This window comes from Dipteris shenzhenensis, chromosome 18 (genome assembly GCF_047967505.1).
Source record: "Dipteris shenzhenensis isolate YYH24624 ecotype China chromosome 18, Dip_SZ_1.0, whole genome shotgun sequence".
NCBI classification, from domain to species: domain Eukaryota; kingdom Viridiplantae; phylum Streptophyta; class Polypodiopsida; order Gleicheniales; family Dipteridaceae; genus Dipteris; species Dipteris shenzhenensis.
In genome coordinates this window covers 43174607-43246695 of record NC_141613.1, presented here as the reverse complement: position 1 = coordinate 43246695, position 72089 = coordinate 43174607, and the positions used below count along the sequence as shown (strand labels likewise).

At 40.9% G+C, this 72089-nt stretch overlaps 1 protein-coding gene across 4 annotated transcripts; it reads left to right on the top strand.

The window, feature by feature from the left end:
- Nucleotides 1–38412: 38412 nt before the first annotated feature.
- LOC147891264 (uncharacterized) lies at nt 38413–61039 on the top strand. Of its 4 annotated transcripts, XM_087389644.1 has the most exons (9): nt 38413–38611; nt 53828–53984; nt 54128–54581; nt 54732–54851; nt 54998–55051; nt 55251–55414; nt 55575–55751; nt 60324–60379; nt 60699–61039. In XM_087389644.1, the coding sequence occupies exons 2-9, from the start codon at nt 53920–53922 to the stop codon at nt 60791–60793; spliced, it is 1185 nt and encodes a 394-aa protein (XP_087245770.1). In that variant the 5' UTR covers nt 38413–38611; nt 53828–53919; the 3' UTR covers nt 60794–61039. The 4 variants fall into 4 exon arrangements, with proteins under 4 accessions (XP_087245770.1, XP_087245768.1, XP_087245769.1 ...); XM_087389642.1 differs by having other exon boundaries at nt 53837–53984; nt 60324–61039; XM_087389643.1 differs by having other exon boundaries at nt 54146–54581; nt 60324–61039.
- The last annotated feature ends 11050 nt before the right edge of the window (nt 61040–72089 follow it).

Sequence of the window (72089 nt, the reverse complement as noted above, 5' to 3'; positions counted from 1 at the left end):
CCAATGATAACCTTATACAATCTTTCCTTCATGGGATCTGCTAGATGGCAGAATGTCTTCATTTCTTCATTGTCATAAGGTATAGTTGCTTTCAATAGCCTACGTGTCTTTTCTTCTTTTTCTCTCTCTAAGTGTACCAAGAAATTTGGAGGGCAATCATTGTCCTCCACAACTTGAGATTTATTTGCTTTCCTAGAGCGAGGTTTCTAATCACAATTAAGGAGACAACAACTAACTCATGAGTTGTATATTTGACACATCACAAAGTATAAAACCCATGTATACCCAAAAACATGTACAGAAAAGGTTTTCAATAGTACCCAATTTTTGAAAGAAAGAAAGAATTCTTTCAACGCATCTAGTGAGCTCGAATTTGGATAATCATGAAGCACTTCTTCCCAAGAATTACAATTCAATTTCTTGATCATTACTTCTTGGATGTGGATAAAGACCTTATGACTATAAGGAACCATAACACTAATATTGTAGCACAAAAAGCATTTTGTAGTGCTAAAGGATTAGTACTATGATCAAATATACATATAATTAAATTTTAGTAACCATCATAACACTAAGGGAAAATGAACTTACTTGTTGAATTCCATTGCCATCTTGTCTAATGAAAGATATTTTGAGATCACTCTTGATGGAATTGATACCAAGAGTTTATCTTTAATTCCTTGCAAAGAACTTACTTGTTGAATTCCATTCTAGCTATCTCACCTAATGAAAGATCTTTTGAGATCACGCTTGATAGAATTGATACCAAGAATTTATCATCTTTAATTCCTTGCAAAGAGCACCAATAATGTAGCTTCATATCCTCCAAAAGTTTTTCAATAGTGACATCTACCTAGCACCCTTTGCTCTTTGAAATGACATTGGCATCATCTTGTCCTTTAGAAAATTTTTTCCCTTTAAGGTCTTTATTCTCCCACATTGAGAAAATATTATCTTGTAATTCCCAAATTTCTCCCCTTCTAAAGGCAAGTTGAAAGAAGGGGTCATATTTGTGAAGGTCGTCTGATCTTTCAAATTCATCAACTACAATTCCCAACTCCCATAGCTGTTGTGCTAATGCCTTGGGATGGCTAGTAAAATATCAAGTGTCAATGGATGAAATCAGGCATATTGAGCTCCCTTCAAGAAAACAGGATTAGAAAAGCTTATAAGAGTCTGTAGATCCTTCCTGTGGGGGGAGAGTGACACAAGAAGGAGAATATCAAAGGCCAAATGGTCCTTTGTACTAGACCTAGAAAGGAAGGAGGGTTGGGAGTTATTAATATATAGTTGGCAGCATAGAAACTGGCAGCCACATGGATAATAAAAGCCATCAGTTCTCCTTACAGTGAATGGGCTAGCCTCCTACTTAGAAACTTTAAATTTGTCAAATCCTATAGGGCCCCTAGGTGGAAGGACTTTCCTCTTCTCTCAGCTATAGGTAACCCAGAACCCTGCATGACTAAGGGGAGTCAGCTTTGGAAAACCTTAAGGCCCGACCCTTTGAACAAACACTACAAAGCATAGGTCCTTTTTCGATAAAAATATCGACGTTTTTTACACTGTTATTTTTAAAAAAATGGGCGCAAAAGTTGTTATTTACGTCGTTATAAGCATCGAAAAGGAACGGTCACTATATAAGCATCGCTATATAGCGACGCTGGTAAATGTCGCTATATAGCGACAATTAACAGAACTTTAAAAAAAGCATTGATGGGGCTAAACAGGGCCACAGCAAGCCCTGTTTAGTCCCACTTATGTTTTTTTTTAGTAATTTAAAAAAAAAGTTTTTTATTATAAAATTTCCCTTGCGAAAATCAAATGAACCGATCGAGCAACAGAAGCATATACATGTCGAATATATACAACATTGTTTGTTACAAAATTACCCTTTCGAAAAGGGTGATACAAAATCGCTCAAACGAGCTGATATACAAAAGGATATACACGGTGAAGTATATGCAAACTACTACTACTACTCATTTCAATTGTCGTCATCCTCCTCGTCCTCATCTTGCTGGCCTAAATCCTTGGCCCTCATGAGCTGCACCTAATCCCTGGCCCTCGTGAGCTATGCCTGATCCCTGGCCCTCATCATCGCTCGCCTCCGATGATGGGATGCTCGAGCTTTGACTCTAAGAGTGAAACCATATTAATTGGAAATTAGATTGGAACTTAAAGAATAAAACAATTTAAAAAGCGAGATTACAAGTAGGAGTAGACTTATACCATGTGAGCAGACACCTCAGCCCAATCGATCGTCACTCCCATTGCCTCCTTCTCAATAAGCCACGGCTTTGTTCCTATGCAAAACACACATCGTGTCTCTGCATCTATAGGAAGACCGACCCATCGCAGCTTGCTGTGGACCCAATTTACGAGAGTTAGATAAAGTGCATGTAATATGTAGTAAAACAAATAGAAAAATGCATTAAATGAGAAGAAGTAGCCTTACCACGGTTGCCTCAAATGCCAACCGTCTGCCTGCACCAAAGTGCGAAGTACCTACAGCCTCCAGCCGTCTCCTTGCAGCCCTCCTCTGACCTTTGAACATTTCAGGATGGTCCCTGTTCTACTTCTTGAAAAATTTCCAATCAGCTTTGTCTGCCTAGCTGGGTTTAGCCCTTCCCTTTGCGATGGAAGTACGCAAGGTTGATCTACGATGCTTCAAGACCAAACCCATGCGCTCTCGCATGTAATTCTCATTGAACTCCCAATTTGAGGGGTTAGGGTATTTTTCTTTTAATTCATCGATGACTGCCTACTTCTTTTGGTCATCTTGATACCGCCAATCAATAGCAATGCCACTCTTGAAGTGATGGCTCATCAACCGTCTCATGGTGGCCATCACTACTTTGTCCTTTTTATCTTCTATTATATGTGTGAGTGCTTCTAGAGTGAGGAGTAGCAGTGGGAGTAGGAGAGGGCAAGGGACCTGACTGGTACTACTTCTCGAGACCAAGTGGAGACCTATAGGGATGTGAGTGTGCTGACTCATCTACATCTCCTGAGTCAACACAACATAAGCGACCCCTCCTACTCTTCCTTCCCTTATGATGGGCATGCCCAAGTGATGATCCCTCAGTTGAAGGGGCACGAGGGGAAGGTTGGGCAATAGGTCCAGCCGTCGGTGTAGGAGAGGGAATTTCTGAGGTCCTTTGGAATAGCAGAGAGAAGAATATCACTACCTCTTCATCGGTCATCTGTGCCACAAACTCGTTAGGACTCCCGACAAAGCCATGGGCTGCTAGCAAAGAAGTTCCTCGAGGGGTAGTCACAGTGCTATGACCGAGAGGAGTTGGGCCGAGGCTAGTCACAGGGATAGGCCCCTGAGGTGTCACCTGAGGGGAATCAAAGTCCTTTGGAGAATAGAGATCGTGATGTCTCCTCCTACGAGGGTTTTCGTACTCGTCAGACGTGCAACGTGATCCCATGTCTAACATAGACACAAACATGAAAACAAAAAACAAAAAACAAGAGAATACATTGAGAAAGCATATGAGAATACATTGAAAAAGCATAAGAGAATACATTGAGAAAGCATATGCTTATGCTTATGCATAAGCATATGAGCATATGCTCATGCATAAGCATAAGCATAGGCATAGGCATATGCTTATGAAAAGAAGAGAAAAAGAGAGGAAAAAAGAAGAGAAAGAAAGGAGAAGGAGAAGGAGAAGGAGAAGGAGAAGGACATGCATAGGTATAGGCATAGGCACAGGCATATGCTTATGAAAAGGAGAAAAAAGAGAGGAAAAAAGAAGAGAAAGAAAGGAGAAGGATATGCATAGGCATAGGCATAGGCATATGCTTATGAAAAGAAGAGAAAAAGAGAGAAAAAAAGAAGAGAAAGAAAGGAGAAGGATATGCATAGGCATAAGCATAGGCATATGCTTATGAAAAGAAGAGAAAAACTGAGGAAAAAAGAAGAGAAGGAAAGGAGAAGGAGAAGGAGAAGGAGAAGGAGAAGAAGAGAGGAAAAGAGGAGAAGGGGACGAGCATTTTCTGAGCAAAATCTTCCGAGCGTCCGAGCGAAGGAAAAAAAAAGCTTCCAACTATGCAAAAATATGACACAAAAGGATCAGAAGAAAACATAGTTTCACTTAGAAATATGAAAAGTATTATAGGAATGCCTATTTTATACACGAATATTTATGTGAATCTTTGGGAATGGTGAGAACATAATGGGATGGCTTTTGAAGAAACCCACATGTAGAGTAGACTTCTCTATGAAAATTCCCTTATGATCCTTCTTACAACTTTTTACTTAATAGGGGGTGACATTGAAAAACCTCTCTCACCCTATTTTCATGAAACAGTTTCTCCAAAGAAAACTCATTGAAGCAAGCCATCAAGGTAGTTTCGCCAGCGAAACCCCTTTGAACAAGGTCTTTCAAGGTAGTTTCGCTGGCGAAACTACCTTGGACAGCACTTTTAAAAGTGACATAACTTTCACATCCAATGTCCAAATATAGTCATTCAGCCACTCAAATTGATCGGAAAACCCCATTTGAGCACATCTATGGGGTTATATTTTGGAAAAACTTGCATATATAGTATTAAATATTACATGTATTTTATGAGAGTGATATATAAGCCCAATATAATACTTATTTACAGTAATTTAAACTTCTATAGAAACATGTCCATAAATATATTGTTATTAATACTATAAAAACACTTGAAAGATATTGCCATATGATATAAATGTGTTTAATAAGTAATTATTTATGTATAATATTATTATGTTGAGAGTGATTATGAGGGACGTTTCTTAAATGAATTATTTTTCAATACTTTTTTAAGGTAATAACAAGGGTACAAAGGGATGTCTATGAATAAGAAGATTTATGTTATGTAAAAATGAATGGGTGACTAGTTTGTATATTTTTATGATAAAGGGATCTAGTTCTAATGAAAATAAAAGTGTAAAAACCATGTTTCCTAAAGAAATACTATTTTTAAAATCTCTTGAAAAACACGCTCGTATAAACCTGCTCATAGGTTTTTGCTCATAAAATTGACGCATCCGAGAAGGAGACATATGCTCATGCATAAGCATAAGCATAAGAGAAGGAAGAGAAAAAAAGAGCATAAGCATAAGAGAAAAGGAAGAAAAGGATATGCTTATTCTTATGCATGAGCATATGAGCATAAAAGAAAAAGAGAGAAAGCTTAAGCATAGGCAAATACATATGTTTATGAAAAGAGATCGAAAGAGGGGAAAGAGGGGGAGAAAAAGAGAGGAAAAGAGGAGAAGGAGACATATGCTCATGCATAAGCATAAGCATAAGAGAAGGAAGAGGGAAAAAGAGCATAAGCATAAGAGAAAAGGAAGGAAAGGATATGCTTATTCTTATGCATGAGCATATGAGCATAAAAGAAAAAGAGAGAAAACTTAAGTATAGGCAAATACATATGCTTATGAAAAGACATCAAAAGAGAGGAAAGAGGGAAAGAAAGAGAGAGGAAAAGAGGAGAAGGAGACATATGCTCATGCATAAGCATAAGCATAAGAGAAGGAAGAGGGAAAAAGACCATAAGCATAATAGAAAAGGAAGGAAAGGATATGCTTATTTGTTATGCATGAGCATCTGAGCATAAAAGAAAAGGAGAGAAAGCTTAAGCATAGGCAAATACATATGCTTATGAAAAGACATCGAAAGAGGGGAAAGAGGGGGAGAAAAAGAGGAGAAGGAGACATATGCTCATGCATAAGCATAAGCATAAGAGAAGGAAGAGGGGAAAAGAGCATAATCATAAGAGAAAAGGAAGGAAAGGATATGCTTATTCTTATGCATGAGCATATGTCTCCTTCTCCTCTTTTCCTCTCTCTTTCTCCCCCTCTTTCCAGCATAAGAGAAGGAAGAGGGGAAAAGAGCATAATCATAAGAGAAAAGGAAGGAAAGGATATGCTTATTCTTATGCATGAGCGTATGAGCATAAAAGAAAAAGAGGGAAAGCTTAAGCATAGGCAAATACATATGCTCATGAAAAAAGATCGAAAGAAAGAGGGAGAAAGAGAGAGAAAAAGAGGAGGAGACATATGCTCATGCATAAGCATAAGCATAAGAGAAGGAAGAGGAAAAAAGAGCATAAGCATAAGAGAAAAGGAAGGAAAGGATATGCTTATTCTTATGCATGAGCATATGAGCATAAAGAAAAAGAGAGAATGCTTAAGCATAGGCAAATACATATGCTTATGAAAAGAGATTGAAAGAGGGGAAAGAGGGGGAGAAAGAGAGAGGAAAGGAGGAAAAGAGTAGAAGGAGAAAGAGAAGGAGACATTCATGCATAAGAGAAAAGGAAAGAAAGGATATGCTTATTCTTATGCATGAGCATATGAGCATAAAAGAAAAACAGAGAAAGCTTAAGCATAGGCAAATACATATGCTTATGAAAAGAGAAAGCATAAGCATAATCATAAGAGAAGGAAGAGGAAAAAAGAGCATAAGCATAAGAGAAAAGAAAGGAAAGGATATGCTTATTCTTATGCATGAGCATATGAGCATAAAAGAAAAAGAGAGAAAGCTTAAGCATAGGCAAATACATATGCTTATGAAAAGACATTAAGAGAGGGGAAAGAGAGAGAAAAAGAGATTGAAAGAGGGGATGAAAGAGGGAAAAAAGAAGAGGCAATATAAGAGAAGGAAGAGGGGAAAAGAGATTGAAAGAGGGGAAAAAGAAGAGAAGGAAAGGAGAAAGAGGGAAAAAAGAGATTGAAAGAGGGGATAAAGAAGAGAAGGAAAGGAGGAAGAGGGAAAAGGAAGAGAAGGAAGAGAGGAAGAGAGGGAAAGAAGAGGGAATAGGGGAAGAGAGGGGTTTCTACGCCCAACACTAAAGCTAGCGCTTAAAGCGCTAGCTACAGGCCAATGCAAATAACAAAAATAGCAAAAGGAAAAAAGAGGAAGGACTTTCTTACCTAGAATAGTCCCACTCGATGTTTTGTGGACTGGCCCTACAAAAGAGAGGAAACATACCATTTTTCAAATAACTAGTTAGAGGAAGGAGGAGTTTAGAGAAGCAACTTCTCAAAGGTATTGGATTGAGGAGACAAGCATAAGCCTACAAACAAGGAGAAAGGATAAGCCTACAAACAAGGAGAAAGAGGAGGAAGAGAAATACCAAAAAGACTAGAAGAGGTGAGGCTTCTTTCTTTCACAAAATCTCGTTTTTTGTCTTTAACCCTTGAAAATCAAGCATAAAAACTAGCACATAGCCTTAGCAATACAAGGAAAAGCATGCTTCAACACTCACAAAATGAAATTTCACAAAAAATGAACCTACATTGCTTAAAGTGACTCACCTTCTTGAAGAACTTCTTTTTACACAAGCAAAGAGGGAGACGGGTGGAGAGGGGAGCACAAGTGTTAGGAGTGGGTATGAGTAGTGGTGAGGAGTGAGGATAATATGGAGTTGATATGACATGATTTATTTTCAATTTGTGCACCAAAGATTCAATCAAGTCATTCCTAAAAGACCTCCCTCCATCTGTAAGGATTTCCAAAGGGCAACCAAAATGGGCACATATAAACTCCTTGAGAAATGATGCCACCGTTGTTGCTTTGTTGTTGACAATAGCTTTTGCTTCCACCCATCTAGTTGCATAATTAGTTGCAACTAATAGATAATACTTCCCTAGTGAAGAATGAGAAAGGGGGCCAACAAAATCCAAACCCCACCTCTCAAATGGCCCATATGTTGGAATGGGATTCAAGGGCCCAAGAACCAATTGCTTGCATCCATATGCTTGGCATACCTCACAACTTCGGCACCACTCATGGACATCTTGTTGAGTCGGGGCCAATAATGCCCTATGTTAAGGATCTTTCGAGTAGTACTAGCTAAAGCAAAGTGACCTGAACCTTCATGACATAGCTCCATAATCCTTTTAGATTCTTCCAAGCTCACTACCCTCCTAAGAACCTTATCTTTACCTTGCTTGTATAAAACATCCTCAAGGATTGTATAAGAATGAGCCTTCTTTGTGAGCCTCTACTTTTTTTGAGAGGTCAATCCATGAGGAAAATGTCCTTCATCCAAGTAATATTGAACATCTTGGAGCTCTGGCCAGCCTGTATCTATCAATGCAAGAGTAACTTCAGTGAAAGAAGCCATAGCTTTAGTAGCCATCTCATTAGCTTGATGAATATCTTTTCTTTGAATATGCACAAACTTGCAAAACTCAAAAGCTTCCTTTAACTCTATCGCTCTTTATAAAAATCTTGTACATTAGGACTCTGTGCCTTATAAACACCTTTCATTTGCCTAATGACCAATTGAGAGTCTCCTTTAACCTCTACCTCTTTCACTCCTTCCTTTAGGCAATCTTCTAATCCACATATCAATGCAATGTACTCAGCCACATTATTTTATATTGCTTCAAGAAATTGCCTACCCTTGGCCCATACCTCTTTTCCTTCTGGATTAAATAGAATTATCCCCCCATCCCCACATTTCCTGGAAGGGCTAAAGGTTCCATCAAAACGCAACTTGAAAGCTATTGGCGAGGTCTCCAACTCTTCATCTAAGTCTTCATGCCTTTGTTACTTCTTCTTCCTCCTTACCTATAAGGAAATCTACCAAAGAAGCTCTAGTGGTGCTTTCTATAATAAAAGTGAAAGAGAACTCTTGAAGCTCACAAATCCACTTAGCAAACTTTCCAGCAAGATTGGATTTGTGAACCAAAAATTGTAAAGCAGGTTGAGACGTAAGGAAGAAAAAAGGGCGAGGCAGCAAGTATGACCTAAACTTCTTCACTACAAAGACCAAAGATAAACCTTTTTTCTCCATTTCATCATACCTCTCCTCAGTCTCCGTGAGTTGCTGACTTGCATAATACATTGGTTACATGCATCCTTGCTCACCCTTCTAAAGTAGTAGAGCTCCCACTGAATGAGTTGACACACTTGGATTCACATAGGAATCATCCTCCCACCTTGGAGGCTGCATAATTGGCCTTGGGCTCATGCATTCCTTAAGCAAACAAAATGCCTCGTCTTGCTCTGGTCACCATTGGAAAGATGCATTTTTCTTTGTCGATAATTTTATAGGATACATCTTTTCTAAAAACATATCAACAAAACACTGGTAATACTTTGTTTTACCCAAAATGCCCCTCACCTCTCTGACATTACTAGGTGGTGGAAGGGCCATGATTTCTTGTACCTTCTCAGGATCCATTTCTATACCTTCCTCTGAGATAACATGTCCTAACAGAGCCACCTTCTTCCTAGCCAAATGGCATTTTGCAGGATTAAGGCAACCTTTTGCGCCATCAATACTTTTCAATGCGATCCTCAACTTTTCCAAGTGATCCACATGGCTTGAATAAATGCAAAAATCATCCAAAAACACTCTTATGAACTTTCGCAAGTAGGGTGCAAATACTTGGCTCATGAAACATTGGAAAATTGATGGTGCATTAGTTAAACCAAATGGCATCACCCTATATGCATACACCCCCCATGGCGTAACAAATTAAGTCTTCCTTTGATCTTCCTCACAAAATTTGGAAGTATCTGGAGTACCCATCACGTACTGAATATATTTCATGGCCTGCAACTTAATCCAATATCTCATCCTGAAATGGTAGAGGAAAATAATCCCTCTTTGTGCATGCATTTAGAGGGCGAAAGTCCACACAAACATGCCATTTCTTTCCTTTCTTGGGAGTAACCACCACTAGAGAAACCCACTCTGAATTCTCAATTGGAAAAATAAACCCAACTTGGAGCAATTTAGTTACCTCCTTCCTGAGAACTTCTGCTTGTACCACTCCCAACCATTTAAGCCGTTGCACCACTGGTTTTCTTTGAGGTTTCAAGTCAATTTTGTGCTCCACTAAGGTAACTTAGCGCACCTGTGAGTAACTATTTGCAAACAGATTAGGAAACCCATCAAGCATCTCTAGGTATTCATCTCTTTCAGTACCTGTTATAGTCTCATCAAGAAGAATCTCATTTTTTTGGTGAAGACTAGTGCGATCCACCACTTCCTCATAGATGGTTGAAGATGATTCTCCTTCTAAAGCTCCATTTCCTTGATTGTCCTCCCAATCAACACCAAGGCAAAGACCAAACACCACTCCTTCCACCTCTCCTTCTGAGATGGACTCCTTGGAGGTGCCACTTATCTCGTGATTGGATAACTCAGACTCTGAGCTCTCGAAAGTTGAAGTTTCCTCCTTTACCACCTTCTTGTGGTGACTCTTGACGTTGTAGCGAACCTTCCTATTCCCTCCTTGGAGAATAAGATCACCTGTCTCCCACTTCTGTACTACCTTCACTTGATGGAGCCAAGGCCTTCCCAAGATCAATGGGTAAGCCCTAGCATTTGGTTTTGTAGGAATAACCTGAAATGTTGTAGGTACAAAAATTCCACACATCCACTACCAAATTCTTCACAACTCCTAGAGTTTTCACTCTAGTATTATCAGCCAACTTAATACAATAAGGAGAGTTAAGAGAAGATAACTTCAAATTAGCACCTTTCATTGTCTTTTCACTCTTGACATTTATCAATGCACCCCCATTAATGTATGCATTAGAAATAGTGTGGACATTTATGATGACATCAACAACAGGTACATCATCTCCCACATCTATGTCTACCTTTTATGCCATAGGTGTCCCATTACCCTTTTTCTTCCTTTTCTTAGAGTCCCTAGTGCTAGCCAATTTACTCCATTCCTTCCTAAGTTTTGGAGAGAGTGCCAAAAGCTGCCCAAATGCGATTTTTGCAGTCTTCTATGTAAGGTCTGTCAATAGATCATAACTAAGAGTCCCTTGCCCAAGAGGAAAATCAAATTGTCCAATCTTTCTTCGGGATGACTTTTTCTTCTTATGTTTCCGTTCTTTCTCCTCCTCTTCTTCCTCGTCACTCCTAGTTTTACGACTTCGTGTCATTAATGGCATCAAAGTTTCTTCCTCCTCTGAACATGTTCTTTCTAAGAGTACTACACTCTTGTCTTCTCTTTTTTTCAATTTTGAACATTTGGAACGATAGTGTCCCTTCTCTTGACGTTCATAACAGGTAACATTGCTTTTATCCCGAGGCTTATCTTCAGTTCATGGAGCCCTAGGTGGCTTGGCATTCACTAAGTGCAACTTCAGATCAATAAATTCAGCCATCAATTATGCAATATTATGATCCAGTGAGGGAGGAGATACTTGGGATGTTGAGGCTACCTCTACTCGATGTGCTAGAGGCATAACACTTGTCGATGGCTGAAATGCGGACTCAATTTGATGGGCCACCTCGTTCTTCAAAGCAATGCAAAGAGCCTCTTTGAAATTATTGGGATTTTTTCTTGAAACCTTTCCATGCAAGGTAGAATCCAAACCATAAACAAATTTTCTCATCTTGAGATGTTCCATTGCCAATGAACCTTTAGAATCTCCCGTAGAAGATGAAGAAGACTCAACCACATGCAAAGCAACTTGTTGGTACTTGATGAATAAATCCTCATACCTCATAGCGAAGGTCGAAATTGACTCTCCTTCCTTTTGGAAAATCTTCTCTAGCTACAATAACAAGGAATTTGGTGACTCCAATGTCCCAAATCTCTCCTTCATTGCCTCGACCAAGCTTTCCCAATCATCCTTGGTATCTTTTGGCAAGGCCTCATATCAAGTTAAGGCCATACCCTCCAAGAAATCTCAAAGCATCTCAGCACATTCCTTCATAGACCAACCAGTCAAGCGGTATGCTCGATTGAATTCCCGAATGTAACTCCTCAGGTCTTCTCCTTCTGATCCATGGAACACTAGAATGTTGTACATCTTGCACAAAAAATGAGCACAAAGAAGAAAGTCCTTGCTTGTAAACAAGCTGCGATCGTGAGGTTATGATAGGAAAATCCTAGGCAAAATCTACCTGGCATCTCCACCAAAAGATGTGACACAGAATTTGGGGGCTAATCATAGTCAGTTCTTAGAGTCAAAAGAATAAGAGGGAAAGTAAAATAGACGAATCAAAGCAAGATAAAGATATAAACATCAAAGGTGAGATCATAGTTCAACATGGGAAAGAGGAAAGGTTAAGAGGAAGCATTGATTTCTGCCAAGCGTTCGGTGCCAAATGTAAGAGCAAGCCTCTGTTGGAAGAAAATTTTTATACTAAGAACTACATGGATGGAAGTGAAGGGTCTGAATTGGTAGGGCACATTCTGACATATGGGGTTGTTGGGTCGCATCATCTTGATAAAGCTCGACACAAGAGAACCCACAATTATTGGAAATAAAAATACAGCTATGATAGCATGGAAATAGCTCTTCCTTTGACCCTCAAAACCCAAAACAAAGAACACATGCTTGTAGGGTTTGAAAAGACAAGAATTTTGACGTATAGTTCACGAAAGATAGAACAAGAGATGAAAAGTTAGGACCATTTTAGTAACAAGCTCCAAAACTATCCCAAATCCAAGTCTACTCTATTCTGCATACTGTAACATTTTCTCAACAAATCAAAGCACAAAAATAAAGACATAAATGAATAGATCTCAAAGAGGCGAAGATTTTGATATAGGTTTCGACCAAAACGGAGTAGGGACCAAGAAGTTATGGCCGTTTTACGACCAAGTACCAAAACAGTCCATGAGCGAATTGAGTAATAGGAAAAGGCATGATTTCTCTTACTGAAGGGGTTGCTTCCATAGTACATATTGGAATGAGGTCTCCCTAAAGGGTAGATAATCCCCTTAGAACAGATTTTAAAACAAGCCGTACATGAGCACAAACGGAGCTCTCGAGCGAAGAGGGAAAAAATATGAGAATATGGGAAAAGAAGGGAAGATCTTGGTTCTGGAAACCAGGAAAGATTCCCAATGGGAGAGAACTACAAAAAAGAGAGGGGCTAAGGCTCAAGGGAAAGGAGAGGCATAGAAGGAGCTAGATACAAGGCAACGACAAGGCTACAAGGAGAAAATGAGATGCTTGAGAGAGAGGGGAGGGCTTCTTTTATAGTGCAATTCTCACCTTCCTTCACCCTGTTACATTTGCTAGTAGTAGATTCTTTCACCTCTTCGTGACATAATGGCATGGGTCACCATCAATTGTCCTTTTAGGAGGATTTTGACAAGTGTCCCATCACAAGATGCTTCTTTATCCTTTTGAGTAGAAAAGTCAATAGTCCTCTCACATGGAGCCAAAGAGAACCCTCCTCTTTTCCACATGTCAACATCCTCCACATTCCACATAAGAATTCTAGAAGGATTTCTTTTGACTCCACACTCCTCCACACTTTTCCACATGCCCTCCATATGCTCTCCATGTGCACTTCCTATTATTTAAGTACATTATTGAGTCCATGTAGCCTTTTGGCCCACTCTAAATAAATGACTCATTTCTATTTCCCAATTACAAAGCAAATAATATATCTCCCAAACCATTCTATCCCTATACCAAGGTATTTATAATTCATACCCATGGTATTTACAATGATGCACTCCACTCATGATCACATTTGCAATCATTTTCACTAATTATTCTAATTGGTGTCAAACCCACATTAATGATTACATGAAATAAAGTAGTCGACATCAAAAGATTGACAAGCCGCAACGAGAGTAGTCGCAAAGAGTCGTCTCTCACCACCAACTTCTCCGTCACGCTTCTTGGTTCTTTGTCTCCATGGCTAGCTTTTGTCACCTTGCGAGCCCCACAAATCCTCCCACAGGTTTCAAAACAAAATATCATTTTTTCTTGTCACAGTATAAACATCAATTACCAATACACTATCTATATAAAAGAATATGTGGGGAATAATGGGGCTTATATAGCACCATTTTGCCCCACTATATGTGATCATAATAATTAGATAGAGTCATCAAGAAAATTGGAAACTCATTTTGGGGTCTTTTGGCCAAAATGAAAAATCCCTCTCCACGAATCACAAGAGGGCCAATCTGACGTTGAGAAAATAGAGAAAGTACAAAATAGTTTCACAGGATAAGAGAAAGAGGAAAAACATTATGAACGTGCAACTATATAAACCTGAAAATAAGTCATTTTTAAAAAAGATCACGGACTCAAATATGATTTTCCTCTTGTACAAAACAAAGATTCAAATGCACTTTCTTGAGTCTAGGATTGGGCCTATTTTTCCCCCCAGTTCTCCTACTTGCACTTTTCATCCTTGGAAATAGGCACCCCAAGGCATCTTTCTTGCCTAAACCGGCTATGTTGCTTACATTCCTACTTTTTCTCCTAGTTCTCTCGCTTGCATTTCACCCATTTGCAAGTTTGGTTCTCTTTCACGAATCATCCATGGCAATAGGCAACCCAAGGCATCCCAAAGGGACTCAGAATGAAAAAGACCAAGACATAGATGTGAGATTTGTGTGTGGAAGGCATGTGGAGGAGTGTGGGGTCAAGAGGAATCCTTCTAGAATTCCCATGTGGAATAAGAAGGATGTGGACATATGGAAAAGAGAGGGTCCCTATGGGCTCCATGTAGGGAGACTCTTGACTTTCTCAATATTTTAAGAGTCTTGAGCATCTTTTGATGGGACACATGGCAAGAGTAGCCAAAAAGGACATGGATGGTGACACACAGGCTTATATGATTGATGGGGAAAAGAATCTACAAGCAACAATTATAAATGGGTGAAGGAGCATGATAAAATCTCTATAAAAGGAGCCCTCCTCTCCCTTGTTCATCATCTCTTCCACCATTAGGCCTCATGTTGTTGTAGCTCTAGTCTCCTTAATCCTCTTCCATGAACCTTCTCTCCCTCTTGTAGAAATTCTCTTATGTAGACTCTTGAGTCCATCTCTCTCTAGTTCATTGTCTCTCTATGAGTAGCGTTGGAGCTTCCGCTCCCTCTTGTACATATGAAACCTCTTCTTCTCCCTTGTGTTCATATTATTTTAAGTGTATTTGAGTGGATTCTTACTCTCATGGCAATGAAAGTCACTTTTTATCATTTTCCTTGAGTCTCCATTCCTATGTTCTTTTCTCTCTCTATTCAAGTCTCTAAAGTAGTACTTGTTCGACTGCTCACTGTGCACACATGGTCCATCCATTTCTAGAGCCACCATGCAAGCTTCTTCCTCTCTTTTAGCCAAATTCTAGGGGTATTAGATCATTGATAATTGTGGAGCCTTGAGGGAGTAGTTTGCTTAGGCAAAATTTGTATGGGCAGATGGTAGTTAATATAGCAATTAGACCCCCTGTCAGTATTTGGCCTATAACTTTCTCTTCGGTGGTCTAATCTCAATGAAATTATACCAACACAAAGATCTCTTTAAGGGTCTCCCTCCCATGTAATTAGTTTCTTACATTGGGTCTAAGACAAGAAGTTATGAGTCTCTATGTATGACTGTTTATTTCTATGGTAGTTTTTACCCCCTTTCAGTAAACTGTCCATATCTCTTCAACTAGTTACGAAACTTATATCAGTACGAAGCTCAATTAAAGGCACATCCTTTTATGTACTTTAATTTTTTATATCAGTTTTCTGGTGAAAGTTACAGACCTATGTGTTTTCTAGTAGTTTGTAGATTGATTTTGAGTCATTTCTAGAAGCTTTTGTGAAGGAGGTGCCATGTTTCCCCAGAATTTACCCATCCAGCCAAATCAGCCCCTTCAAGCCCCTAGATATATATCATTTCATGTCATGTTGAGCCGAAAGATCTTCTTCCAACAATGCATCTCTCTTCTCTTTGGCGTTGATCAGCTTTGGTGAGATAATGGCCTCTACGGATCCTTTTCTTCTCCTAATGCTGGACTACAATGTCACTTGGGATGTTACCATATTCAATCTCCTGTAAGGGAAGCAAGGAGAAAGATATGTTGTGGTTTTCTTTGCATGAAAATATTTTCTTCATCTCTCTTTGCAAGTGATAAGGGTCTCTATTATTAAGATTGGGAAGAGCAAGAAGCTAAGAGGTGCGTGAAGTTTATTACCCCCAACTTCATGTCACATCTTTTTGATGGAGACGCTGGGAATGTTTGGTATTGGATTCATCCCACCTTACTAAATGGTCTCGGGTGTACTTGATTACATGTTATGCCTAGTATAGGCATGTGTTTTTTGATGTGATAAAGAAGATGCCTCGAAGAACTCCATTAGAAGAGATTGCACCCCGTTTAAGAGAACTTGAAGATTGTGAAGGTGATGCTCAAGCTATTCGCACAATCATTATGATCATATCCTTTATGTTTGCACTCTTGAATATGTTGGTGAATCGACAACACCGTCAACAGACACAATGATAGATTGGGGATTGTTTCATGCACTGGCAGCTTGGTGTGAAGAAGAGTTGAGTCTTTGGGTAGTTTTTGACTATAATAGTGGAGTGGTGATTCTCAATGCTTTCAACTTCTTTTACTATGCAAATGATGAAGACTACAATATCTTGAAGCTATTATGTGTACTTCCAATTGTGAGAAGGGTGATTTTTGAATGCATGTATACACAATGTTTTCATGGTGTTGGTTGGTCACTTATTTTGTTGAGGATCACATTGTGGAGGGTTTTCAACAAGTGGTTATGCATAATAAGTTGGTCTTGGTATACTAAGGCTCTGTGGGATCTTGTTTGGGATATTAGTTGGATCTTGGTGTTTCCTTTTTGTGTTTCATCATGGTGAAGATTCCAGTGTTTCAAGGGACCTAAGGGGAAGACCCGGAGTCTTATCTTCAGGATTTTATTCGAGGATGCAATCTTTTTGGATGGTCCATGAAGGATCAAGCAGAGATTTTGCCTAATTTTCTTAGAGGTGTAGCCTTGAGTTGGCACTCAGTTGGCATGAGGCCTTGCTAGACTCTAACAAGGAGTACTAGGACCAAGTGGTGGCAGTAATGAATCAGAGATTTGGGGCAGTGGAGTCGCGAAATGCTTTCATGTTGCAGTTGGACCGGTTCTATCAAGGAGAGGGTGAGATGGTCTTTGTGTTGACAATCCGATATGAAACTTTATGGACAAAGTATGAAAGGGCAGCTTTGCAAGCTATGGCATCTGCATCATTGGCCCCTCAAAGTCTCTCAAGGATGGAGCACTTAAAGATGAGCAAATTTGTTATGGCTTTGGAGCCTCGTCTTCGCTCAAAAGTAATAAGTAAAGATCCAACAACATACATGGAGGCACTTCGCATGGCGACCAAGAAAGCAGCTTCTCTAAAGATCGAATCCTCTTTTGTGTCTTCAACAGCTTCAACTTCTAAGGTGGAGGTAATGGGCACTCCTCAGGTACCAAAGTCCTCTGAGTTAGATCATAATATCTCCCAATCGATGGCAGAGTTTTCTGATTTGAAATTGCATTTGGTTAATGCATGACAACCTAGAGCACCAAAGAGTGAAGATAGGCCTCGAGATAAGACTGGGGTCACTTGCTATAAATGTAATGAAAAAGGTCACTATCGCCCCAAGTGTCCTAGATTGAGAAAGAAAGAAGAAAAACAAGTATCCTTGTTAGAAGCTTCTTCAAGGGATGAGGGAAGAGAGGTGATCATTGATGGTCAAGTGATTTCTAATGTGTACATTGATAGAGGTGCATTGATTAATGTCATGAGTGAGAAGACCATGATAGATGCTGATTTAAAATACTCTAGTACTACCTCTCCTTAATGTGCCATATTGGCTGACAACACTAGGGTAAAGACCTTGGAAGTTGTGAAGAATCTAGAAGTGGATTTATGTAGAATTTTTGTGCCGATAAATTTTCAAGTGATCCCTACCAAGCCAGATGCACGTGCCTATCCATTGATGCACTACAACATCAGAAGTCACAAAAGGAAGTTGTCAAGGAGGAGTATTCAACATCAGAGAGTTCAAGCTCTGAGTTAACCGCCGATGAAGAAGAAGAGACAGGGTATAGCTCCGAGGAGTCCAGCTCAGAGGGTGAGGTGGAAGAAGTGGCCTTTGGTCTTTGTCTTGGTGCTGATCAAGATGAATCAGGAAGGAACAAGGTGGTGTGTCTAAATCCTAGCAAGTGTCATTTGGCTCAAACAAAAGTAGTCATGTTGGGGCATATCGTGTCTGAAGATGGCCTGCAAATGGATCCTGATGAGATTCAAGCAATCATGGCATTGCCAAGTCCTAAGAGTGTCATCAGTGTTCGCAGAATTCTAGGAAAGAGCAAGTATTATCAACGCTTTTGTGATGATTTCACAAAGATAGTACATCCCATGAACTTGTTATTAAGAAAAGAAGTTTCTTTCCAATGGGGTGTGGAGCACCAAGAGCCTTTTCAGCAACTTAAGGAGGCCATGAGTAAGGGCCCAATATTGAAGCCCCCTGATTGGTCTCAAGACTTTTATGTAAATCTAAGTGTATCTTTACATTCAGTTGGTGCTATATTGCTACAAAAAGGAGAGGCAGGTTTTACTCCTATTTATTACCTCGGACATTTTCTTCCTTACCTCTCAATCTGTATTAGCATCTCTAGTTCGCAAGCCTATTCCTTGGGCGAGATTTGCAAAATGGTTATCAGAGCTTCAAGAGTTCTCTTTCTTTTTTGTCACTGAAAATACCACTAGGTCCACTATGGTAGATTTGCTCATAGGACGGGAGGATCTAGGAGAAGAAAAGAAATGTAAGGAGAACATTAAAGATGAAAGGGATACACCACCAACAGCTCTTGTTTTGTATTTTGATAGGGCTTTTAGTCCTTCATGCCAACAAAGAGCCGAGGGGATAGTCTTGATGAATTCTAAAGGTCAAGAGGTGTGGGCAAGAGGACAAGAGCTTCCAGGTATCACAACTAACAATGTAGTTGAGTGTAATGCTTTGATTCTTGGTTTGGAGGGTTGCCTTCAAAGTCAAGTTAAAGAATTGGACGTAAGAGGAGATTCTTAGCTTATTATAATGCAAATGCAAGGGCATTACAAGACAAGAAGTCCTCATTTGAAGGAGCTTAATCAAAAGGCTATGGCACTATGTAGTCAATTGATTTTTGCAAGTTTGTTCATATAAACAGAAAAGAAAATCAAAGGGCAGATGAGTTAGGTACTCAAGCCATTGTAGTACAAGACTGGGGGGTGGTTTCTTTGGTAGACACTGGATGGCCAGAACTACAAGATGTTCAGCAATATGTGGAAGAAGGCATGTTTCCTCGAGGCTTAACTCCACAACAGAAGCAGAGATTGGTAAGAAAGGCTTGGTCCCTATACTATTGTTGATGACATTCTTTATAAATTGGGAAAAGACAAGGTGCTCCATCGGGTGGTCCATCCCATGGAGACTAGGAGAATCCTAGAAATGTGTCATGAATGCTCCAGTCATTTTGCTTCAGCAAGCACAACTAGGAGAATCTTAATGCAAGTTACTTTTGGCCACACCTCCATAAGGATGTATATGAATGGTGTCGAAGTTGTAAAGTATGCCAAAAGTTTGGAAGGTGACAGTTGATTCCTAGGCCCTTGAAGCCTATTCCAACAGATGGACCATTTGAGAGGTGGGGGTTGGGCTTTGTGGGACTACTCCCTCGCTCATCTTATATTGGTGGCCACAGATTATGCGACTGGGTGGGTAGAGGACAAGGCCACAGTCAATAGCAAGACAAGGTTGCAAAATTTCTCTTTGATCAAATTTGTTCACGCTTTGGTTGTCCTTTGGAAATTCTCACTGATGGAGGAGCCTCTTTTAGAAATGAACTAATTGAAGATGTCATGCATAAGCTAAAGTAATCTTTTGACCTTGATAGACTAGTTGCCCCTCCATGTTTACCTCCTATACCAATCTGGTGAAGTTTTTGAGAGCATCCAAATTGGGCTTTTAAAGAGCGAGAGAGGAGCTCCCATATGTCACAATTTCAAGATTAGGGTAGGAGGGACTCTTGCACTATGCTATAGAGGGGCAGGGAAGATTGTGTGAGGAGCTTCCAGACTATGCAGGATCCATTATGAGAAGGGATAGAACTTGCAGGAAGAGTGCAAGGGAGATGGAAATGGTTGAGAATTATAGAAGATGAAAAAGTGAAGGAAATGGAATAGTGGAGGCTTGACTTTGCAGGCTGATTGTAAGCGAGAAAGAAATGGTTGAAAAAGATAGAAGATGAAGTAGTGAAGGAAATGGAATAGTGGCCGACTACATTGTCAAGGTGAGAGCCACCATAGTGATTGTAGCTTGACTACTATGAAGGTGAGAGCTGCCGCGGTGGTTGGCCTGAATTTTGAATAATTCAAGGCGTCAATACTGACTTGCATGGTAATGAAGGATTAGAGGTGGTGGCATCTAATATTCCCAGCCATGTCTATGGTGGTAGCTAAGACCCACCGGGGTGGCAGTTAATTACCAGCCACCGCAGTGGCTTGCAATTACTCAACTTCCAGTTACCACCACCGGGCTTGCATGCATGATTACTACGAGTGCAATAAATTACCAGTCACCAAGATTGCATGCTCAGGAGGGTACTAGAGTGCATGGTAATGAGGGATTAGAGGTGATTAGGCTTCATGATTTGCTTTTGTGGGAATTACTACCTAGTGGTGGTGGTTGTCACATTAGCCACATCTAATGTGGTTACGATTCCACCGTGCCACACCACCGCACTTTAGCATGCATGATCACTATGAGTGCAGTAAAAATTACCAATCACTGGGCTCGCATGCTTAGTAGAGAACTAGAGTGCATGGTAATGAGTGATTAGAGCTTCATGATATCCTTTGTGGGAATTATTGCCTGGTGGTGGTGGCTCTCATTAGCCATGTCTATCGTGGCTAAGATCCCACCAGGTTGGCAGTTAATTACTAGCCACCAGAGTGGCACCACATAGCATCTTCTTCATGATTACAAGCCCATCTAGGGGATTTCACCACGGTGGCCTACAATCAATATGGATGGAGCCCCAGGCTCCAGCCACTGTGGTGGCTTGAACTTTATAATATATATAAGATCCATGGCATTTGGCATTTTACTACATTGCTCTAATCTGCCCATGCTTTGCTACTTTGCTCCACACGGTCTGCTACTTTTCTCCACACCCCTCCTCTAGCTCTTTTCCGCCCCTCCTCTACTTTGCTCCACGCTCCCTCCTCAAACTCTCATCACTGCATCTGCTCCCCTACTCATTTGCTACTCACCCACTCATCTTGAGGTAGTCAATAGAGCGAGCAAGAAAAAGCGAGCGGGCCGAATAAAGTGAGCGAGTTTTTCCACAATTCCTCTTATGAGAACAAATTTGAAACCCAACTTACTATAGCAAGATGTTGTCATAATAAGTATACCAATATTCAAACTTACAATCCACCCTATCTTTCAATTGAAGAACATAAACATTACTCAGTCTGGTAACATTGAACAATATCACTTCATCCATATGTCTAGAAAACTCTAGTCTCATTATAAAGCATCGGATAGCATCATACATAGAACAATGGTACCATATTCAAAACTAATTACTAAACTCATAACATAAATGACTATTGAAACACCACTTCACCCGCAAAATGTACCAAACTAACACTACCACTTTCCTTCCACCTATGCCTAAGGGTTCACCAATGTCTGGAATGGAACAGAATGCGAATGGCCATGTTTGGACAAAATATTCCACATGTTCGCAAGACTGCTTCAATGGTGTTGTGAGGATGAGTAGATGTTCAGGTTATTTGAGATGTTGTAATTTGGATTGTCCTTTCCTTGAACGAATGGAAGTTTTTAATGATACACAGTGGAAAGGAAAGCTTAGGAGGCCTCCTCTACTTGGTCCCATTGATCCAGCTTTGGGGTCACTTGTGTGTAAGCATTGTGATGCAATACCAAAGTGTGTTCACCTATGCAGTGCTATTATATATTATTGCTTTCCCCATGAACGAGTGAAGACAATAAGATGTGCAGTGCATGTGGGTTTCCATGACCATCCAGTTGAAAAAGGTAGAAGTCGAGCAAAGGAAATGCAAGTAGAGGATCTTCTTTCAATGCATGCTAAGTTGAATAGAAATTCATCTTGCAAAAATATCGAGGTGTTTGTGGAACAAGAGTTTGTGATGGATATGATGCTAGCAAAGGATGGGGTTGTTGTGGAGCCGCTAGATGATCAAATGTTTGAAGAAGTACTTGAAACCATTCCACCAATGACCCAGAGATGGAGGCTTCAGAGAGTGGTGCAGAGAGCAAGAAGTGAGGCTAGAGGAGGGGATGGTGGAATGGATTCAGTACTTGATTTAAAGAGGAGATGTAGATATCCATACCTACAAAGTATCCTTTTTCTTGAACAATTGCAAGATGAACTACAACCACATATCTTCAAAATGTCGACCATTGGTCTAGGATGAGGAGTTGATCTAGTGAATCACATGCAGCATGGTGGAAGCTTGGGATCACAATGGGTTCATTTTGACCATGTGCATCGAGTGAGGGGATGGTCAACAATGGATGCTCATGTGTATGACCCATCCATAAGGGAACTGTTAACTATAGCAATATGTGAATTCAAGGTGGAGGATAACCATGCTCAGGTTCAATTCTGGGAGCTACTGAGCAATACAATGGAGAAGAATGGTTTTGAAAAACCTCAATTCCGTGGATTCATGGTAGATGGAGTAGGAGCAAATTGGCTAGCTGTCCGCACTATTTACAATGGTGGACCTGAAAATGTGATGGATGGTAGATAAAGAACTTATGTTTTCCATTGGGAGATGAGCATGGTTGAGCACACCAAATGATGCATTAAGCCACAATTTCAAGAGGAGCATAAAGTTCTATGTCAGAAGTGGAGAGAGGCAACAACTTCAACTTTTGCAGACCAATGCAAACAAACATTGAATTTGTATTGGTCCCCCATTCATGTGAAGGAGGGTGAGCTACCAACATTGCATACGTGGCTAGCTTGGTGGGATGTTAGAGTCAACCAGTGGGGGGGAATGTTCTTATGGCAAGAAGAGCACTCTGGATTTGTTCCTACAGTGAACCTTTCAGAGACAACATTCTAGCATGAGAGCAGCACATGAATATGAAAAACACATAACATTGTATGATGCTTGTGCAGCAGATCTTGCAATGAATGTCCTTCAGAGTGCCCACTATGAATGGAAAACACTTGGGTACAGGACCAAATTTGGATGCTCTACGTCGAAGAATACTAGGTGGTAGTGGGTCTGGTAAAGGGGACAGAAATAGGCTTGTGGATTTATCACACATAGTGATTGAAGAGTCAGGGATACAATCTCCTGAGATGCATAGACCAGTAACAGAACCGGTGAGCATAAGAAGAAAGAGGGGTTCAAAATGTTCGACATCGGTCCATGCAAATGATAGTCATCAACTAGAGTACATCACAGTGACAACAAGGAGAGTGATAGGAAAAAGAAGACACATTGATTTTAAAAGTCCATCACAGGATGGGGTTTGTAGAGAGATAGATATTCATGAAGCCAATTGGGCCATCAGGAGAACCGAACCACATAGCGTTGTCACATGCTTTGGCTACTTGGCAGAGAGTCGGAGATGATGTGGGGCACTAATCAATGCACTTGGTAGAACTGCAAGTTATGGTGTGCCAGCCCCTTGTTTTAAGGGAAGAAGGCAACATTCTCATGGAGTGACAGAGCAGTTTGTATGGTTTTGTAATACTTTTGTCACCCATACATGGAATGTGGATAAATCCATTCAAGGTGTTCCTGGGGTCTCTCCAGGTGTATGGAAGGTTGCAAGTGGGACATCAATGACTATAGATGAGAGGGGTGCTCTTGTAAGGGCAGGGTTTGTATTTGATAGTGATGATTCTATTGGTGTGATGGGGCCTCCTTGTGCGCAACAGATCCATACACCTAGCCATGTTCGCCCTTCTCGTTGTGATGGAAAGCTTGTTTCATGGAGAAGTAAGTTGAATAAAGATTTCAAGGAAAGGATACACAAGGTAGTTACGGAAAATGGGGAGGTGGTGAGAGAGAACATCATTATTCCACATGAGGTGCATGTATTCCATGTTCGTACAGCAGGATCAATGTCCAAGGGGCTAACATATAGTGTCTCGATTTCAGAGTTCCCACGTTGCACATTCCTTGATTTCATAGAAAGGGAAGCAAGAAAAAGTCCCTACATGCCTTGCAAGCACATATACTTTGTGTTTATTTGTGTCTTGGGCTTGGCTGAAACGGTGCATCAGTTTATGCAGCAGGCTGCAACGACAAAAGTTGAATTGTTTCAAGCTCTAGGTGGTAGAAGAAACCCATCAAGTATATAGTGTATGGCTTGGATGTCCTTTTTTCGCATTTCCTTCAGAAGCGGATAATATATGTAGGTGTGCTTCCATGCATGAAGCTGCACTAAGTTGTATTTTTTGAAGGTGGAAGAAACCCATCAAGCATGTAGTGGGCAGCCTAGATGTACTTTTTTTATATTTCTTTTGGAAGTGGATGATATACATAGGTGTGCTTCCATGTTTTGGCAATGCACAAAAAACATTTTGTAAAATCATTCCAAGGGCTAGAAGATATTTTGAAGCATCAAAATTTTTACTCAATTTTTATGTTAAATTTTTTTTTTTATGACATATGTTTTTTGTGCTATGGAGTTAATAACTTTTAGAAAAAAGGTGTCTTGTGACAACATGAAGAGCATTTAATGTAATATGTCACTATATAGTCTCAGTATTGAAAGCATTCAATGTTTTATTTTCTCATTACTTTTTCATAGAAATGGAAACATTATTTGAACATGTACTTCCAGAAACATGGTAGCCAAGATGCAGGCAAGTGGGTAAGTTTTCTTTGAACATAAATTGTGATTATTGCATGGTAATTGGCTGTGTTGAATGAATATGATGTGGCTGTTATTAAACACATAACAATGTGCATTGTTGTTTGTCCACGCTCGCTTTTTGGTAATCCCCACTCATCTTTAGCATGCCTACTACCACCCCCCCTCGATGCTCTGTGATCCCAATAATATCTACCTTCTCATATAAGGTTATTGTGTTGCACTCACTTGTAGAAATGCTAGCACTAGTTGAGACCCTTCGTTCCCACAGGCGATTCCCCACACATCTGAATGTCATCACCTTAGATGACATGCTCATAGAGGGCCCTTTATGGATGTGTTGTATGGGTTCCCCCTAGATGGCAACAAAGGCCTCAGTATTTTCAGAGTAGAGTACTCTCTACTTGTTGGAGGGTCCGTAATCTGAGTCCTGGGAATGTGCATGGTCTTTGGCCTCTCCATCGTATCCTCCTTTGGCTCCCTAAAAATTCTTAATGCAACAAGCTAGACTGGAAGAAAATTGAGTTGTACAAATTCCCTCTTGCTCAGACAAGGGTCTTTGTAATGGCTGGATGTAATCTTTTGGGCTCTCAATGATCTTTTGACTCACTGGATGTAATGTTTTGGTCTCTAAGGGATTTATGTAATCTCTTTTTGTTCAATTTGAGGCTCTCAGTATGCACTATTATTAATTTTATATTTGTATTTGAATGGTTATGGCCACTACCTATAATATTTTGGCCTTTAAGGTTCTTAGCGATTGTCGAGTTTTTATAAATGTAAGATACTCTACTCAATGTTTTCTCGATATAAGTTGATAATTCTTATATAACCTGTTATTGGACGTAGATGTACATTGTAATCTCTTTTGCTCAATTTTCACTCAATAAATTGTACTTTTGCCCTGATTTATATTTATTGCAACAAGGACTAAAATACCATGAAAGAAGGACTATAATTTCCTTTGTTTATGACCAAAATAGTGCTAAAATAACTCCAACGATCCCAACATTGTGGTTGCATGGAGATACATCTAGAAAAATACAATTAAACTTTCAAAAAATGCAATTGATGATATGGCCCTTGAGGGGTCCCCTCTAGGGGCAAGGTCCATATCGACATGCATTGCACTATATCTAGGATGCCACTAGACAGAAATGGCATATCAATATGGCCCTTGCTCCTAAAGGGGACCCATCAAGGGCCATATCATCAATTTCATTTTGCTTGGTTACACAATAAAATACATTTTTCTTGGTACAAAAATATATAACTCCAAGAACCAATGTGATGGCTTTCATAGATCTCCTTTTGTTCGCTAGTACACTGGTCATCATAGACCTCCTCCTGTAATACGTAAAAATAGGTAACAGAATTATAACTTCAAGAACTAGCATGGTGGTCTCTCCAAGACAACCTTGAATTTTTGGCGATGACAAGTCATCATGCTAGAGACTGTGCTGAGGCGATGCTCAAAATGATCGATTGCATCTCATTATTATGCTAAAAACTAGCGCGGTGGTCTCTCCAAGCCAACTATGATTTGCATGGGTTGTAGGAAAAGATGCAGCAAAAGGCTATATGATGACAGGTGGTCATGCCAAAGACTATGCTACGGTGGTATTTAGAATGATAGATCACATCTAATTATTACACCAAGAACCAACGCGGTGGTCTCTCCAAGCCAACCTTCAATTTTAATGACCTGCATGGTTGAATGCCCAGTGACAGGTGGCAAAGCTATAGCAAAAGGTTGCACGATGATAAGTGACGTAGGCCAGAGAATGCACTAAGCAAAGAAGTGCAGAGATGAGAGATGCCATGTGTTGAGCTATGCGGTATTCTAAATTAGATTGCATCTCATTATTATGCCAGTGTGCCTTCATGACATCAGGAAAATTTTCGGCGCGAGAGCGCGAGTCCGTAGAAAATTCAAATATTCCCCAAGGAGCGCATCGTGTCGCAGCCCCAAAATGGCCCTTAGCTTGTAGCAATCCTTTTTCATATGGCCCTTCTTGCCACAGTGGTAACACTTAATGTTCTGTGCCCTAGATTTGCTCCACGAGACTTCCCTCTTTCTTGGGACTTCCCCCTGAACTGTGATCTACCCCTTTCCATATTTAAGGCTGCATCCTGCTTGTTGCCATCCATACACTTCCGTCTAATCTCTTTGGCCAACAAGCTACCCACAACATCTTCAAACTTCAGTAGTCCACTAGGTGCAGAGTTACTAATGGCTGTACGGAAGGTATCCCATGAGGACGGCAATTAACATAAGAGAAATATTACATTAGTCTCTGCATCAAAATTCATCTTCTGAGTCTGAAATTGACTGAAAATAATATTGAACTCATTCAAGTGAGAAGCAATGGAGACCCCTTCATCTTCAGCTCAAACAACCTCTTCATGAGGTAAACTTTATTAGAGGCAGTTTCCTTCTCATAAGTGGCACACAATTTCTTCCACAAATCTTCCGTAGTCTTCTCATTTACTACTATGAAATAAATTGACTCTGCAAGATGAAGTCTAATAGTAGACTTTGTTAATGCATCCAACTCATTCCAATCATCCTTAGACATATCTACAAGCTTAGCTTCAATCCCTGCCAAGGATTTAATCTGCTTCTTTTGAATAAGCACATCCTTTATCTATTCTTTCCACAAAGAAAAGTTTGTCCCATCAAACTTTTTAATGCTAAAAAACTCCTTTTCAAACATGAAAGAGGATGCCATGATGCAAATGAAACAAAATCCCAAATGCTAGTACCTGCAAAAGAGAAATCACACAAAATACTAGGTGCACCCAATATGTATGCTTTAATGAAGGATAGTGTCACCAAAACTCAAGGCTCAAAGCATCAAAATGCATCTACCTCATGTGCATATACTATGTATCCATATGAGCAAATCTGGCCCAAAAGAAAATGTCAACCCACAATGACAAAACAATGGCAAATATAATGCCAATAAGAGCCAAATGCCTCAAGCATAAACACCATCCATGGGCATAAGCATCAATAATGTCTCATCCAAAAGATCATAGCACAACCTTTGCATCCACTGCAATATGTCAAAGCTGTCCCTCAACATAAAATAGCAATTGTGTGCTAAACGTCCATCAATAAAGCATCCCACAAGGCAATCTAGGCCTATTAGCACATCCAACAAGGATCGCAATGCATCCAAATGGCCTGTAAAGCATCCACTGCAACCCAATGCGAACCACAAATGAGCGCACATGGCTCAGACTACAACCAGAGTGATCTGCATAAGGTATATCTAAGAAATCATGGCCTTACGGCAATGACCGCTAGTGAAAGTAGAACCTGGGATGTCTCAAAACATGGGTGTCACTACATAATAAAATATTCTTCTGCCACAACTCTAAAATCTCATCCAAGGATGGAGTAAGAGCCAGTCAACCCTTGCATTTACTTGCAAAAATGAACCTTACGAAACTTAACCTTAGCCAAAATGCCACATGGAAATCAATGAGGAGATCTTGGAAACTTTGAGAAATTTTCTTCAAAGAGACGACAGAAAAACACAGAGAATCACAACTCCCTCGATTCTTCATGGAATGGCAAGCAGCTTTGTAGACATATGTTTCAAGCAGTCTCAGATCAAACAGGATAGACAACTCTGCAAGTGGAGGCCCGACTGTTGAGATCCCACTCACACAGGAAATGGCAAAATGAAGACGTCGGAGTAGACACGGAACCGGAAGTTGCTTCTCAAGTAGAAGTTTTGGACCACTCTAGATCCACTGGGAGTGTTAGAACTACAAATGGTGGCCTGGATATGGAGATCCAACACATGAAATCCTCACAGAAAATGAATTTCATCACTTTTTGCAAGAGTTGTAACTTTTCACTGAAAACTCGAATGACAGAGATGTTAAAAGTGAAAATGTAGCTCTCAATCTGATCTACAACTTCCTTGAAAACTTTAAGTTGACATTCTATCTTTAACTTTGGATATTTGTGCCACTACGTATGTGTGTCTAAGAAGATTTGCTTATATCCTATGCCTTTAACTTTGCAACCCAGCAAAACAAATGCCCAAGAGGATTTTGCCCCTTTCTCTCCAACTGCTATAGTAGCTCCAAAATCTATAGCTCCTCCTGTTGAACAAGGATCTTTGGGATGCACTACTCTCTCTCCAAACTAGAGGCTGCACCGGGCCACTCACGCTACCGCCAGGCTCTACTGCCAAGCTTTGATAGCAGTTGTGAGGACATAATAGAAGTTGAGAGGGTGAGAGGGAGCTTGAGAGACACAAGTTTTGGTGGGTGCAAAACACCCTAATATTTTATTTCATCCATATATATATGTGTTTGAGTATTGTACATAATTGGGGTTAAGGTACAGTGGCCTTTGACCCCCACACTTTCCTCTGATGTTTACCTCTTCCGCTTGTGTCTTTGCCTTTCCCACCCGGTTGGCTTTTCTACCTTTGACAATTGTGAAGGGAGGACCTTCCTTATCAACTGTTTCATGTTTTTCTTGTTCCAATTGCGCCTCAAAATCTTGGGTGGCGACCACAAATTCCTCTTCGCCTGAGCTATCCTCCATCTTTTCTTCCGTGTTAGTAATGATCTCTTTGCCTTTTCCTTTTGCTTCACCTCCTTTGGTCTCAATGGGTTTGGAGGTTTCTTTACTTTGTTCCCTATTCCGTTCTCTGGAAGGGACGAGGTCAGGTTGTTTAGTAGTGTATGTAGTTCCTTAGATTCCTGTGGTTCCTGCTGAGGGGGCTCTAGTCTTTCCTTTTTGTGGTTATTTCTAGCAAGGCAGTCTTTGATGAAGTGACCTCCCATACCACAGAGGAAGAAAGAATTGGGAATGTTTTTGAAAAATACTTTTTGGATCAGTTTGGATCTGTCTCCATCGAGAATATGGATAGCACTAGGAGGGTCAGAGGCAAGGTCCATCAGGACACAAGTTTGGGGGTTGCCTCTTGGGCTAATAAAATTCTATGTTTCTACTCCAAGAAATTGGCCCAGCGGAGAATAGAGGGTCTCAATTTGAGGAAAGAGAGAAATCGGTAAATCAAGGAACTCAACCCAAATAGGGGCTTTGGAGGGAGGTGGGCAATCTAGGTTAAAGGAAAGTTCCCAGAGCTAGACTGATGGCCATTGGTTCCTAATCGTCCAGGTTCCTTTTTGGACCACTTCTGTAGTAGCCCCGTCTCTAGCTTTTCAAAAATGAAAACAATATAACCATTTCTGAGAAAACAAATGGTCGTAACTACTAGACCTTTACGTGACCAAAAGTTACGGACTCATCCTTCAAGGAACAATGCAGTTGGCCTGAAATCGTGAATGTAGCGTATGACAGTACACAAATAGAGCCACTTTATCGTTTTGTTAAGTAATCCATTGTGGGCCTTGACTGTCGGAAGCTTACCTTTGAGAGGCTCTGAAGCCTTTGTAGCGTTTGTATCAGAGGAGAAAGAGAGCTTTGTTGGTTCTATGCCTGTGGAGGACGTGGTGTCACTGAAGATTCTCCTGGCTCGTAAGGTGAGTTGTTCCCAGGCTGACTATCTCAGCATCACCGGAGCCTTAAAAAGGCTTCTGCGTCCTCCACTGACAGCACCAGCATATGTGCTTTTCAGCAGCTCCAACATGGAGTTCCCTTTCGGGACTTGGTGCATTGAGGGCTTGAAGGCACCATTGGAGCGAAGTTCCTTCGCAAAGGAGACAAAATGGGGCTTGTCCTTGCTTTGACTATTACTAAAAAAGTTATTGGCCGGTGTAGTTTTGAACTCAACAAGAAGTTTACGCAGTGCATCCGTCTTCTTGCCTCCTTGCTGGAGTTGTCTTATGTCACTTTCATATAGGTGAAGGGTGAAGGGAGGGAAAGGGGCATCACACTTATCATCCTTGCTAGAGTTGTCATATGTCGCTTTCATCCAGGTGAAGGGTGAATGGAGGGAGAGGGGCATCACACATATCGTGAGCTAGATCCTGCATGAGAGTATCCGAGGCACTGCTGATGACTAGTTGATTAGACTCCAGATTGACAGGGACAAGACTAATGGGATGGGGACTAGGGGGACGGGGTGTGAAGCTTTAAAGAGAGGAAGCCTTATCAGAGTTGCCATCGCTAGAGGAGGAAACCTTATCCTAGCCGCCATCGCTAGAGGAGGCCATCTTGAATTGTGGATCTATTTGGTAATTTATAGATGGTATGTCTTGTATTTGCTAATTTATAGGTAGATGTCTACAATTTGCCAATAGAACTTCTATAAATAGCGGCATCAAGTTGATAACAATTGTCAGTAAATAATACTTTTGTCTTGGAGATACAGAAACTACAACTAGTCTATAGTTTTCCATTTTGAACTATTTTTAACATATTTATAGCACACTTTTCTTGAGTCATTTTGCAACCCTTTTGCAATACATTGATTCTAATGTAGAATACTAATCCCTCATTTCAAAAAGATTATGATGATTGCATATCAAAATCAAGTCATCAACATGTAAAATCACTATAACTATACTTGAATCTTTTGTACAAATGATGACTTGTGCATCTAATGACTTCTTTTATGTGTGGAAAAACTTTTGTTGATTCTTTTATATCAAGCCTCAAGAGCTTGTTTTCAACTATGTTCCGCCTTCATTAATTTGTATTTTCCTTGAACATAAAACCTCTATTGTTTAACATAAACTTCTTCCTAAAAACTATCATTTAGAAAAGTTGTCAATTATTTAATGCTCACTTGAAAAACTTTCAATAATAGTGTGTGTCAAAACTAAAGTATACATATAGAACAAAAAATGGCTTGCCAAAAAGTTCATATAAATAGAGTTCATCATTTTAGTTAGCACAAAAATTTCAAAGTAATCAATATCCAGTTTCGGTGCATATCATTTTATCATAAAACCATTTGCATTATATTTAGTCCGATATACCTATTTAAACCAACTTGACTTTTACTTTCAAGATGAGGAACAAGATTTCATGTTTGATTTTCATGATAGACTCATATTCTTGCCGCATTCCTCCTTGCCATAAAGGATCAAAACATATTTTGTTATAGTTACTAGGTTCTTAAAAAATAGAAGACAGGATCAAAACATATTTTGTTATAGTTACTAGGTTCTTAAAAAATAGAAGACATAAAAGGGACATAAACAAATGCTTACATTGCTATAAATACGGATCCTTTTTTATCCATCAACTATATCCTCCAATATGGAAGATTCATTTATCATTTTATTCATCTTGGACTTAGATTATTGATAGATTTTTCTATACAATATTTCTTTTGATGGAGTCTTTAAAACTTTGATATGATTGTTGTTTCACATCATAGTTGCCTTCATTACTTAAAATAACTCTGAAATCGTAACATATTGTTATTGATTCCCAAATATAGCATCACAATTGATAATGATTTGCAATGTTTGCACATGTAAAAGTATATATCCTTTTAATTTATCATAATAAGCAACAAAGGTATGTGTTCTTCTTTTATCTTCTAACTTGCTCTCAATTGAACTAGAACTCAATAAGGTATACAACCAAAAAAAAAAAATTTGTAACTTTCCATGCTTTTTCGTGTGTATTTCTATTCATAACTCCAATTGTTGGTAGCTCGTTCTATAAATGAATTGTTGCATTAATTGTCTTGCCATCTAGTTAATTACTCTATCCATTCTTTCAGTTCTTACATTTTGGTGAGGAGTCTATATAATTGTATATTTCCTTTTAATGCCATTAATTTTATGAAACCAAATACATTGCTTTGATTTTAATTCTCCATCGTCATCGAGTTAAAGTGGTTTCATTTTTCCTATGGTTTAATTTCTTTTTTTCCTTTGAAACTTATACCATATGAAATGCGTCCCCTTTCAATTTCAAAAAATATATCCAAATTTTGCTCAAGAATCATCATTAACTAGAACCACATAGTACTTGGCTTAGAGTTATTGATTGATAAAATCTTCATTGGACTATAAACATCTATATCAACAACAAATTGTAATGTAGCTTTGGATCTCCGAGTACTCTTTGAAAATGATTCTTGATAAATGTTTACAAGATGTATTTTTTGCAAAATTATTCACCAAAGTAAACCTTTGGTGAACCATGAACAATATTGAACAAAAACCGTATCTAATTGCTATATACATCAGTCCTACCCATAACACTGGTAATTGCTACATACCATTGCTATTTCATATTTAATAGTGTTAACTAAAATAGCAATGACATATAGCAATATGCCATTAATAGTAGTGTTAACTACTACATTGTAATACTATTTTGTAGCATAGCCATATTATTTCAGTGCTACTTACTTCGTAAAAATCCTAATTGATGCTTATAAGTACCAACTCCTATATAGTAGTAACACTTTATAATAGTAGGACTATAATAAAGTGTGATAAAAGATAGGTGATCCGTAACACTAAGACATAACATTGGCAATCGATATATTGCATCAACTAACTACTACATTTTAACACCGATACTGATAAATTGAATGTGGATCTTGGGATCTCATGCTCTTTGTGCTTGGTTCAAGCCATACAAGGATTTCAGTAATCTGTAAACTTTCACTCTCGGCCTTTGACAACATAACCTCATGGATATTGTATATAGATCTCTTCATCTAAAAGAGCCATTCAAGAAATAATTCTCTACATCCATCTGAGATATTTGCCAATCAAAGTGAGATGCTAGAATAATCATTGTTCTGACAATTTTCACTTTTGTATAACTGATGTTTCTTCCTAATTTGTGTATATAACCTTTGACAACAAGTCTAGCATTGTACTTAACAATGTTGTCTTGATTCAAGTTTTGTATGTAAACCTACTTATATTCAATAATCTTCTTCTTTGTTACAAGATGTAATAAAGACCATGTCTAGTTCTTAATGAGGACATTGTACTTCTCATCCATGGCAAGCTATTGTTCAAGTACTTTCTCTACTTCTATGAATGATGTAAGTTTATCAATGTCCATAGCCTTTACCATTAAAGAAAATTTATTTCAATAGGTCCATCTTTATGATTCTTTTCATTCACAAGAACATGTTTTGGCATTTGTAGCAAAACTTCCTAGTACCTTAGTGATGATTGTGCTACAATATCTACAATTTCTAGTATTTTTATTTTTTGGTGGGACTATCTTCCACAAGAATATCTATTGGCATTTGTAGTAAAACTTTCTAGTACCTTGGTGAATGATTGTGGCACCTGCGATATCTACAAGTTCTAGTATTTTTAGCTAGGCTTTACTTCGAGTGTTCATTGTAGACTAATCATTGTCTTAGTAAGCTGATAAAGTCACTCTTTTACTTTGAAGAATACAAAGTAAGCCAGAGTAAGTATTGAAACCACAGTAGGTTAATTAAAGTATGAAGAAGCCTTATTAATGATATCTCTAAAGACAATTATATATCATGCATGCTTTGGACTCTTTTGAAAACACATTTAATAGACTTCACATCAAGCTTATTTCTAAGTTCATCTTGGATACGTGCATATGTCAACAAGTCAAATCTTGTCAAATGATCAACTCAGAGCGGGCTTATTATGAATGCCTCTTTTCATATCGTATTTTGCAAAATAGCGATAGGGCTTTCATCAAGTATAGAACTGCTACACATGCTTCTACCCCATATGATCATTTTATCCAATACACACAATGCAAGTTCTCAAATGAGTATGCTTTTCAATTATGCTTCTACTCTTAAGTGGACTTGCAAACAAAGTGCATTTTTATCTCAAAGTGACTAGAAAAAGCAATAATGTCAATGGAAGTAAATTCATCTACATTATCATCGACAAAGGATTTTAATGAGTTTTTTAGTTTGTTTTTCAATGTGTGTTTTGAAGTTCATTGATGCCCCTAGAGCATCACTTTTTTTTTTGGAGAAGTATTTCTAAGTCGTCTTAGAATAATAATCAATAAAAGTAATAAAATTTAAAGCCCAATCAATTATTGCATCATATGTCAAAAATGGATGATAGAGAATATTTCTACTCTCTTGACCATGACATTATAAACAAGTTGCTCACCCATGCATTAAGACTCACAAATCACCTTTTAAAAATCAATCTATGTAAAGGCTCACATCACATGTACTCTTTTCAAAGGAACAAGTCTTCTAAATTAAGGTTTTGGGGCCACGAAATTCTTGAATAAGCATATTTTCTTTATGATTATCTTGATCAATAGACTTTTTGAAAGAACATATTAAGAGATGAGAAATTTGTGCTCCACTTAATGATCTTAATTTTAATTTTGATTATCAACTTTGTTATATTACCATTGGCTATGTCCCAATGTTTCTTTCTGCATTTAGACTCCCAATGACCTTGAATTTCTCAATTATGATAATTAAATATTTTTCTTGGAGTATTTTACTAATTACCTAGTCTTTCAAAGATTCTTTCCTCTAGGATTCCATGTCTTCTTTAATTGGAAGTACTTCCAATGTATGCAAGCCGCCAAGGAACATTTATGTCAACCTGAAATGCAAAAAACTTGATGATAAATAACACCAAAGGCCACACAAAAGTACAAAGGTATGATTTGAGAAAAACATGCACGAGGGTGATTAAGAAGATTTTCTAGCGACCTTCAAAAACTCTCCTCAAATCTCTCTCTCTCTCTCTCTAAAACACACACAAACTCACAAACATATGCAAACACTCAAAACAAGATATCTCAAGCTCATGGAGTTTCAATCCAAAGACGTTTGAACCACAATAAAGATGATGAAGTCCTCTACACAACCAAGGCAAGAGAATGAACATTGTGCCTCAAGGGAAAGGCTAGAACTCAAGCAAATGAGAAGAGCACCATAGAGTCTGATACCATATTGAGAAAAATGGAGAGAGAGAGAGAGAGAGAGAGAGAGAGAGGGGGGGGGGGGGGGGGGGTGCATACACAAGATGACTAACTATACATCACATTCAAGATGAAGGAAATCGAAATATATACATCTCACCTCTTAGGTTAGGGTTTGCCTCATAAACCCTATCTAGTCCTTCATGGATAAGTGCAATTTATACTATCCTTAACATGTGTGAATACGATCATAAACAAGTAATCCCTTCACCATAAGCCTTGCCAATAGGCCTCCCAAGTGTTGCAAATATTAAATTCAAATCATTAGCTAGAAGGAGCAAAAGGACTTGTTTTTAAGATTTCGCATTGCTTTGAAGGTATTGGCTTTCTTTTAGAAGCTTCCTTAAACAACCGAGACTATAAACATACTAGTATGTCTTAGACTAGAGCGACAATGTTTCCAGGCGCACTTCCAGGATCCACCAACGAAGGGCTGGCTTTTCGACACACTAGTGCGACCGACTGTCATGTATGCAGCACCTTTCTAGAGGTGCGATCTTCTGAGGACAGATTGGAGGAGCTTCGAGCGGCTACAGGTGACGATGGGATCCAGGATGATCCGATGTAAGCCCTCAGTTCCACATGAGATAGTACAGGCGGAGTTCGCCATGACACCTCTCCAAGTTGATGCCATCTTTCAGACAGTGACTTTCATCCACAAGGTATGGAACTTACCCCATTGGAGACTTCCGAGATTGGCCCTAGAGTCATCTAAACGACTCGCAGAGAGCGGGACAGACACATGGTATGCACGCATATCTACATGGCTTGCCAAGCATGGTATCCAGATGAATAGGCTTCACTCCTTTCAGTAGAGCATGGATGCACCTCCTGAATTGATCTCGCAAGATGAGATCAACCGTATTATATGATTAGACCTCCTCCAGCTTCACACATCCCGAACTTGGGGGGAGGACCAGGAACTCCCCACCAAAACCCAGTTCTATCACGACCACTTCCTGTGAGTATCAGAGGAGGGATTCGTTATCAAACCCCAATATCTCGAGGATAGAGAAGTATCTCATGCACTGAGGATTGCCATTGGTCAAGTGTGGGTTTCATCCCATCAGCTGAGGATTGAGGCAAGGAGAGCAACAGGTACACCTAGACAGCAACGAATCTACACGTTATGTACGCTGGGGACGGTTGAGACAGAGGAGCATTTCCTTTGTGTTTGCCCAACCTACTATGAGATTCGAGGACGCTACCACTGTCTCTACCTAGAGGGGAATGGCTTCGGTTCTTTGTCACAACTGATCCATTTCCATGACCAGGTCTGTATCGAACTCTATCTAATGGAGATGCGGCCACACAGGGAGACGCTTCTACGACAGATCAGAGAGTAGCAAGGGTTAGTCAAACCACTACAGGACATAAAGGGTGACCGGGCACAGTAGCACGTCACAGACTTCTATACATTTGAGTCAACCCCCGAACATAGTGGAGTGGAGGAAGAGAAGCTAGCCGATATGAGAGCAATCTCGATGAGCAGCCGGCACAGTATCGCCGAGAGAGGGACGCAGAGGCCACATGTGCGACAGAGCCCCCCCCAGAGTACACTCTATTGAGGTCCGACCTATCACAGCTTTCCTCAGAGGAGACCGGCAAAGACGAGGGATCACTCTAGACATAGCCCAGAGAGTCCAGAGAGCGAGGAGACCGCACCCCCCACCATAGCTCAAGACAGCTCAACAAACGCAGATACGAGATTTTCGCAGCCCACAAGAGAGCCATCACTGTACCAGGCTTCGGTTTCGTCCCAGCGCCTGGATAGATTGATTGATATGATATGATTATGATTATGATTATAATTCGTATAGCATAGATGAGTACTCAGCAAGGGTCCTAGTGTACCCTTTGCTTCAGCCCACTGAGGCTTGTATGAGTTCGCTTTTCTGTATACCCTCCTCCCTTTAGCCTGCCTTGGTCTTTATACTAGCCTTCTGGAGAGCACAAGCTTCTCTAAGAAGCTACCCACTCGCGCGGCTTCTCCAAGAAGCTACCTAGTCATAGAAAACACACAACCCCCCCCCCCAACACGAAACAAATTAATCAATGCGCCCGAATTCTATCCGCCTACTTGTGTTAAGGTTGGAGGGAAAGAGCCTTGGGAGCCCTTTCTCGGGAGGGAAGCACCGGGAAGGTAGGCAAGCGGCCAAAGGCCGCGAGCCACCTTTTTCGACGGCTTCCCGACCGAAAAGGGCAACTGTGGCCCTTTCTTGGCCGTCGAGGGCCAACGGGAGGGGGTGGCGACGCCGTTTTACCACCATTTATTGATGTGGGACTGGAGTTTCACGCGACACATGGCGATTGGAGCAGGTCTGGTCCATCTGTGCGTTGAGCAGACTGCTGTTCAGTTGGCGTTGTTTGCGCGACACGTGGTAGTGCGGTGTGGACAACTAGAGTTGTCTGCCATTGTTTGTGTTAGTCTACGACACGTGTCTCTTGGTAATCTAGTTTCGGGTCTCTTTCCACTCGTGGAAATGGTGAGGTGGCATTATTTAAGGCACTCACCCTACGGTTTTCACTTTTCCGATGGTCAATTTACCCAGAAAGCCTTGAGATCGGACGGTGGAGATCTCGTTTCCACCGACCGTGGCCCTTGACGCAGACATTGAGTCCCCCACCCGCGAAACAAATTAAAGAGGGCGGGTGGATGGAATCTTGGAAACGACCGGCAGAGCGGTGGCCAAACGAGCCTCTTCTTGTGAGCACAGGTGGCGTGCTTGTCAATTTCACGCACGTGGGTGCGTGCACGCAGGTAGCGTGGAAACAGGCCCTTGGGTCGTGGTGTGGAAACAGGCCCTTGGATCAAATGGTATCTACGACCTTTTACCAGTAGTTAACTTGGGAAAAAGCTCACAAGGGGCTTCATTGCTTCCTGATTGCCGTCTCTATATAATGTAGAAGTAGAATTTCGTTCCATGAATGGAGGCTCACACGAAGCTCATCCTCCTCGCACCTTGCCTTTCATTCCTTCGCTTCAAATTTCGCCAGCTTCAGAAAAAGCTCGCTGGCTTCCGCGCGTCAAACAAGCTTTGCGAGATCGGCAGACTCTTTGCTCATTGCCATCGCCGCCGGCCACTGAAGAAGGTAAGAAAATGCGACCATAGTCTCAGTCTCGGCAGCTGCAAGGGTATCCCTTTTTAATATTAAGAATAGTTGGAATACTTGCTTTCACAACAACTTGATGGACGGATATACACAGCACAACCATGTCAATGAGCAATTTCAGAATGTATGACGAGGGGATGAGTAAGCAAAATATCAAATTAAGGGCGGTACCAATGATAATAGAAGCAATGGTCCAACGAACAGATCTAGTGATGACTTACCGATCAACCATTCGTGGAAGGGGATAAAGCATGCAATATTCACTATTGGTCATACGCATAAAATTACTGAATTCTATAATTTTATGGTATTTCAAATTAGGACTGTGGATTGCATTAGAATGAGACACCAAGGATGCAACTGTCAATCGCGTCTCATATGTAGTCTGAGATTGACCAAGTCGTTGAGACAGAAATGACCTTGTTCTTATTTGACAGCCGTTTGGCAAATTCAGCCAACGTTGTAATGGCCCATAGTTTCATTCGAAAACATGTGTAAGTCACATGTGGTTTGATCAAGATCGACAAAAAAGCCAACGCGTTGACTTTTTGTCTGGAAAGTCAACTCTGTGATTTTCAACCTGCATTGTCTTATGAGGCTGCGTGGCGCGGTATTTGCTGGTGCTGCAGCTTGTAGGTAGCATGCCACTAGTTGTGGATGCCCATGACATCCCCTTCTGCTGGAATTAGAATTGGGGTATGAAAAAAGCCTCCCAATATGCTGAAGGAGGTGGTTGACTTTGGTATACCTGGTTCATGAATCTTGATCAGATGGAACTGAATTTCAAGCTCCTCTTCCATCTTTTGGCTGAGACGGTAAGGATGCTTGCTGGAGCGGGATAATCCAAGAAGAAGCTCAATGTGATGATCCTCTAGTCATATTGGTGGTAGGGATGGAGGGAATCTCGTCGTGAGGAAAATATCTTGCTGCTGGGGTATCCTGACTCGAGCCCTCTGAACTACTGAAATCAAAGGTCGAGTCAGACTATCCCTATGCCAATTGGACCAATAGCTTAGGATTTTGATATCCAAGCCTTGATTCTGGTAGTCAGGTCGAACTTCAAATTGGTGCCACCATTGTGCTCCCAAAATTGTACCTGCTGCCTGAGTTAGTGCGACCCTGAGTGGTCGGCTTTCTACCCACCTAAGATCTTCAGATTGGCTGAAGTGACCTCCATGTCGCTCTCTACCTGCTGTCCCGGAGATGTGCCATTCAAGGTAATGGTATCCATTGGAGTAAGAGTCAACTGGGCCAGCTTGGCGGCTTTGGTGTTTAATGATCTCCTCAGAACTCCTTGAATCTACAAGAATGAGGATCTTCTGACCACCAATTTGGCCAAAAAACTGAAACATTGTTGGAAACTTGTGAGGCTCCCCCTTTTGCTGATCTTCAATCTGCTCGATGACCATTGATGTATTCCCCGTGGGAGTTGAAGCTGTGGATGAACCACTTGACGTGGCTCCTTCTCCCTGGAGCTTGAAGTGAGGGCAATCCTGCTTCCTATGGCCTTGCACATGACAACAAAAGCACCGGTTCTCCTCGTGATAGGTCACTCAGGTCGCTGCATCCAATTCCACAGCCGTTGCTATCCTTTGTCGCACCATCTCTTGGCATGGTGGAGTCTTAGAACTTCTTGCTTTAGGATCCTTGACCCTTGCATAAGCTCGATATTCTGGGCAAGCTCGTATGCACCTGCAACCTCTGACGCAGCACATGATATCTGTATGCAACCCATGGAGAAACCTACCTAGATTCTGGTGTTCCTCCTGCTGCAACTGTATGTATACTTGTGTAAATTTGCTAGCGTAATGGTTCTCGAGGTCGGCATTGTAATGGTTCTTTTGCCACTCGGGCCACCAGGTGACCGAGGTGCATCGATGTGAGAATACACCTCTCGTTGTCTTTCGTAGGAATGATTGAGAAATAGCTCTTTTACTGGTTGAGCCAAAAAATCAACACTAAGGTTCGGTCTTACCATCGTACCGAAGAAAATTGAGCTTCTCAAGATTCGGGAAATGAAGCTTTGTCAGGCTGCAGAACTCTCTCCCTTTCCTCACCTCCTTGTGGGTGGAGTAGAGAAATGAGAAGATGTTGGCCCTGTTCTTCCTTCTCCTCCCGAGCGGCATGCTCTCTAAGCTTCTTGGCTTCTTGAGCCTCACACTCTCTAAGGTCCTTCGTTTCTCGAGCCTCGTGATCATGCTCTTCTTTTACTAGTGGCTCCTTCCTCCCCACCGGCATTGGACCTGTCACTGGTACTCATGGTGTCTTTCCGGATCTTTAACAGTGGCTGCCGAACCTCCCTATCTTAGGAAAGGAAATATGAAGCTCTGATGCCAATGTAGCAGGGAGAAAACCTACTCACTATTAATTGAACCGAAGAGAATAATGCACTCAAAACACAAGTGGAACTGTGGAGAGTGTGAGAATCGGAGGCAGGAATACAAGGGGCCTCCGAAGAGGGAAATGAATAAACAAATAACTGTGCGCCCAATGGGGCTGAATACAACTGAAAGAATAAGTACTGCATGGAGGGAATAAACCCTCACTACAAAATATGCAGATTGTAGGGAGGGAGCTAAACCCTCACTGTACATCTGTGTGCTAAGGGCTGCCGGATGTAGGCCCTTGTTGCTGCTGTAATCCGGACTGAACCAGTTTGGAGGAACTCGGTAGTAGGCGAGGATGTCCAACCATCAGCTGTTGTTGGCTGATTGAAGCTTAATCTGCCCTGGAATGGACCTTGAAGCTGGATGAAGAATGAGGTTGCCTTATATAGGCTTTTAGGGCCGACTGGCCGTAGAAGGTCAATGCCGACTGTTGACCCTGACCGACCTGGTCAACACTGACAGTTGACCGGGTCGGTAAAAGTCAATGCTGACCTTTTTCATTGGAAAGTCAACTTTGTGGTTTCTGACCTGTGTTTTCTTCTGAGGCTGCCGGGTGCCGTATTTGTTGCCGGCGCTGCAGCCTGTAGGCAGCATGCCACGATAGCACAGCCTCAAGCTTGGTGCTCTTGCTGCTAAGATTACTTAGAGGCAGTGATAGAACATGAATGTTGCAATGTTATGTGATCATGTATTTTTCTGTTGGCTTCCTTCGATAGTATCTCACCGTTTTTCGTGTATATAGTTGTCTTTTTGATGCAGACTTAGTATAAGACCTAATGTTGTCTTTTTCTAAAATGGACCTAATGTAATTTACTTTGTCTTCCATGCCATGCCAAAGGCAGTCTCCAAAGTAATTGCTCTTTTCAAAACCTGAAAAAGAAAGTTAAAGTGACAAGGATAAACAGACATCCAATATCAGTGGTCATTTCTTAATGCTTGCAAGGACTATGTTATGGACTTGGTTTGGAAATTGCCATGGTCAGATCCAATACCTCAGCAGACTCACAATTTCAAGTAGCCTTGATAGATTTGTTTCATTAAGCATCATGGTTACATGATAGTACATATTTTGAAGGCGAAAACAAAGCTGGTAAGTTCTAGAGTGCTGATGTTCTGTTATATTTTAAGAAGTCAAGTTTCAGTAGCTAGTGGTACATAACTAGGGTGTGACTATCGTGAGATTACAAGGGCACTCACAGCTTTGCTTTTCTGATGTTGATTTAGTAAGGCAGTTTTTTGGCAGTTAATGGTATATAACCTGGGTGTGATATTGATTTAAGAAGGCAAGTTTCGAAGGAGATTGAAGTTTTGGAAGGAGATGAAGCTGGGCTTAGATGGAAAAGCTCATCTTCTCCATCCCTCCCCCCCCGCCCTTAGCCTCTGCTTCTAAATGTAGTCAAGATCCTAGGCTTGATGTGACCACTGAAGTGAGACTTGCTGATGTGACTCCTAGTCCTCTCATGCAAGTTCCTGTTGGATTGCATGTTGGCAGTAGCTTTGCAAAGCTTCATTTTCGTGTCATTGATGGGTTCAATGAGCTGCATACTCCTGGTGACTTCCCACCTCTCCTGTCTTAGAAAAAGCCAAGCAAGCATGGAGCTGACAGGCGATCCGAGGTGAGAAGCAGACCTTTCAGCAGTGTGGTCAAAGAATTCACGGGCCTCTTACTCGGGGATTCTTAAAGAGTTTAAGAGAGGACTCCTTTCCCCACTCGTTTCAAGGCGTCATCTTTGCCCTGCGGGTTCAGCAGAACAAGAATACTGGAGAGAATCTCTCGGGACTGCAAGAGGATGCAGCCAACAATCAGGCGTTGCAAGGGACGGGCAAGGAGGCTTAAAACTTTCTGGAGAACAGCATAGCAAATATGGAGAACTGCAATGTCCCAAGTCCCCCAAGTGCGTAGGAGAACTTACAGTCCAAAGAATCCAGCAGAGGGGAGACAATATTTCAGCGTGAACAACATTCCTGTTCGAAGCCAGGGGCAAGCAAGCAAGATAATCAAAGCAAGGAAAAACCAAATGGCTCACAGGCCCCTGCCAACTATCTCCGGAACACACCCCAGTCAACCCGGAGACAACCGTGCCATTAGACCCAACCAAGCAGGTGGAGTTGAATCATAGGAGTTTTCATGAAAACGCTCAAGAGAGTCTAGAATCTCAAACTTGAGACATATTCCAGAGGAAAACTTGCTGCTTTTTTAGATGATGATTTGCATGAGGAATCTATTGAATGTCTATCCTCTCGTGCTCTTATTGGCATCCTTCCTCCTTGGTCCTCGACCTCCTGTTGCCTTTCTGGAAACTGGGTCAGAAAAGGACTTGTTGTGACTAGTGCTCCTTTTCTTAGAAGGGGCTATTATTTTGTCCTTTTTGAATAGGAGGAAATGGCTTTCAACGCTTTGAATCAAGATTTATGGACTATGAGAAACCAATCTCTCTACTTGGAGTATTGGTCACATGACTTTAACCTTGACAAGCCTAGGTCCACTACTATTCCTATTTGGGTTGAGCTTCCTGATTTACCCTCTCCCGTGCAAATCAAGATGCTAACCTCTGTAGGAGGTGGTAGGGGAGAAAAAGAATAATTTATAATAACCCTAAGTTAATTACCAAATTCCTGTTTCCTATGTGCTCTATCTTCTCACACAGTTAAAAAGTGTCCTTTAAAGAGAAGTAAACCAAAGCCCAAAACCAAAGCCCACTAAGGAACATGTCCAAGCTCGTCAGACTACTAAAACTAAGTGGGCTGTGAATTCCAATAAACCTCCGTCTGAACTGTGGCAGATTTAAAGTCGACTGAAGCAAAGAAATCTATTGTTAGTCAAAGTATCAAAGAAGAAGTTACGAAAATCCTTTGAATCAAAGAATGCTTTTAAAGCATTGGTTGATTGTAAAACTCAGCAGTGGATTCAGGATAATGAGATGGAAGATGCTGATTTTAAACCTGGTTGGTCAATTGCTTTTGAGGATGAAATAAATCAGAAGGACTCAATCATTAAAGGAAGAAAGAAAGTTGTATTAACGTCTTTGGGAGGTCTCACGGGTCTATGAGACAAAGTACAATCAACAAAGTAGCTCATACAAGCTGCCAAGGGCTGAAGCAAAGGGCTCGCTAAGGCCCTTGCTAAGTGTTAAACTAAGCTAGTGATCTCAAATTCTCAGAAGCACACTCTCAGAGCTCTCGGGAACTCCTTGCCCCCCCTTTCGGAAATGTTGAGAAATATCTCTATCAAAGAAAAAGCACAAGCCACTGTGCAAAATAAAAGGAGTCTTTCTCATTTGAAAAGTCAGATATGTTGGAATATGAAGCCAAAGTGAGTAAAAAATGAGTGTACTAGTGGTTTTATAGTCTAGTGAGTCCTAGACATGCCACGTGTCATATTGGGAGATATCCCATAGACATTGTGACTTTCTAGAGTCTAGTGGCACACTATATATTGTTGTACTTGTCTATTATCTAATATATCAGTCAACATCAAGCTATCAATACATCGTGAGTATTTTGGTTATTGCCTTGCACTTGTCCTTTCCTTCCTTTCCATTTTGCCTTTCATTATGCTTTCCATATTTCCATTCTGTTCTTAGCTAGCTACCATGTCTCTTCATATGGTATCAGAGCCTTCCTTCCTAGCCCTTCCCTTCCTCCTTACTTCTCCATGAGGTAGAGGGTGGCCAAAAAGAGAAGCTGCCCTCTCTTCTCTTGGAGGAGCTCCCCTTCCCTACTCCTCTCCATTGAAGGCTTCATCAACATTGGGATTCTCCTCCAACGTTGTCTTCTCCAACTTGAGCTTCTGCCACCTCTCTTCCCTTTCCTTGGTGAGCTCTTCTCCTTCCTTCAGCTACAAAGACGTCCTGGAGTGGTGCTGTTTCTGTTGCTCTCTCAGTGACCTGCGGACGATGTGACGCTTCTATCTGGATTTGGAAGCAGAATCATGACTTTGTGTCTTCAGGAAAGTTGTAGAGGACTTTGAGTTCTACAATTTCTGTTTTTACATCATTGCAATCTGAGTTTTCTATGAAAAAATATGGCTCCTACAAAAAGTGACGAAATTATTCCTGCGCGCGGATTTTGTTATTGAGTTCACGGGATGATAGTTTCCAGACTACTGTCACTATCTTGACCTCCGCCTCCATCTTTTGCTGCTCCAGTTGGTGCCCACGAAGCTAAGCTGTAGCTGCCCATGCAGCTTCTCTTGTTGCCCACATAGCTATCCTCTCTGCCCGTCATCTAGCTGCCCACACTGCTTCTAGCTGTTGCTCTTGTTGCTCACGCTTCTCCTGTTGCCCACGAAGCTCTATCTTCTCGCCATTCGAGCTGCCACATTGCACACCTCATCCGCCTTCTATAACGGTGTGTAGACTCCACACTAATTTGCAGCAAGAAGATAAAGAAAAATGATCTTGATGTGAGATACGGTTACTTTCCGGCTTCTCTGATTATTTCTCTGATTGCCCGTGGTGCTAGGCTTGCACATTGAGTGACTCTACTAGTCCTTGTGGCACCTCTGGCCTCTACATCGGTTTTTAGGTGACTCTCCATCTTCTATCTTGAGAGTCATGCCATGACCGCTCCATGTGGCTACCCCATGGACTTCACCGACACATATTTTGGGGCATCCATGCCTAGTGCTTTATCGACATCGTCATCGACTCGCACGGATGTGCACACATGTGCAGTGGTATTTTTATTATTTCTACAGCTTGATGTATTTTGGGGTCCTCTGCCTTGGATAGTCTCCCTAAAATGATATGTATTGAGTGTTTGGTTGTCATTGAGTCTAAAGGTCCTCTGCCTTGGATAGTTCTCCTAAAAAATGTATTGGTTTTCCTATTTTGGTGTGTGGCTTCCTAACATGTCCTGTTATGAAGCCAAGGGGGGATGTATTGTGGGAGCCGTGTATTGGCTTTAATAGGTTTAGAGGGGGATGTATTGTGGGAGCCATGTATTGACTTTGATAGGTCTCGTTATCAGGCGTGGTCGAGTTCCAGGATGTTGGTGTATCCTAGACCTATGAGCTAGTCATGTAGCCATGCTATAACGTGAGCCTTTGAGCACGTTGAGTCTCAAGCCATGAGAGTGCTTGGATCAACCTTTGAACACGCTCAGACTTTAGCCTCTGAGTTACATAGGGTGCACAGTTTGATGACCGTCATTGTCATGTTGTGTTCTTGGTTCCATTCCAATAGTCCCTCACCTTAGACCGTCATTGTCATGTTCTGTTCTTGGTTCCATTCCAGTAGTCTCTCACCTTGCCTTCATGGGGGGGTGTTGGAATATGAAGCCAAAGTGAGTCAAAAATGAGTGTACTAGTGGTTTTATAGTCTAGTGAGTCCTAGACATGCCACGTGTCATATTGGGAGATATTCCATAGACATTGTGACTTTCTAGAGTCTAGTGGCACACTATATATTGTTGTTGTACTTGTCTATTATCTAATATATCAGTCAACATCAAGCTATCAATACATTGTGAGTATTTTGGCTATTGCCTTGCACTTGTACTTTCCTTCCTTTCCATTTTGCCTTTCATTATGCTTTCCATATTTCCATTCCGTTCCTAGCTAGCTACCATGTCTCTTCAAGATATGTCTCCTAAAAGCCCTGCCGCCAAGGCTGAAAAGGGAAAAAATAAAAATGGTAAGTAAACCAATATCTTTCCTCACACTTAATTTGTGTGGACTAATTGACCCTAATAGAGTAAATTGACAAGTAAATATGCACCACAGAACAAATCACAGAGGAGCTCGAGCGCTCCTACTTAGAAACAAGGACACCGATTGGCCCCAAATGTTGGCGCCCCTTGTAGTATTTATTTAACATTCATTTGAAGCCAAGCGGCTGATTACAAAGGTCTCTGGAAAGCTGCACCACAGGCAAACCAACGCCCGTAGACTCCCCATTCAGCCCACCCTGTAATTCCCTGCTCAACTTCAAACAGTGAATGGCATCTAATTACTAGACAATCATGTATCCTCAGCCAACCAAAGCATGGAATAGAGACTCCAATAGCATCCACTGTCTAAGCCACACCTGCAATTGCACAACCAGTGAAACACGGCTGAACAAATGCAAGACAAAGCCCTTAACAGCTGAACTCTGGCGCAATCAATTGACAAAGCTCTTCCAAACAAGTTGCCTCAATCTATAGCCTCCCTGGCCACTGCCCAACAACATAAATCAACCTTTCTTCGCGAGGAAAGATACCCAAACGCAATAACTAGCGAGCAACTAAACAGGGAACAGCAAAAGCAGGCGAGGACAAGCCTTCTTCTACCCAGAATCCACCGAAGAAAGGTCACCCTGGCTGGAAATCCCTAGGTCCTGCGAAAATACGCTGATTCTTCTCTGGCACGGTCCCAAAAGCAGCTTAGAAGCGAACACCCATGCCTAGAAAGTTACCAAAATCAACAGCAACACCCGGAAGTCTCCAAAAAACAGATTGCAATATTCCCTGCACAGCTTGGACAGCTTGGAAACAAATCACAATTTCCAGCCTGGACAGCTTGAAAACACTTGGAAACAAATTGCAATTTCCTATAGTAGCCTGGAAACACTTGGAAACAGACCCAGAACAGGACGTAGTCACCTGGCACAGCCCGGAGGACCTGGAAGTGAGATCACAATTTGCGAAGGACACCCTGGCTGAAATCGTAATCCACAATAGGCTCCTGGATTAGGTGCGATTTCCTCTGGCAGATCGTGGATGCACTGGAATTGGCCCTGACCGATGATGATTTTCCTTGGCAGGCTCAGGAAGCTCCTGGTAAAAGGCGATTTTGCTCTAGTTGCGCCTGGCAGGCTCTGGCAGCTCACAACTGATGCTCTGGTTCCTTCTAGAACTGATTTGCCCTTTCAAACCCAAAAGAAGAGCTTTGGGCTCTTTTTGGAGTCCTGTGCTAAAATTAGCAATTTTTAATTGCACCACTCTTTTTGCCCCCGTGTTGCACACTTTGGCCCTAGGAATTAATTGCCTAGTACTTGGGCGCACATTCACTATCTCCAAGGGCCCACTAGAGAATTTTAATTCCCCAAGTCCCGCCCTATGGCCGAACCCTCGCGCCCTAGAGGCTCAAGGCAATCACGTGCAAATTACGGAAGTTGGAAATCAAAAGTCCCATAAATTCACGTCCTCGCGACAAAATTAGGTTAAGGGACACTAGGGTGTATTTTATAGAATGGTGGGCAGGCAAGATAGACAGACCCACTAAAGAAAATTTCAAGCTCATAAGAAAGAAAAGAGTGCAAGAAGAGATTCCATTACTTAAAACAAAGGACTCCATATTAGCTGTATCTATAGAGGAAAGCCTTTCCATCATCTTTCAGCATTTTCAGAAATTACTAGTGCCATTCTTGATAAGGATGAGGAGGTCATGAGGGCAAGGAGCAAATGTGGGCAAGCTAGAAAGGTAACGGTATCAAGTTTTGAAAAGATGCATCTAGACAATGATTTGTCTCTTAAGGAACTCAAGGAAGCAGTGTTCTCAATGGCTGATGGAAAACCTTGCGGGAGGATGGTATCCCACCTGAGTTTTACAAAAGTTTTTGGGATATAGTTGGGCCCTACTTATTAAAGCTTTGGCAAGAAAGCTTGACTCTAAACTAGCTCCGTGAACACTTAAATGGGGGAATAATTAAGCTTATACCCAAGGAAGGGGATAAGGAAGAACTAAAAAATTGGAGACCCCTATAAATGTGAAATTGCAGCTATAATTAAAAAAAAAGACCTTAGCTTTGAGAATGTAGAGTAAGATGGATAAATGAATTCTATAAGAGTAGAAAGGATTCATAAAGGGTAGACATCTTTTGGAGGCAATTATCAATATTTGGGAAGGTTAGTAGGATATATGCTTCCTCAAAATTGATTTGACACAGCTTATGACAAATTTTCTTCCATAGTCATTACTTGACTTGGTCTTGGCAAAAATTTCTCTTTTGTCAGGTTGCTACTCACAAATACCTCAGCTAAAATCTGTGGAAATGGTGAGATGACTCAAACATTCTTTTTGAAGAGATCTATCAGACATGGATGCTCTTTAGCTCCTTTGCTTTTGCAATTGCTGCTAACACTCTTGGATGGCTTCTTCAAGATCAAGTGTCCTAAAGCCAAATTAAAGGAGTTGAACTCTCTTGTTCAGGTAAGCAAGTGATCACTCAACAACTTGCTGATGATACAAAGGTCACTCCTAGAAACACCCTATAGGATATAAAAGGAGTTTTAGAATGCCTTGATATCTTCTGCCTGGCCTTTGGATTAGTTATAAATCATGCTAAGGCAGGATATGCAACGCAAGTAGGTGATGGCCAGGTCACTCTTAAACAATATGCAAAAATTCCCTAAAGGCAAAATCTTTAGACTACTTGGCATTCCTATGAGATTTGATGTCAGCATGAAAGAAAGGTGGGAATGGTTTCTCAACAAATTCAAAGGCAAGCTTGAAAGATGGACAGGTTCCCAAGCTGACCTAGCAGGGAGAAGGGTGGTTTTAGACCATTGCATTTATCCCATCTCTATTTTCTATCTTTCCTGTTGGTGTCCTTCAAAGACAGGCCTTGAGAAATTTATAAAGATGTGTAGATCTTTCCTATGGAGAGCTACTGACATTAGAAGGAGAATAGCCAAGGTTAGATGGTCCTTTTGTACAAGACCTAAAGATGGAGGAGGGCTAGGTGTTTTCGACATTAAACAATCTACTTACAAACTGGCAGCATGGAACCAGCCTTCAATAAATTAAAAGGGCAGTAAAACTAACAAGTATCCAGTCAACACTGTTACATAAACAATTCAGCAAAAGCATTACCTGTAGATTGGGAGCTAGAGTGCCCCTGCACCAAGACAAAGACACAGATTGGCCCCAAACCTTGGCGCCCTTTTCGGTATTTCTTTAATTTAGTGAGAGGCCCTGAAATCCAGACTACATAAAGGATAAACTCCTTACAACTAGGGCATTTCACATCCTGGTGGGCATCCACATACCCTGCATAGCCCTTACTGTTCACCGCTCTCACTACTTCTGGCAATAGGTCTCCACCCCAAGTCCAGGAAGCTTGCACACAGCCCGGAACTGTTACTAGCAGCCCACTCAGCCACTTAGTTCCCCACAGTTGTCACTAGTGCCCAACTAGTCATCCATCTGCTCAAAGCAAAGAAAGAAAGCATACACAAGCTTTCTTTCCTGTCCAGGACTGCCGGACTGCCATGACCAATAGTCTCTCATCCTATGTGTCGCACATATCCTGATACAACAACTTTGTTTCCCATAAGAGAATTGGCATCACAACACAACAAACACTATGGCAGTCACACTTGTAGCATCCCTCTCGGGGTTCTAGGGATACTTCCCATTCCAAGCATGGATTCCTACTCCTGCCTACTTAGCAATGAGGCTGTACCAAAGATGTGCCATCTGCCTAGAAACCACTGCTTGCATGTGACCCATCTCCTAGAGAAACCAAAAACATATTCCCACACGGAAGCCAACAAATAGGATACACAATGAATTTGAACCTGCTTGCATTCAGTGCTCTTCCCACTCTCGGTAGGCATCAGAATTCCAAACATTAGCCTTGCAAGACTCTGCTCTCACACCCATGTGACCATAGGCATCCATTCTCAGTGCGAACAACTAGGATCATTTACTAGTAGCCCAAACAAGGCCACATGCTCCCCAAGTGTCCATTGACTCACTGGAATACCCAAACAATGGGTGAAAGCATGATTGAACTGTCCACGGTGCTCAGAAACATGAACAACCTTTGCAAGCGTCCACCGTGAATCACCTTGCTAAACAAGACTCTCCAAAACTTAGTTCACAACTCAAGTGCCCATTCACAAGAGCACAGTTAACTCGCCCAGTCAATTTCAAGAGCAATAAACTAACCTCATACACGAGCCTATGCACACAAGAGGAGAACGGCCACTCCTATGCTGCCTTGTACCGTACTTGTAGCGACCACTAGGGGCCGTATAGCCCTACGCTGCCATCGTTTGCCTTTTGTACCATCGTACAATTATAGGCGACCATTAATTTGCCAGCTTGCTCTCTTCGACGGTGCCAACCTCCTTCCTGTGAAAAACTGATCGCCATCTTCTTGCCTAAGGCCTTCCAAAGCTTTCCTTTCCAAAAGGGATTGCATGGGCATGCCACGTGGCAGCCCATGCCTTAGGTTTCCCCCAAGGAGATGTCATAGTAGCTAGTCCCTGCTATGCATGATGGAGTTTATGGTTTTCAACCTTGCGAGTGACTATCATGAGATTGAAATTGCACTATGTTGTGTTTTTAGAGGATGAGTTTGGGAATGTTCCTGGATTCATCTAGGTATATGCCTCTAAGCCCCCTCTAGTGTGGCCTTTTTAAAACCCCACCAATGACCAACTTCAAAACTAAGGGTATTTTGTCCTCTTTCTGTCCAAACCACAAAAATCACCCCCAAGGCACAATATCTAGGAGTTCTAGCACATCAAGCAACCGTTGACCACGCTCCTTGTTTTCGCAGGATCCTGCCCACATGTAGACCAACATGCATGCACCAGAAATCTTGCCCTCGTGATACAAAATCATGGATTACAAAGGCAATTTTGCATCCAGACATGGACTCGACAATCTCCTTAGGAACTTCAGTATGTCACACCTTTAAGAGCCCCCAAAGGGAAAAACCACCCTAGACTTTCTACAATATGCGATTCTGAACCTTGTTAGACCAAGGGAAGTCAGATGTGGAAATCTTTGTGGAATGCCTTTGAAGAAATTAAGAGTCAAATTATTTTCATTCTTTATGTGCTTAGATTTTGTTCGGGTCTCTATTTTTCCCAAGAGTAGCTCTCTTAATGATGCAAATTTCTTGAGGATCGGTCTTTTATAAAGAAAAGGTGCACAAAGTTGGTGACAGATTTGGCACATAATGAATTAAGGTGGAAATCATGGCCTGAAATAAGGAGCGAATTTAAACTATAAATCAGGGCTTATTGGACAGAATTTCCTTATGGAACCAAGAGCTTCAATAGAAAGGGGGTCATTGTCCAAAGAGTTTACCTGGGTGGGCTCCCCTCATCTCCTCCCAATGCCTACTCCTAGTAGTGATATAGATGAGATAGTTAGAATTCTAAATGGCAGATGGAAAATTTCTAACAGGTTCAAATGGAAAAAAAGATTTCTTCTGATATGGAATAAACAAATTCTTGAGAAATGACTACTCTTTTATGGCTGATTCTCCATAAGGCTGTGTGGACTAAAAATTATTCATTTCAAGAACAATATGAGATATAAAGTGCTCACTAGTACAAGTAGATAACAATTCTTGTGCATATCACGTACAGTCATTTGCTTGATTCTTCTACGATTGATGCCAATCTGCTTGCTGACTCACAGGATTCCAGGTCAGTGCAACACACATACCATTTCTACATTTCAGATGATAGGGAACATGATACCTTATTGCATTTGGAATGATTGAGAAAGTAAAATCCCCATGCAGAAAATATAAAGAGTGAATAGATTGACAAAGGAAATGTAGATGCAAAAGATGCCGTGGTCATAAAGAGGATGTTTTTCACTTGTTCATTACTTGCCTAGAAAGGTATGGAAATTTCAGATTTACCTAGGGGAACCTATTAATTGGAAAACCATCTTACTAGGGGATTCACTAAGGATGCCATGTTCCCTATGGGCTATCATCAGAGCACATGCTTTATGGAATATTTGGTTGGCCCGAAATTAACTACAGTTTAATGATTTGTCTGTCAGTGCTATGCATTTATTTTCTTATTCGCTCAACATAAATGTTTCTCTCTTCCAAAACTGATGATTAGAGTCTGTTTTCTGCTTTCTTTCTGCTACAATGCTTTCTTAGACCAAGTGGCACCTTGATCATGATATCTTCAACTATAATGATGCACTTTGCTCAGCTGCCGATGGAAGTGGATGAACATAACAGCATGTTTACCAATTGCAAAGACCTTATCAAAGACCTGTAGAATCATGTCATTCCTTGCTCTTTCTCTGTCAAAGAAGAAGTGCTTTGAACCCAGCTCAGCACATCCTGTTTCTGGAGATTCAAGCACGCTTACTTTTGCCTTGTGGGAGCCTGTTAGTTACTCCTTAGTTGGAGTCTGTTTTGCTGTCTACAAATATTCTCATCTGAGAGAATTTCTGGTTACGTTGAAATGATATTGTACAAATCTCATATTATAATATAACTACAACATTTCCTCCTCAAAAGAAAAAGAAGGCAAGTTTCAGCATATAGCTTATGTGTGACTATCGTGAGATTACAAGGGCTCTCATAGCTTTGCTTTTATGATGTGGAGTTTGAACATGTTCCTGGATCCAGTAAAAGTTATAGGGTGATAAATTGTTAATGGGGTAGATACTTTGTGTCCAAATTCTTATGTACATCCAACTCCAGAAAATCATTCATGCTCTGTAATAGAAGCAGCAATGTGGGGAGCTCATGCTCATCGTGGCTTTATAGGCATGACCCAGTGGGCTTTCTGCAGCAATTTTTAGGAGGATAATTTTTTAAAAATTGCAATCTTGTTCATGTCAGTGGATGGGAAAAGTTTAATATGGTAGTGAAACAATTGCATAGAAAACTATATAACAGAAGGCTGGCTGAACAATGCACCCTGAATGGTTTCTTGATCAGATATGTGAAAACTGAAGAACGCACCCTGAATGGTTTCTTGATCAGATATGTAAAACTGATACACTAAAGCATGCAATTGTACTTGTGATTCAATGTTATTATCTTAAGTGCTTAAATACTCAGACTGAGATGCTATGGGGGTGTTTGCTTTCTGGTTGTGCTTGAAGGGTTTCCAGTTATGCTCCCATGCTCTATATGGCTTGGCATTGGATTCACCTTTTGGATCAGATGATGGCAAAGAAGCATTACTGCTGTGAAGATGAAGCAGGATGCAAATGGAATTTTAACAATCATTTCAGGAGTGCAATGGAATCAGCAGTTCTGGTACTGATATCTTATATTTATGCAGGTGTTGCAAAACAGTAATTTCTTTTATGCAAGATATCTCTTTCCATTATGTATGTATCTGGTTGCTTGGGAGCACAGATGCACACTATGTAATGGATAATGTCGTCCTAATTTTGCAGGTGCTGTCCATATTTCAGGATGAATGCTAGTAACACAGGAAGGATGCTAGGCCTAGGTATAAAGAAAACTGGATTTGGTAAAGATTCAGAAGTGACAAGTAGCTGGCGCCTTTCTATTCATATAGTAAAGTGTTCAGGAAGTGCACAAAGTATCAGGACACGCCGCATTCTACCCGCAGTGCCATCTGAACCGCTGACATTACCAAGAAATGCATCAAGCATGAGGGTTCATGTTGTTTCTGATTTACACACGGATTATTCAGAAAATTTGCAGTGGTTGAAGAGGTTGTCCCCTAATCTTTTCGGACAAGATGCACTGATTGTGGCTGGTGATGTGGCGGAAAAGATAGAGACATTCAAGACAACTATGACCATCCTTAAGGATAAGTTCAAGCATGTGTTTTTTGTTCCTGGAAATCATGATTTATGGTGCAGAGATGATGCAACGAAAGATGTAAGAAAATCCTTTCTTGCTATGTGGAAAACTTTTTTGGCTTAGAAAGTTGCGCACGAAAGACCTCCTGATTATTGAAGATTAGGAGTTTAGGGAAGCAAACGATAGAGTGTGATGTTTTGCTAACTACATGGCACAGGACTTGTGCAGATAGATTCATTGGAGAAACTGGGTAGACTGCACACGATTTGTGAATTGTTAGGGGTTGAAACAGAGCCAAGGATTGTTAAAGGAGTTGGAATCATTCCTCTTTTTTCCTGGTATCATCAGGCAAATTTCTATTTTATTCTTGCATTCAATCAGGCCTTCCGGACTTTCAAGTGTCCTTATGCAAAGGCAAAAAGTTCTGATGTGTTTATCTGAGTAAGTGCTTTTATGAATGTGATCATGATATGACTGTACTGCCTTTCTTTCAGAGTTTTGACAAAGAAAGGGACATATCTGGCTATAGATTTCCTCCATTGAAGATGGTAATAATTCTGTCACTGAACTGAATGCTCACACTTGATAATTATGATTACTTAAACATCCAGTGGTGTGGATCACCAGGGGAATCTATCAGAGAATGAAAGTTTTATATCGGATTCTGCCATCAATAATGGCTGTGAGGACAACATATGATAGCTTAAATATCACATGAATCTGTATGAGCTTTCATGTTTTATGCAGGTCTGCAGAGATTTCCAGGCATGCAAGTGGTGTGCTCCATTTAACAATGGAGGGGACTCCCTTGCTCGTTATTTTGATGATCTTAATGCATGCCATTCTGAGTCAGTCGAGAAGATTAAAAGGGATGCTCAGCAATTAATAACCTTCTCTCATTTTCTTCCCAGGTGAATTCTGTGACTGGTCTTAGATCGACATTTCATCCTTACTGCTGATCCCAATTTAGACAGAAACAGTGATGTGTTTTAAATGCGGCTGTGGTTGTCTGTTTGGTTTTCCCTCTCATGCCTGATATTGATTTGCTCTTGATCTAATTTTCACATACAGGCCAGAATTGTGTCCTGAGAAGCGTATGCTATTCTACCCAAATCTCCCCAAGGTTGTTGGTTCTGATTTTCTGGAAGCTAGGGTCAGGAAAGTTCATGGTGCTGAGGGCACACTGTCAGCTTGTCATGTATTTGGCCATACTCACTTCTGCTGGGATGCCACCATTGATGGAATAAGGTAATAAACTTAAGGTGATGTGCTTATCAGTACCCTATGAAGTTTTGCTTAGATAGGTCTTATTGAAAAGAGAAGCATACTAAATATTGATTAGCTGCTAGCCTTCAGCACGACTTGGTCTTCCCTTCATTTCTGGAGTCCTGACAGAAAGGCAACCAAGTCTCCAAAGAATGGTTATGCAAAGTTAATTAGTTGTTCCCCTCCCCAGGTCCGAGATTTATGGAGCTAGAGGAGATCTAACCGTATGATATGGTTGATCTCAGCTTGTGGGATCGACTAAGGGGGCGCGCCTATGTTGTACTGAAAGGGGGGGAGTCTGTCCATCTGGATACCGTGCCTGGCAAGCCATGTGGATATACGTGCACACCATGTATCTGACCCACCCTTTGCTAGTCGTCTGGATGACTCAAGGGCCATCCTCGGAAGTCTCCATTGAGGTAAGTCCCAAACTCTGTGTATGAATGTCACAGTCTGAAAGATGGCATCAACTTGGAGAGGTGTCATGGCAAACTCTGCCTATATTATCTCGTCTGGGACTGAGGGCTTACATCAAATCATCTTGGACCCCATAGTCACATGTAGCCACTAAAGTAGACCTGGATACGAGCAGGCGTTGGAGGAACATTAAAGATCAGGATGATTTATGGGAGCCACTACATCAATCCTTGAGATGTGATGGCATAAAGCATATCCATAGGGGTGCATGAAGCTTCTCCAAAATTATTAATAAAACCCCTACCATCTAAACGTGGTGTGGCAGACCTTGTATATACTAATTGAACTATTGCTACAACCATGTGCTACATCTTTTTTAGATTGTGTGTCTGTAGTTATGACCAGTTTAGCTTTGAATTGCTTTCTTTTCATGGTAAAATCCTAGCTTTCTTGGCTTCCTTGACTTATATGCAACTCCATTGGCTTTTTCTTAATAAGATCATATGACATCCAAATCTGTCTCTTTCAAAATTTTGGCTTGTTTGAGAAACTCAATTTATGGACCTGTGCTTTGAATGGCATGCTTACTAACTTGAACGAGGCTGCTATTTGATCAGAATTCCATGTCATCGCTAGCACAGCTTCCCTTGGATGTAGCATGCTAGCATGTAGGCTTCCTTTGCTGTACCAATCATCTTCAAGCTATCAAATTGTCTGTGTGCTGTGTACAGGTGTAGGCCCTTTTGTGGTGGAACCTGTCGTTGATGCTGATTTTAGATCGGGTCTCCGTTGTAGCTGATATGCTGTCTGCCAATCGTGATCTGTAGATTAGGTCAGGGGGACTGTATGGGTAACCTAAGGGCCGGACTAGGGTAGAGAAGGGGCTAAGAGGCTAGATAGCTAGAAGTTGGAGTTGGGGGCCTTGGAAGGTGGAGTTGGTGCATGAGCGAGAGGAGGAGCCTGAGTAGAAAGGCCTAAGTGGGAGAGTCCTGAGTGTTGTGGAAGGAGTCTGAGCAGTGAGATCCGAGCGGGAGAAGTTGAGCAGAGCAAAAGGAGGCTGAAGCAGAAGGGGAGGGACCTGAGTGAGAGGCTACTGCAGAAGATGCTGAGTGAAGAGGCATGAGCAGGAGAAGCTTGAGTGGAGCTGAAGCAGAAGGAGCCAGAGTGGAGAGGCTGAAGCAGAAGGAGCCTGAATGCAGAGACCTGAGTGGGAGATGCTTGAGGGGAGTGGAAGGAGGCTGAAGCAGAAATAGCCCGAGTAGAGTGGCTTGAGCTGAGAGGTTGAAGGGAAGGAGAGCCTGAGTGGAAAGGCCTAGTTGGTGCCTCTGAGAGAGAGAGAGAGAGAGTCTATTACCATCTACGAGAGCCTAAAAAGTATACTATGTGGTTAGAGCACTTAGGGAGAGCATGGTGCTTTTTTGGCTCATTTTGTGTGAATTGAAACAGAACATGGGAATAGCTGTAATATTTTCAGCATGCAAAATTAACCTAGATCTTGAGAAAGCAAGGGAGTGTGGTGGCATTCTTAAGGTAGATGGTCAGAGATGATAACCTATGATGATGATATATTAGCGTCCTCAAGAGACCAGTGAGAGGGAGATTCACAAACTTGTGCGAAAGATTAAAAAAAGGCCTATGAGGCTGAAGCCTGAAAATACATCAAGCTCATACACCCCGTGCAGGGAGAGGATGGGGAGACAGTGGTCGGGATTGCGGCGGACGATAGTCTGGAGTGTGTTGGGTGGGGGAGGGGCGGTGAGATCTATGTGGAAATTGAGGTTTTGGGCACGGAGTGCGTCAAAGTGCATCTGAAGTGTTTGGGGGATGGTGCGTGGGATGACGGTGTAGGTAGTGAGTTGTGTGGAGACCTCCCTATACATCGTGAACTCCTGCTACTCTCTGTCTTCCAACACGGATTCTACCTTGTCCAGCTGGTCCATCATGGTTTGAACCAAGGATTCATTGGCAGAGAGCTCATCCTTGAGCTTTGTAAAAGTGACCTCTAGCTCTTCGACATTTGCCCTATATTCCTCTGCTCTGTCGAGGGCGGTTTGCCCGGGAGCTTGTGTGGTGACAATGAGGGTGTGGCTGTTGTGCGTGCTGATTTGTGCTTCTAGAAGAGAGGACAGTTGGGAGGCATGCTCTTGCCTCCGCTGCAAAATTGTGCACACTACCTAAGGGAGCTAGGCCATTGCATCTAGCATTTGGAGCTCCATGTGGTTCTGCTGTCCAGTTGGTTGGCTGGCTGACTGGGACAGAGGGGTGGCAGACCCAATCTGCGGACTGGTCGACCAGGGTAGGCCCTTGGAGCCTGTAAATACTCCCCAGGCTATTCCATTTTTCAACCTGGCTGCATTCCTGCCCTGAATCAGGGCCAATGCATGGCTTAAAGGATGTGAACACCATGGATGCTGCCCAAAGTGTGCCTCTCGATTAAATCCAAGAAGGATCATAATGAGTTACCAATGTGGCAGTCTGTGTGGTGCCCACATGGCAGCCTCTCTCTCCCTCCACAATCCCCCTATCATTCTACAAATGTCACTCGCCCATGCTCTCCTACTCTGGGGGCTTACCAGTGGGGAATGGATGCTTCTCTTCTGACACCGCCTCTCAAAGAGCCATTGTGTGTCACAGCCAATTTCATCTGCCCCTCTCAACGAAGGCTGACCAACAAATGTTCTTCTTTACCAGGGAATATTGTCAAGATAGGACTCAAGAGACCTATGGACATGAGTCCTCACCTACCTTGACTTTACTGGTATAGACAATATTTGCATCCAAAATGCACTCACCATCAGGTGTACTAACAATATTTCTTGTTACTTAGATCTACACATATGATTGAGCAACAATTTCAAAAAAAGATAGATTGGCCTATTACTATAATTTGGTTGTGGCATATCCACTCATCCGTGTATGGTTTGCATGGCCAATTTTGTAACGATCATGTTTTTATTGTATTCTTCTACCAAAAATAAGTAGAGCGATGCTTATTTCTCCATAAAATTGCTAGTTATCTCTATTTGGATCTCTAAGCTCTTCCCATCATTGATTTTCCATTTCATATAGTGCACATTGTCAATAACTAACTTTGCATTGCTTAATTTATCCTAAGTTGGACAAGTGATTTAAGTTCATGTTTTTTCCTAACAATTATGGCCAACAATTAAATATTCATGTAATCACGTCTCTTTTTAGAAACCCTTGGAAAAATACAGAGGCTACTAGTATGTCTTAGAGAGAGAGAGGGAGATCTATGTCTGTGAGATTACATCAAGCGGAAAACCACCCTTGGTAGGGGATCTAGTAGATCCATAAGAGTCTAGTGTTGAAACTGATACAGAAACGCACTCCATGTGTCAGGGTTATTGCTGTCAAATGCCATCCATAAGTACTCTGAGCTTCATGCAGACCTGACTAAGGTCCCAGTGGGAAACTTGGTGCCAATGGAATGTGTCCAAAGTCGATTGCTGCCCCGCACTCATCCATGCCCTATGTATATCTATCTTTTTCTGCATTTGTGGTTTGGGGTTCCTCCCCTCATATACCTCCTTTGCACACCATGCATGTGCCTTAACACATAAACTTTTGTCTCTGAATTTAGGGTCTCGACATAATTTACTGAACGAATTGAGTAATTTAACTTGTAATGAAAATTAAACAAGGTAAGAGAAAGTGCTTGCTGTATGTACGTTCGGAAATGTGGGCATATCTGAGCATATTTTCATCAATAATATGGATCCAATGTTGTGTACCAATGACGTTCATAGGATGTCAAAGTAGCTAGTCTCCCCTATGCATAACATTAGGTTGCTCATATGTAACCTCTGGCATATCATGAGCCTAGAAGCAGCAGCACATCTTTCTTTTTTTCTTTTCGATGTTCGTGATGAGTTTCAAGGTGATTTAGTCCCTTTTGACACACTGTTTTTTTCATCTTTCTGGATCTGGGATGTCATTGGGACAGTTACGTTTGCAAGCTGCAATCTGCTATGCATTATTTAGTTGGATCTCCATGTTGAAAAGTGTTCTTAGATTCACCCAGATTTGTGTGACCTTACTGTAAGCAGATTTGGCATGTCCTTGTTGATTATCATTTGACATATCTGGAACTGAGATGTGTGTTTATTGGGTCAGATACATTCAAGCACCGCTGGCCTACCCAAAGGAGAGACAGAGAAGGATCAATGGAGGTGAGGATTGGCTTCCATTCTGCATTTATAACTCTGATTTTGGAGGCTTGGTGGGGGGTCCTTTGCCATTTTATTGGTCCGATTACTACCGTAATCATGAAAGGGACCCAGGCAATGAGCAGCTTGGTCCTTGGGTTGGCCAGTTCTACAAGAAAGCTGCAGACACCTGATGTAGACTGAGTGCTTGTTCGCTGAATTTGTGTCTGCAAAAATTGCGCTCCTTTGAGATGGCATGAAAGCAGGGTTTCTGTTCAGAATATAATTTTGAGATTTCTGGTTTGACAGCATCTCAGAAATGATTGTGTCATGCTTCAAACAGGTAAGTTATTGAAGCCAAGCCCTCAAGGTGAGACAATGCATATGGGATGCTGCCTTGCTTTTGGGGGGTACATTTATTCAATCACAAGAAAATAAGTGAGCCTCTTGGCTATGGCTGATCAGTTTATGTATGATAAATGCTAAGTACACTGAGCTAAGCATACGAAGGATGACTCATCTAAAAGTGCTTGTTTCGTAGGACCTACTGAGATTGTTGCTTGTTGAAACTGAACTGGTCAACCTTTGCAATAGGAGGTGGCAACACTAACTTCTGTTATGTTGCCAGTGCTAAACTTCTGAAATTCAAGGGATGAAAAGTATTTAGGTACGTGTGCGTGTGTGTGTGTGTGAGGGTGTGAGAGAGAGAAAAATAAAAAAAGGTCTAGTAACATCTGCAGAAGACCTCCCGGGTCTATGAGACAAAAGTACAATACCAACAAGTGACTTATGACACATGAATAACCAGAGAATTGGGGGAGTGCACAAAGCTCAGCTCCTCCTGAGTGAGAGAGAGAGAGAGAGAGAGAGAGAGAGAGAGAGAATCGAAGCTTAAATGAAAAAATATAGATTGTTATTTGGGAAATAAAGAAAGAAACATATATTAACGTCCACGGGAGACCTCGCGGGCCTATGGGACGGGGGAGAGAAGGGGAGGCCGAACTAAGAGATAGCAGAGCAAGATGAGGGCACTGAACGATTCGTTGATTTAATGAATGGGGGCCTTTTAGGATGGGTTAATTGACGTGTGGAGGGAGGCGATGAGTAATTAATTAATAGAAATGTTAGGAGAAGTGAATAGGAGGGACGAGCCTGGACATAAAACAAAAGATTTGTGCCCGGTCCATGAAAATAGCCCACTCTACGAGGACATCCTCACCAGATAATGGAGAAATAGGCAGAATTTGTGTTTCATATCATGGGAACATATTCGTTACAAAAGGTGAATCTTTGGCTACGTAGCATGTAGGGTAACCAATCACTTATCAAAGCTACTACTATACTCCTAGACCATGCGCACCCAATCCCTCTTTATGCTTAGAAATTCAGACATTATATCATGTGGAATATAATTCGTGCTTGTGATTCCCTCTTCCTCCAATGTTAAATCATGATCAGAATCCCATCTTATCATATAGCAACCTATAGATGCCCAAATTCTAGAAACATAAATTGTTGTAGCCAAGAGAAACACTCAAGTTTCTTTATCTTAGCTAGCCACAATCCATAACCCCCTTAGTTATGCTACACACCAATCCAAATGCTACACAATAGTTATTTAAAAAAATCAACATCTGATCAACCTTAGATTCATGCAAAATAATCAATGCATTTGTAGCAGCCATAACAGATGGTATATGCAGCTCTAACACTACGGTCCAAAAAGATTTCAAATACATCCAACTTTCTGATACCACAATGGGAAACCAATTCATTGTGCATCACACTCCTAGAATTCATCTTAGAAATGAGTGCCAACGTGACACCAAATGAAGCACAATAGAAACTCTTTTACTTTGCGGGATGACTCCAAAGATGAAAGCATCTCTTTAGTTCTACACTCAACTAGAAATTGGATATGACATAACAATACAAATTCATTAACAAACATTTTACACCAATGTGTTCCTTGATTACACACACCTATTAAGGGTCTCCCAACTACACATAGTTAACAAGAGCTATAGCAACACTTTGGCTACATCAATAGAGGGGTGGTGTAGATCTTGCACACCTCCTCAAAGGGATTCATTGGGATTTATGTGGTCGTTCAACTTTGCAACTCCCTAAGTTGTACCAAAGTGGATGTGATGTACTAAACTCGACTTGGCGCCTTTTGCTAATAAACCTTTGCTTGTTACTACATTGTGCCATGAAGCTGGCTTGCAACTACATTACACTGCTAAGCTTTGTTCTTTGCTAAACGGTGAACTTCTTTATGCCATGAGTCTTGTCTCCCACTAGTACCTCCTAGCAAAACCAAGGTCATGTTGCTTCAAGCAACATCATCTATTAGCATTAATGATGACCATGTTACTAATAGTAACATTAGCTTAGTATCCTCAGCTTCAATATTGACTGTGTATCAGATGATCATCTTTTATAGATTTGAACTCCATCACTGCCATCTTGTAAATGGCACTGGTGTCAATTTTTGGCTAACACCTCAAATCTCAAACATAATCACAGTCGTCCTAATTTCTAGCTATGGGAGTCAACCCTCGAACCAATGCTATGTCAGCAAGGTTACTCGTCTTCTAGGTCCTACCCAAGATTCTTTCCCTTTGATCCTAGTCCAAGCTATCTATAGATTTACTTGTCATCTAAATCCAAGATGGGACTCCTGCCTTTTGGAATTTGGTCATTCATCTTTGCCTTAAATAACAAATAACCCCTTTATACTTCAACTTCAGTCTAAATAATGAGTTACAAATCATCATTTTCCTCTTCATCCTTCTCATTTTGGGACTCACATGTGAAGCAATGATCTCCAATGCCCTCTCAAAGAGTCAAATCAATCATCACATGGGATGCTTCATCCGTTCTCTAGACAGAGCCTTAGTGAAGATGTCAGTAGAATTTTTGCTTGTTGGTATGAGCCCACAACTCCTTAATGAAGTGGTAATGAAATTTGACATGTTTCATCCTAGCATAAAACATTGGGTTCTTCATTATTGCTATGGAACTTTGATTGTTGCAGTAGATCTACATAGCTTTATCACTTTGGACAATCTACATGTCTTCCAAGGTCCAACTAAGTCACAAAGACTTACATATTCCATGCATATGATTGATATTCTATTTTAATCAAAGATAGAGCCATGGTGGGTTGATTCTTGTTGAGCCATGAGATGTCTCCAACTTCCAGAATGAAGTAGTGTTTAGAAATGGATTGTCATGTGACCATGTCTATGGCCCATTACATGTCTCCATCCTAGTTTGGACCACAATACTTTTGGAAGTCAATTCCACTCCTATATGTGATTCTCTATTTGGTGGCACATGTCAAGTACAAAAGCCTTCTAATATTTCTTGTTTGGCACAATTTTAAACTAACAAGACATTCTTATAATGAATGCAATGTCAGGTCAAGTACTCACTAGGTACAAAACTTCCCAATTAGTCCTCAATAATGGTTGAGTCTACCAATGATGACTGTGTAGCACATGTGGTCTTCAACAGAGTGACTATGGCCACACAATCCTCCAACCAAAATTGGTTCCATATTTTTATCTAGTATTTCTCCTATGAGATGAATGCCCTACCTTGCTCTTGTTAGATTTTAATGCTAAAAAAGTAATAATCAATGAAGCATGTAGGTTTTTCATATCAAACGCTACCTCTAATAGAGTCTTGATACTTGAGTCTTTCTTTGTGATCCCTATTCAGACGATCTGTGTCATGCACATCAATTCCCTATCCCTCTAAATGTAGTAAAAGCTTGCATTCTTTAGGTTAGAAATAATTTTGTGAATGTTATTGTCGATCCTTTGGTACCACTCTATTTGGGCTTGGTTTAGCCTAGTACAATGCCCTCTTAATTTTTCCCACCTTGTCACCCTAGATCTAGAATCCAAGTGCTTGCTCCACATAGAATTCATCATTGAGATCTTCATTAGAAAACATTGCCTTCACACCCATATGAAGATGGGCCATCTCAAATGCGCTACCATTGTGATCATGGTTTGGATCAATTTTATTTGAGTGGTGGTAGCAAATGTCTCTTTGTATCATGACCTTCAATCTATCAAACCCATCTGGCCACTAGCCACACCTCATATTTGGCAATTGTCTCTTCAAACTTGTATTTAACCTTGTATATCCACTTCATCTCTATGACCTAGTACTTGACCTTGTATGTCCTTGTTATCTCTATGACCTATACTTAACCTTGTATACCCTTTTTATCTCTATGACCTTTACTTAAGCTTGTACATCTACTTTATCTCTATGACCTTGTACTTGAAATATGTGGCAATGTGTAGCATGTGTGCTTCATTCCATAGTTGCATGCATTAATTCTACTAATTGACCATTGTTTCTAACACTACACGTGGATTTTTAATGCAATGCCAATGATATTTGGAAGTAAGAATAAGTTCTCCTTCGCCTTGCAAAGGAAAAATGTAGAAAGATGCAATCATTGATACAAATTCACCAAGTCCGTGGAATTTTAGATGTAGATAATTGTGTACCTTTTCCCAATCCCACCAAGTTTTTATAAGAAGTGTATACATATGAATTACTTGTAGAATTATTTCAAATGTACCTTTGTTCTTAATTTAGCATTGGCATCATCTTTATGTCCAATTGTTGCAAGAAATGTGAGTGTAAGCTTATCTTATGGTATCAAAGGTTGCAGCTTGTGAAATTTGGTGCAAAGAGGGAGTTACATGTCAATAGAGTCAAAAAAAATTTTGTAAGAATGTAGAAAATTCTCTACCTCAAGTAGTCAACATATTCCTAGATGATCACAATACTTGTGGCATTTTATGTGCATTGCCTCTTTTAGATGAGGTCTTTAGTTAATGGAATTTAAAATTGTTTCCAAAGATTATGTGTGTTCGACCTGAAAAGACCAACATTGTTACAAATAGTACAAAAAATTTCTCCCTATTTCAAGGACAAGTTGCTATCATGCCCTCATGCCGTATATGATCTTCCTATGGGAGGCCTTTTGTGGAGTGTGATTGAAATGGCATAGAAAAATTGACTTGATAATTTTAAATCATCGAATGACATGGCGCAACTATTATAATGTTCAAGAGCATTTACAAATAATTATGTTGTCTAGAGAAGGGACAGAAAAAGTACATGTCACCTTTAATGTTCTCACCTTGATGTGGCCTCACCTTCTTTCCACCAAGATCTAGCCTTAGTGGACTATAAATTCTAGGTACCATGTGTTGATGTGTTCTATTGTTACATTGAAACCAGTATGCTTCCTCCCATCCTCATGATCATCTCCTACGTGTGCTTTGAATTAGAAGCAACACCTCCAAAACTCTCTCACAATGTTATAATAGATTTTTGAATTGCAAGAATGGATTCTATTCACTTTTGATGTAAAATCCCTCTATCCCAACATTTCCCACTAATGAGGGCTCTACAATTAGCAAGAAATAACTCCAAATGAATTTCTATCACAAAATATTTGCCTTAACATGTCATTGGATGCCCTCACTCTCAAGTCTCATTACTTATAAGGTTTAATGGAATTTTCGACACCAGATCAAAAGGCATGGCCATGAGAAGCAATTTTGCAATCATGTATCCATGCTTTTTTCTACGTCATAAGAGAACATGAAATTTACCAGCCAAGCTTTTTCAAAACTTCTCTATTATAAATTCATGCTTTTGGCATTTGGAATCTATCAATGTTGATTTCTTGGGAAGTTATGGTCTATTGGAATATGAAGCCAAAGTGAGTCAAAAATGAGTGTACTAGGTGTCTAGGGGGTGTTTTATAGTCTAGTGAGTCCTAAACATGCCACGTGTCATATTAGGAGTTATCCCATATACACTATGGATTTCTAGAGTCTAGTGTCACACTATATAGTGTTGTACTTGTCTTGAGTCATTAACAATCAACATCAAGCTTTATATCATGTGAGTATTTCGATTATCATTGCCTAGCACTTGTTCTTTCATTTGCTTTCCATTTTGCCTTTCCATTATGCTTTCCATATTTCCATTCTATTCCTAGTTAGCTTGGCATTCTCCTACCTCCATGTCTCTTCATATGGTATCAGAGCCACCTCCAAGAGGTTGAGGTAAGAGAGTAGTCATGAAGCTACCTTCCCTCCTCCTTGGAAGCTCCTCTCCTCCACTTGACCTCTCCCTTGAGCTCTCCTCTTTTCCACCGTGAGCTCTTCTCCTCCTACCCAAGCCTCACCAATGTGAAGCTACCCATCTACAACATGATGTTGAGATGCTACCATGACTTGGAGCTGCCACATATCTCGTGCTTTGCCCACCATTTCTTAACCAACTGAGCCACCATTTTTGCCCTCTATTCCATCCTCTTTTGCACTCCATTTTCTCCTCTTTCCACCTGCTTCTATTGCTCCAAAACCCCCTGCCATTTTGGTGATTCCTCATGCTGCACCCATGATCTACAGCAGACCATTTGGCTCCACCCATAATCTGCTCAGCTCCTCTCCGTTGGCCAGCAATAGCCCACATTGGCTCCTAGCTCTGCTGCTGCCCTTGCAGCTCTAGCACTAGCAGTCCTGCCATCAACTGCAATAGAAGCCAGTCCCGTCTGTTGAGCTCTCAGTAAGGGGCATCTCTTCTTCAATTCGAATTGCCCATACCCAAGACCACTCTACATCAACAAGTGACTTCCCCAACATTGATTATTTGATCGGTGCCTGAGGTAATATGCATTGATCGACTTTTTGATTGCTAGTGGTACCCGAGGCCTCTACATTGACTTTTGGGTGACTCTCACTCTGACATTTTGAGAGTCACGCCGTGACTGCTCCATGTAGCTACCCCATGGACTTTACCGACACATATTTTGGGGCATCCATGCCTAGTGCTTCATTGACATCATCATTGACTTGCAGGGATGTGCATGCATGAGCAGTGGCTACTTGGAGGACATCTCTTACTCTTAAGAGATTTATTCTTTATTTATTACTATAGCTTGATTTATTTTTGAGGGTACTCTGCCCTGGGTAGTCCCCCAAAATGAATGCAAATATATTATGTGTGTTGACTCTAAAGGTACTCTGCCTTAGATAGTCCTCCTAAAATGATGTATTGGGTTTTCTCTTTTTTGGTGTGTGGCTTTCTAACATGTCTTGTTATGAAGCCACGTGGGGGATGTAGTATGGGAGCCATATATATTGGCTTTGATAGGTCTATTTGTTTATGAGGCCTGGCTTGAAAGTTCCAAGATGTTGGTGCATTAGTCTTCTAGACCTCTGAATTGGTCATGCATCCATGCATGATGAGCCTCTGAGCCATGCTAAATGAGCTTTCTATGTTATGCTCACTAGCCTCTGAGCCATGCTCACTTGCCTCTGAGATTGTGTGGGAGCCATGTCTAGTTCTAGACCGGCATGCACAGTTTTGACGACTATCATTGTCATGTTCTGTTCTTGGTTCCATTCTAGTAATCTCTCACCTTTCCTTCATGGGGGGGTGTTGGATTATGAAGCCAAAGTCAGTCAAAAATGACTGTACTAGGTGTCTAGGGGGTGTTTTATAGTCTAGTGAGTCCTAGACATGCCACATGTCATATTGGGAGTTATTCCATATACACTATGGCTTTCTAGAGTCTAGTGTCACACTATATAGTGTTGTACTTGTCTTGAGTCATTAATATCAGTCAACATCAAGATTTATGTCATGTGAGTATTTTGGTTATCATTGCCTAGCACTTATTCTTTCATTTGCTTTCCATTTTGCCTTTCCATTATGCTTTCCATATTTCCATTCCGTTCCTAGTTAGCTTGGCATTCTCCTACCTACATGTCTCTTCATGGTCTAGATTGTCAACAACACTCAGAATTCACTAAAGCTTAAAAACCTTGGGGCCACCCTAAATCCTAAACTTCATTGGCTTTCCCAAAATGCTTCTTTATCTTGATTGTGATGACGGGCATTATCTCATCTACCATCAAGGAATCAATCATTGGGATGGTGGCTAGTAAGTCAATCATTGGCATGTTCTATTCATGACCTAGTGTGACTATCTTGTGAAAAAATCGTGGCAGAATGGGGCTAGCTACAGTAGCTGAACTTTAGATCTCTAAATATTTTCCTTGCCTTCATCGCTTCTTTACTTGGTTCTTTGACTGAACTTAGCCCTAGGTTATGCGTGGTGCATTTCCTTGGAATTCAATTATGGAGGGTGGTTCCCTTGCTATTTTGGTTGTGGCCTTGATCTAATCGTTCCTATGGGTATCTTTCCTTGTTGCATCTTTTCTTACTCTATTGGTTGTCCCTCGGAACCAGCCACTACATTTGCATCTACCATCTCAATTCCTTCTGTTAGAATTGCTTAGCATTCCATATTAGGATCAACTTATCTCCTTTTAGAGTTGTTGCAAAGAATCTTGATGTGTTCATGCCATAGCTTGCACCTAGACTTGACATTTCCCCCTTAAGATTTCCCTCTTATTCACAAAAAATCCCTTGACCCTTGGTTTCCCTTTTTCTGTCTCAACAAGGTTCTCAGTCTCCTCGAGCCCTTGATGCAAGCCCGCTTCCTCATCCTTGGTTCAATCATGGTGGTCTATCATCTCTTGGCCTAGATTTTCGTATGCCTTGATTAACAGCGGCTGGTCATCTTCGGCTGGTCATCTTGTAATCTAAATGCTTCACGTCAATGGTGGTACATTAAATGTATTTATAGATGTATCTAATCTCAAAATACCACCACATTATCTTACCCCAAAATACAACGTCTAAAGGTGGAAGAGGTCTTTTATTCCATGAGCTAGGAAAGGCAAATGATGGTGACATTATGACCAAAATTCAAAGTAAACTTTTAAGACTTTCATGACTAGAGGATGAAGACCCCTTTAGTAATATTTAGAGCTTCTACCTAGTGTTCACCATCGATGGATGCACATCAAAATATGCAACACCAAGAAGGATTTTATGAGCTATTTACCTCAATGCACTTTTCAAAATCAAAACACCAATTATTGATGTGGATAACCTTTGGGACTTGGAGCAAATAATGAAAGCTTTCCTAAGGCAATTTGGTCAAGAAGTAAATAAAGAGGATGTCACAACCAAATTGAATAGCCTAAAATAAAAGAAGAATGAGTACACACCACTCTCAATTCATGAAAGAAAGTTCAATATCCACCCAATCCCAACTCATGAGGAAAACATCATCATGTCTTCAAGAGACTCTCCCTCCCCTAGGCACAAGCACTAGTAATTGCAACCCTCAAGAAATGGAACACTCACCCTAGAGAAGTTATGCCCTCAACCTCAATCCCCAGTCATGAAGAAATCTCAATCAAGCATAACTATAAAGAGTTCCAAATCCCTCATCCACACTCAACCAAGTGCACAAGATAGTACACTGCTTGATATAATACGTAAACAAGATGTAGGCACATCATTCCTCTTGTTATCTTCACGCTCTCCTAGGATGAGGCAATTAGTCTCTATATAAGTACAATCCTCAGCCTATCTACTACAAGGATAAACCAAATGGCATATTTCCATATCTCCATGGATTATAACCAATGAGATCCACTCATGTGGGAGAATAATAATGAATAAAGCCCACCTACTATGTAAATGGAATATGTCCCATCAAGTAGCCCCTAACAAATGGGCTAATTGTAGCTATACTCATCCAATCAAAGAACCAAAATATGGGTTGTGATTGGCTCATTAGATCCATGTACTAAAATGTAGATGAAGATCAAAACCTCATGTATGCACCATTGTATATATGTAAAGGCCCAAGGTTGGTTGAGAAACTTATGTGCTCCCTATGTTGGTGGATGTGGATTAGTACCACTAGGAGAAAACAAAAGAAAAGAAATTATAGTGTGCCACATCACCGGCCCTTGCTTATTGAGTGCCTAGTGTGGCTAGTTTTCTTCTTCTTCTTTTGTGTGTGAATAAACGCATGCATGTTTGCTTAAAAGTATATACATTATATATAATAGGTACATCTGGGAAGTCTTTGGGTGTTGTACAAGGTATGTATAAATGTAAAATACCCAAAAAATATACTCATGTGTCCAAAAGGATGAACATGTGGCTCATGGCAACATAGGTGAACGCCTCATGAAAGGGGTGTTAGAAATGTCCATGAGTAGCCTCATCCATAACATGACCCTCATCTGCCAAAAGAATGGAGCTAAGCACATAGCATCTTTGAGAGGGAAAGGGATTGGATGGAGAAAAGGCATAAGGTTGGAAGGAAGGGCGTAGTGATGATGGAGAGGAGGGATAAGGGCATAAGGGGGGTGACAAGGAGATGATGGAGTGGGGGTGACTATGTCATGATAGGGAGTGCAAGGGGGTTTGGGTGGAAGTGAGAAGATAGGAGGAAGATAGGAGGATTAGGAGGGCGTGGTGGACAAGAGATGAGGATCATGAGGTGGTGAAGCTAGGGAACAGAGTGAGGGTAAGGTGGACTAGGGTTGATGAAGGGTAACTCTCTCTCTTTGTGGATAAGGCCCCAAATGAAAATGTAAGGAATCCAATCATTAGCCTCTTGTGAACTCTTTAAAATTAGGATCCCTTACCACTTAGTAGAATATAGATAGTAGAGACTCTTGCTAGAGGTGGTTTTAAAACAGTTTCTTGATTTGACACTTAGAAGCCTACTTAATTGCAAGAAAAAGGGGATGTTATGCAAAATGAACTATGGGTAGACACTCTCCCTTTCATTTGTTTGAGCTTCTTTACTACTTCCTTGTAGCAAATCACAATGTTGTGAGTTGAATGAAATTATGTTAAGAGTTTTGCCAAGAATTAGTGGTAATTGTCTATACCTCGAGTGTTATTGTGGCCAAATGTTTTGTTGATACTTAGCAATAGAAGGAAGTGGTTTACTACTAAATGCATCTCAAACCCATGTTTGCCATGTAAAACATTATTCCTAAGTGTGCATGAACAAGTAGGATTATAATATGATTTGCCTCTTGCCCCAAGCCCCAAGTCAACTCTCATGTAGAGATTGAGGAATTACATTAGGTTGACATTTGTATAGACTCATCTAGAGGTCCTTACATTACTATATCCATATGGACCGGGAGACAAAACTCTTTAACACATAGTACTGTCCTTTTCCTTCACCAATAAGACTAGTGAAGCCCATGGAGAATCACTGGGTTGATATGTCCTTTTTAAAAGATATTCAACTAGTTCATTTTCAACATCCTCCTCTTCAATATTGCTAAGCCTCTAAGGGACTTAGGAATTGTTTCTATATAATGATTTACATCTCACTCTAGAGATAAACCATCAAACAAACCATTTGGAAGAAACATTATGCCTTTTAATAACTTGAAAAGGCCTTTTCCTTTTGAATAGTATGCTAAACAAAATCATTGTAAAACATAAAATCTCAAACATATACATTGCATTGATGTTGTTGTGATAGTCATTCCACTTCCATCACCAATAAGAGGAGAGTTTGGTATATCGTGTTTGCCTTTAATCTAGAAGACCTTGACCTCTTTTTTGAGGACGATGTAGTTATTATAATTAATCCTATAGTAGTTATTATAATAAATCCTGTATAAAGTATGCCCTAGCGTTGATCTCTAAAGTGAACGGCCCATGATCATCAAAGTCTAGACACCATCAATGAGTAGGATTCATAAGATTAGCGACTCCTTGAAGGGATCTACGACTTGATCCAAAAGAGATCCTCAAGGTCAGAAGGAGAGAGCAAGGGCAA

What these genes read in the sequence shown, in the direction of transcription:
- LOC147891264 (XM_087389642.1), top strand. Translation starts at nt 53,920, where the DNA reads ATGAAGCAGGATGCAAATGGAATTTTAACAATCATTTCAGGAGTGCAA. An exon ending in GAGATGATGCAACGAAAGAT is followed by an intron (nt 54,582 to 54,731) that starts GTAAGAAAATCC and finishes GGACTTGTGCAG; the next exon opens with ATAGATTCATTGGAGAAACT. An exon ending in GCCACCATTGATGGAATAAG is followed by an intron (nt 55,752 to 60,323) that starts GTAATAAACTTA and finishes TTATTGGGTCAG; the next exon opens with ATACATTCAAGCACCGCTGG.